Source organism: Petaurus breviceps, unplaced genomic scaffold (genome assembly GCF_028583685.1).
Source record: "Petaurus breviceps papuanus isolate PSGF00001 unplaced genomic scaffold, PetGlider_PUasm1.0 90644, whole genome shotgun sequence".
In the NCBI taxonomy this organism is placed as follows: Eukaryota; Metazoa; Chordata; class Mammalia; order Diprotodontia; family Petauridae; genus Petaurus; species Petaurus breviceps.
The window spans coordinates 5,220,558-5,292,646 of record NW_027187298.1 but is presented as its reverse complement, the minus strand read 5'-3'; the positions used below and the strand labels follow the sequence as shown (position 1 = coordinate 5,292,646).

The window sequence follows — 72,089 nt, the reverse complement described above, 5'->3', positions numbered from 1 at the left end:
ACAAAATCCTAACTTTTGGAAGTGGAACAAATATTATGACACATGGTCTTCACACAAACATCATCTTGAAAGGTCTGAAAGTTAGTTAAACACATCAATTTCCAAATATAAATACCAGTGAAAATATTAGCTAACACACTCTATTATTTTAGTTTGTTCTCTAGAACAGCACTGCCTTGCTGGACAACAATGGTTACAAGAGTCCTTGTGGGTTCTGAGTCTAGAAATATAAGAGAAGTTGGAATGAAGAGAAAGAGCAGAAGAAAATAGGGGAAATGAAGAATAATGAGAAGCAAGCAATGGGCAAAAGAATCAGTGGCTGAGAGTAGGTGCATAAATAATCATTCATGAAAAGAAGCACATTCCTTGATAAGAGATACCAGAAATGGTCCAGAGGAAGTGAAATATTATGAGCAGTAGAATAGTCTATGGGCAGTCAATGAAGGGGCAAACAGGTTTTCACATATCACTAGCACACAGCCTAAGGCATCACTATATTATGGTTTGGTACTGTAATCGATGTTCACTATGATTATCCTGAGTCATAACTAAGCTAAATTATGATCAATATTCTTTTGCTATGAAGGCAGAAGGAGCTACACTTTGGATATTAAGCATTTGTTCTTAAAAATGTTATGGTCAAGGTAGGAAGTCTAGGATGGCTAGGTGGCAGAGAGGATAAAGGGCTGGGCCTGGAATCATGAAGACTCTCTTCAAATTCAGGCTCAGACACTTGCTGTGGGACTATGGGCAAATTACTTAATCATGTTTACTTAATTTTCCTCATTTGTAAAATGAGCTGGAAAAGGAAAATGTAAACTATTCCAGTATCTTTGTCAAGAAAACTCCAAATGGTATCACAATAGTGGGATACAACAGAAAAACGACTGAACACAATAGGAAGTTGTTTCTGTTTCTCTGAAATTTCTTTGCTCAAATCCCACAAAGTCTTTTATAGTCATTCCTGTCTAGCTATACAGTGCTGTTCTAGAACCATCATTCTAAAATATCTCATACCCCAGAAAAGGCAACCTGCTGCAGTGGAAAGAGGATTGGATTTGGAGTTAGAAGTTCTAGACTTAAATGTTGGCTTTACCACTTTCTGGAGGACATTGAACAAACCAATTACCCTTTCTAGGACTTAGTTTCCTCACTTTTAAATCACAGAATTAGATGAGATGTTTTTTATGGTCCCTTCCAACTCTAAATCCTTTGGTCCTAAATCAGTATAACTAATTCAGAGATACTTAACTTTTTTTTCCCCTTCACTTTTTGTTAATCATTGACCCATTTGGCAGTCTGGTATAATCTATGGTGTTGGGGGCCAGGAAGTAATGGTATATGGGCTAGTGCCTGCTTGCTTGATGTATGACCTTAAAAGGTAATGAATAGAGCTGTAGAAGATGATTGGCTGTGTGTATCTATAAGTTGTCCTGATACGGAAGTTCAAGGCAGTCGCGATGTAGCTGAGCCTGAATAAACAACTCCTGCAAACCTCGGGTGCTCTGTCTGGTGATTCCTCCTAGGAGGCCGGTGACGACCGAAGACTTACCATGGGTAAGTAAGAGGACGGGATATCAATAGCCCACCACATATGGACTCATATGTAGGATTGCAAAGGAGAACAATGATATTGAAAAACAGTTATCAAATAGTAAAAGACAAATTCTAGGATTCTTTTAAATGTACACATGGACCACTCATGTCTATCCATAAATGCTGATTTAAAGGCTCTTAGACTAGATAATTTCTAAGGTATTTACCCACACTGAAATCAGTTTTGAGTTACAGGTAAAATAACTGAAATATTCCTTAATTATTTCAACTAGCAAGTTATATTTCATGATATCATTTTGACTAATGTTCCCATTTAAACTTCAGTATTAGAAGTACAGAAATATAGTCTAGTGGCAAGTAAAGTGGAACTTGAGTCAGTGGGCTTCCAGCAAATTCTGGCTCTTTAACTTACTAGCCAAGTGACTATGGTCAGTTTCTTTAACTTTCTGAACCAAGTAAAATGCAATTAATGATGCTTATACTACATGCTTCACAGGGTGGTTGTGAGAAAAGTACCTTTCACAGAAAGATGTAGTAGCTATCTTCAAAGACCAGATGACATTTGGACAAATGTAGTCCACAGATATTAAGTGGGCCATGACTACAACTCTATGGATGCTTCTGCTTTCAAGTTAGAGTCTTGTTTAACTTAGTACTCTACTCACATTGTTATTAGAGGCTATGTGCCCAGTGATTGGGAAGCCTGATGGAATCATAAATTGTTTCCTAAAGGCAAATTTCTGGTTTGTGGTTTTTTAATAAAGAGATTAATAGGCCATTCTCCCGAGGATGGACATATTAACACAGGTACTGTGTGTTCATTTGGTGGACCACTGTTCACTGCACATCATTCAGAAAACTCTGAACATATTTAAACCCTGCAGAACAAACCTCAGCCTACCACATTCCAATCCCTAGTTCAGAGAGGTTTTCTTTTTATCTGCCCTAACTTTTGCTCTCTTGAGAATTCTCAGGAAGTAAACTTGACATGATGTTCAAATAAAGCATTATAGACATTTCCTGCACTAGAGTGCCCCAGGCAAAGTAATTTAAGAAAAAAAATTAGTTGTACTCAAATGAATTTGTGATTTTAATTTGAAAGCTCCCTTCAATGGTGCATGCTTAAGGTTTGGTTTTTTTGCTTGTTTGTTTTGCATTCTTAATAATCATATTCAAATCCTACCATAAAGTCACAAAATCTTTTGTACCATCACTCAACTCATCCCCTATCAGTTTGTTTGTCTGAACATTGTAAATGTGGTGGAATAAACTCTTTTGTAACACCTCACCTGATAAGATGCTTTCCCCCCCTTCTTTTCTTAGAGCCAATTAACAAGTTCTGGTGGAATAAATATATATTAGTTTTGGTGGGATTGGTAGGGGCCAGGGATTCCTTTTTAACTTCATTTCAGCATTTTAAAAAAGAAAAGCTGTCGATGTTAACTGGGAAAAAATGGACTGAACAATGCACTTGAGTAGATCTTCAGTCTATTAGCAAAGGGGTTTCTTGCTTCAGTGTGTCATCTCTCCCCCAACTTACACACTTAAATATACACACATACATACATAAACACAAATACACACAACATACTGAAATAATCATAGCATTTTAGGATTGGAAAGCATCTTTAGCATCATCTAGGTCTACTCATTCTTTTTGCAGGTGACATAAGGAGGCTAAGATAGAGGAAGTGATTTGTTTAAGGTCACACAACTAGTATAAAGACAGGATTTAGAGTCAGAAGCCTCTTTAGTCTTGGCTTTGTCACTTAATAGCTGTGCAATCTCAGACAAGATGCTTCATCTCTCTGAACCTTAGCCTGTTCATTTATAAAAACAAAATAGATCAGGGTTTTTTAACTTGGGTTCCATGGATTTCAGGAGTCTGTGAACTTGGATAGAAAAAGCATTTACATCTTTTATTTTCACCCACCTCTAACTGAAATACAGCATTTCCTTTGATTATGAATGGTAGGCAACATACATCATACTGAGAAGGGCTCCACAGACTTTATTAGATTGCCAAAGTGGTCCATTGCACAAAAAAGTTAAGAACCCAGGGGCCTGATGTTTTCTAACAGACCTCCAAATTCTAAATTCCCATGGGAGGAGGTAGAAGCCAGATCTTTAGACTATGAATCCAGCCCTCCTATATATCAGCACTATATGCTAGGCATTGAAGAACCTCAAATCAGACTCACCTGCTTCTTTAAGCATAAGGAGACCTCTCTTGGCTTCCTCCAGGGGAAGCACAAATGATGTTTTAGCAGTGTGGAAGCAGAAACCACATTTGTAGTTACACTGGCGTGTGAAATGGTAGTTGACACTGACAGGGTTAACGGAGACCCCTGATGCTTCTTCAGTTTCTGCAGTCTCTTTTCTAGTTCCTTCTTTCTTCTCCCCGGGCAGACTGCTCCCTTTGCCACCTGAAGACGGTAGCAGTGTCCCAAATGAGGAGTATAAATGTATCAGGATCTTCCACAGAGATGTCAGCTGGAGGCTGAAAACATAAAGTAGCTTTTCAGCAAAGCCTGTTAGCGTGAGCAGCCACATCTCTGCCAACTCTCTGACTGTTGTGCACAGCACACCACTGAAGCTCACTTCAAATCCTGCTGTTAAATAACAGAGCTCTCATGAGCTGGCTTCTGAGTCACATGTGGGAGGTGACCCTTCTTGTTTTCCTTTTCAATTGAATAGTTTCGATTTCCTTCTTTAGTGAAATGAAAGTTGAAACCCAGACAAGAAATGGCATAATCTATGTTATGAGAATATGAAATTACTTTGTCAGGATTCCTTCTTTCACCTACTGCTTGCTGGTAGCACAACATTGTAGTGTTTTGGATGCCTTGGGGAGGTACCTAAACTTAGGGGCTAGTACTGCACTTGAGAATCTTTGGAAAATATTTTCTAGAGTGCTAGTGTCTTCTTTTTTATTTCGGTTTTGATTTTTGAGGTTTTCCTGTTCTGAACTGTGCCTCTGAAACCGGATTCATGCTCTCTGATATCACTAGACTTATTTTAACAGATGGTTTTTAGCTTTATAGAATCAAAGATCTAGAATTAGAAGGGGGTATTAGAGGCAGGCCCTTTCTCTCACCTACATTTTTCCCATTGTTCCACTCTAAATTAGTCTGCCTTTTTCCAAGAGCCTTTTGGAACACCAACTCCATAATTAACAAAGGAACCAAGGTGCTTTCATCTTCAATCTTTTTGTTTCTCATTACTTTGATCTCCTGGCACACACTAAGGGTCAGGGACTGTGAACTGAGCACCTTCTGGCTCTAAGAGTTAATTAACTAATTGACAATAAACTGTAAACCAACCATTCCAAAGGATTCATGATAAAAAAAAATTCTATCCACCTCCAGAGGAGTGATGAACTCTGAGTAAAGATTGAGCCTTTTTTTCACTTTATTTTTCTTGCTTTCCTCCCCCGCCCCCATCATTAATGGGGACATGAAAAATAAACTGACTCACTGACATCCTAAGACAACACAATATATTTTCCAGAGACATTGACTACAGAAAGTCACGTATTAATTCAAAATCTCTTGCTGATTACATTTCATTAGATATTTGTAAAGGAGCCATGTAATGCTGCTCAGTTTTCCTGCATCTCATTGGACCCCCTTCTTTCCTCCAATCCCTCCCTTCCTCATCAAAACACCTCAACCTCACCCTGGGAACTGAAATTGAGGGCATTTTAGTAGATACAGTTTAGATGAGTATACTAGACTGTATCTGGTATTCAAATAATCACCTGCTTTCTTTACTGGTATATCATATGCATGGGTTTGGTAAAAGCATAAGGCATGATCCAGACTGAGTCCAGCACCTACAATCAGTATATATAAAAATGTATATAGCACAGATATGAAGTAAATAAATACACATATACACACATACAAACTAGTTAAGTACTAGTTTGGGACAAAGGCCATTAGGAGCTGGAGGCATCAGGAAAACTTTCATGCAGAAGATGATAGCTATTTCTCAAAGAAAAAGAGGGATTTTGTGAGGTAGAAGTAAGGCATGCCATTCCAGGCATGGGGAACTAACAGTACAAGGGTATGAAGTCAAGAGATGGAGCACTAATATTGAGAAGGCTAGTTTAGCTATATCACAGAGTACTGTATGGAGAGAGTAATGCCCAGTAAGCTTGGAAAGATAGGTTCGGTAGGGCTTTAAAAGTGAAATAGAGAAGTTTGTATTTTATCCTAAAGGAAATAGGAAGCAACTGGAGTTGATCAAGTAGGAGAGACACATGTTCAGATCTGTACTTAAGGAAAATTATTTGGCAACAGTGCATAAGATCTTCTGGAACAGAGATTTGAGGTAGGTAGATCAATTAGGAGACCCTTGCAATAATCTAGGCAGGGGGTAGTAAGACCCAGGACTAAGGTGGTAGCTATGTGAATGGAAAGAAAGGGGTTGTCATAGGAGATGCTGTGAAGATAGAAATGGCAAGAAATGACAACTGATTGGATATGTGAGTCAAGGGAGAATGAGTTGTTAGTAATTAAATTAGTACTAGTACTTAAGACCCCTGACTTGTAGTTCAATGCTTTTAATTAATTAATTTGTTTGTTTATTACAAGACCACAGTCCTATTTTCTAATTACATTTGGGGGTATATTTGAGATGTTTGAACCTGGAGCCCAAGTATAGATTGGGGAGAGAATCTATAATGAGTGGGGGAAAAGGATTCATAGAGGGATAAGTGGGTCAGCCCTAAATGATTTCAAAGCATGTATAGGCATAGCTTATTTTATTGTGCTTCAATTTTTTTATGCTTTGCAGATATTGTGGTTTTTACAAATCTGAAGGTTTGTTGTAACCCTGTGTTGAGAAAGTCTGTCAGTGCCATTTTTGCAACAGCATGTGCTCATATTGTGTCTCTGTGTTACATTTCAGTAATTCTCACAATATTTCAAACTTTTTCATTATTATTATATCTGTTATGGTGAAATGTGATCAGTGATCTTTGATATTACTTTTTGAGGTTACTTTGATGTTGCAGTTATTTTGGGGTACAGCCATATAAGATAGCTTACTTAATCAATAAATGTTGTATGTGTTCTGACTGCTCCACCAATGGGCCTTCTCCATTCCTTGTCATCTCCTCAGGCCTCCCTATTCCCCAAGGCATTACAATATTGAAATTAAGTCAACTAATATCCCTAAGAATGGCCATTGAGTGTTCAAATGAAAGAGTCCATCTATTAGACTAATTTTATTGCTATATTTTAAGAAATTGCAGCAACCACTCCAACTTTCAACAACCACTACCCTGATCAGTCAGCAGCCACCAACATCAAGGCAATCTCCAGCAAAAATGTTGCAACTGGATGAAGGCTCAGATGATGGCTAACATTTTTTAGCAATAAAGTATTTTTAAAATAAAGATATGTATTTTTAGGCATACTACTATTACACACTTAATAGACTACGGTATGGTGTAAAACATACTTTTACATGCACTGGAAAACAAAAAAAATATCATACTGCCCACTTCATATCAAAACTGAATTTATTCCTGTGGTTTATCTTTCTTTCTCAAAAAGGATCAATAATATCACACGCCTAGTGTCTTGAGTTGAGTGTGAATTGGATTTGAGTGAGGCAGAGTTGTGCAAAGTTGCCAGCCTCACTTTCTCCTCCAAAGTCATCAAAAGCGCAATCGCCAGACAGAGGATAGCCCAGTGAGAGGGCTATACAGTGAGTGACCTTGACTTTTCCAAATTAAGACCTTTCCTCAGTCTCAGTATGATTGAGACAATGTCATTCAATTACTAAGGGCTAGGTAAGGATTAAGAAAAAGTATGACCTAATTTATCACCACAAAATATGAGTTTGGGAGGAGAAGACTTTCAGAGTTTTATTTATACTTACCGTGTTTCTCCGATAATAAGACCTATCCCGAAAATAAGCCCTCCCCTTACTGTGTAAGATTCCTCTAAAATAAGCCCTCCCTTGAAAATAAGCCCTATTGAGATTGCTACTGTAGTGAAGGTGATCCCCTGTGCTACACGCTACATTATGGTACCCTCTGTATGCACCACCCCCCCCTTCCAGTGAAACGCACGCTGCGCTCTAAACTGCATCCAATCAGAGCTGCAGCAGTGAGCGTGTCATCCTGTTCTTCCCCAGTGATTTGCTTGCTGGCGCCATTGAGAGCAGTGCCGCGGAGGAGAGCTGAGGCAGGACAACATAAAAACCCGGTATGTAAGCGGGAGTGAGGGGGCATGATGGAGGATAAAAAGGGCATGATGGAGGAAAAAAGAAAACTCAGGGAGCATGATGGAGTGAAAAGAAGGACTGATGGTCATAATTTTATTATTCTGTCTGTTTTGACCCCCAGACATGAGTACAAAAAGGAAGAGCTATACTGTTGAGTATAAGAAAGCAATTGTAGAGGAGTCACATGGCAAGAATCTTGCAGTTTTCTGTAAAGAAAACCTTTTGGATCTTCGAATGGTCAGAAAATGGAGAGCAGATTATAATAACCTCAATCAACAGGTGGATGAGGGAAAAGGGAAAAAGCACAGGTCTGGATCAGGTCGGCAGCCCTTATATCCTGACTTGGAGATCCTCATTGGTGAATGGATTGCTGACAGGAGAGCAAAGGCCTTGGTTGTGCGCAGGGCTGATATTCAAGCATTTGCCCTTTCAATGGCACCAGAGTTTGAAATGGTCTCAGAAGGATTCAAAGCATCACAACACTGGTTGGACGGTTTCCTTCAATGGTATGAACTGTCCCTAAGAAGATCAACAACACTGTTTAAGCTGAAAGAAGCTGAAGTTATTAAACGTGCACTTGCATTCAAGTCCTTTATTGATAGGATCGACATTTCCAAGTACCAAACCTGCAATATGATTGCTATGGATGAAACTGCAGTGTTTATGGGACAAGGATCTCAAACAACAATTCATCACAGGGATGCAACTTCAACCTACATTCCCACGACTGGCTATGAAAGTGCACGGGTCACCTGTGTTTTGGCAATTCGTTTGGATGGAAAGAAAGCCACACCTCTAATCATCAGTAAGGGCAAGAAAGATAAGATTGAACGTGTATTTGGCATTTACGTTCTTGAAACCAAAAAAGCCTGGTGTACACAAGCCGTTATAAGAAAGTGGGTTGATTTAATGCTGCCACTTGTTATGCGAGGTAACCAAAGAGGTCTGATAGTCTGGGATTCAGCCAGCACTCACCGTGCTAAAGAAATGAAGAACTTCCTTGCAGAGAGAAGAATAGATCAAGTAATGATTCCTGCAGGAATGACTGCCTATCTCCAGACCCTTGATATTGCAATAAAGAAGCCATTCAAGGACCATTTGCGCATGGAAGTCAATGACTACATTGAAAATAGAATGGAAAGAAATCAGCGTGGAAACTTTGTGAAGCCCTGTCTGCAAGAAGTTGTGACTTGGGTGAAGAAGTCATGGGATAAAATTACTGACAGCTGTGTCGCCAAGGCACTACAAGCAGGTTACCTGGACAAGACATATTCATTTAAAGAGAGCTATATTGCTGGACATGACAGATTGGGTCCACTTCTTCTGAAGGAAATGGAGGCGCAAGACATCCAGGACGGAATTCAGGGTATGGACACTTATGATGATGTTGTTGAAGAAGATGACATGATCATTATTGAATAAAGGTACATTTTTTTTTGTTCACATTTACCTGTTTATTAAAATTGCTGTCAATGTTCATTAAAATAAGCCCTCCCCTGAAAATAAGCCCTCTGGTGTTTTTCTGTCCAAAAAAATAATAAGACAGTGTCTTATTATCGGGGAAACACGGTATTCTGAGCAATCAAACTCTAAACAAAGAGGCACCAAGGATTGAACTGGGTGCCATTATTGGCCATTCAATGAAAGCCAGAGTGATTTGGGTTTAAAGGCATAGGCGATGTTTTTTGTTTGTTTGTTTTAAACAGTCTTTCTTGGGGTTGTTTGGAACCAAAACCACAATATCTGTGCGTGCCTGTACAGATCACCATATTATGTGCATTGCCTTGTTCTTGATCTTCTTCTGAATAACTTCATCTAAATGAAATCCAGATAATTTAAATACTAAGGGTAGTCTTAAAGGGGTAGGAAATGCCACCATAAGGCAACCCAGAGCTTCCAGCTTGAAGACTCATGGATGGATCTCTCAGGTCCAGGCAACAGTGTGGTAAAATGGAATGAATATTGGAAGTGGAGTCATGATAGACCTGGGTTTGAATTACAGTTCTAACATTTATTAGATATTTGATGCTTGGAATATCACTACAATTTCAACCTCAGTTACTAGCCAGTTCAAGGAATTTTATGAGGAAAGAGACTTATAAAAACCAAAATATTATGGAGATGAGAGCTCTGTTACTAATCTCTGCTACTGAGTTACTTGAAAGCCTGTAGCTACTCTGATCCCTGAAAATCAATATGTCACATATGCATATATTGGCTATATTGGAAAGAGTACTTGGTTTAGAATCAGAAAACATGGGTTGAAGTTTCCACATTTGCAAAACAAAGGGGTTGGCCTAATGGATCTCTAAGGTCCCTTCCAGATTTAAAAATCCTCAAATTCCCCCAATGTGAACTTCTCAAAAGCAGGGAAAAATTCTCATCCTTTTATTTGTGCCCCTAGTCTTACTTTCGTATTTGTATGCTTTGAGCTAGAGAATAAGTTCAAAGATAAACCCATCATCCCTGCAAGCATCTTTCCTAACAAAGAAGTTAAGTAATCAGTGCAAAAAGACTAAATGTTGCAAAATGGGACACTGTAAACCAAGAAGGTTCCATGATCTAGAATTTTACTCCAGAGATTCACATGCAGCTATTTTAGTTTATGGTTTAATAAACATTTCTTTTAACACTTTTAATAAATTGTTTTATAAAATTTTTTTAAAATTTATAAAATAATCATATTGTATAAAATATATTTAGTTACATATTTTGAAAATTGAAATTTTATGAATATATTTTATATTTTTAAATAAAGCATCAATTATAAGTATATGTATTTATAAATATTTTTCTTTTAAAATATAAATTATGTTTAATTCTTTTTCACTACTTCCTTCATTTTTATGAACTTCCACCTGCTTTTTTGCTTTCTAATGTGACTTTGAGTCAAATAATTCATTTCTCTGAGCCTTATTTTCCTCTTCCAAAAAAAATTTGCAGCACCTGTCCTACCATCCTCTCGGGGGCAATACATGTGAAAAATCTTTAGAAGACTCTTAAGTGTCCTAGGAGTATAAGGGATTATTATGAGTTTACTTACAACCAAAGGTACACAAGTGGTTCAGGTCAGGTATTCCTTCTCTTCCTAATGCTTTCATGAGACCTTTTGGTGAGAATTTCTGGATGAAAACAGAATTTGAGTTCAAGATGACTTGCATTTTCCTTGAAATGGAAAGTGAAAATGAAAAGGAATACTGTTTTCCTGCATATTTATTTCAAGGAACTTAGGGATTTGTCACCAGTTTCAGGAAATTTTGCCAAGTAGGAGATGATATTGAAGCCTCCTTATGATTAAGCTTATTTAAGCCTATTAGTTCCTGAGGCAAATTGGGAGTGGAGAAATAGAAATCCCCTTAGTGATCTCAGTGTATATTTTAAGCACAAGGCCTGATGACCTGATGCACCAAAACTGCCCATTGAGAAGCTTCTTCTCTGGTCAGTCCATTCATCTTAATGTCCCTGGAACACATGCTCCTTTTTCTGACGCTGGCATCCTAATGTCCTTGGCCTGACACCCCAAAAAGTTAAGTTACCTACCAAGATTCACATAACCAATGTAAGTCAGAGATAGGGATCCTTAAAATATCTACTATCAATATTTCACATTTACATAACACTTTAAGATTTGTAGAGTGGTTTTCTTTAAAACGATGTGATTAAAGAAATACAAGTACTTCTATCCTCATTTTACAGATAAGGAAACTGAGGCTGAAAAGTTAAGTGACTTGCCCCCAATCACACAACTAGTTTAAGTTGGAGACAAGATTTGAGCTTATAGCTTTAAGTCCAACACTCTTTCCATTATATCATGCTGCCCCTCCCCTTTACTATCAGGAGTCCCCAACTTCTGATGAAGATATATCTTAAAGGACAGGGAGTGGTTTGAGAGTATGCTATTAGGAACACAGTTTTGGGGCACTCTGAGATCTTTCTGTTGTAGTCAATGTGTTTTGGGACAGGGGTTACACTGTACCAATTCTCTAGTGGTGCAGGAAAGGCCTAGAAGAGCAAAGGTGACTCTTTGTGGTTTAAACTGAAACAATTGGGCAATACTGATAGTTAATAGAAAACGACTTACATAAAGAACATCCTGGGACCGGATTCTGCTGGTTTCCCTTTCCAGAGGATGTAACTTGAAACAGAATACATATGAAAAGACAGTCCTGAGGACTCAGACCTTTGTGCCAGCGTTGTTCCCTTAACATGAGATCTTTCATGATGTCTTTCCTTTGCTTCCATAACCCTGTGTCTTAAGAATTAAAAAAAAAAAAGGCTTGCTTCACACACATAATCAGGGGTTGTCAATCCTTCATTTAAAAACAGGGACTCCAGGAACTTTGTGTGAGAACAGAAACGTCAGGGCCTTTTCCCAGTTCAAATGCTCACACATATTGCCTTCTTGCCTTTGTAGTTGTACTGTGATGTCATTTTCACTTTTCTAGCATCAAGAGGTAGCAAGGTGCCATAGGAAGGGCATTATACTATGACAGAAGACCAAGGTTTAAGTTCTGAATTTTCCATTTACTTGCTGTGTGACCCTGGACAAGTCATTTAACATTTCTAAGTTTCAGTTTCCTCATCTGCTAAAGGAAGGATTACAAATGGCATTTCCTATACCTTTAAGTTCTAAAGGTTTCTGGTTCTAGATACCTTCCATTGCCTTTTTTTCTAATCTGCTGACTTTATTATCTTTCTGATTTTTCATTCTTGTTCTTACTCATTCCTCTCTACTACCAAATTCTGTCCCTATTACTTCACCCAACCTACCTATTCTTCTTCATCTGTCCAAATCCTATCCATTCCCCTGGTTCAGTTTAAGTAGGGACCATCAACTCTGTGACCTTTGACTCCAAACTGATCTCTACATTCTCTGAAGTTTATTGCCCAGACGTTATTTTTTGATTACATACTGTCTTGTTTTTTCATTGAGCTATGCTGTATTTTCCCAACCAGATGAGACTGAAAACTCCTGGAGAGCAAATTGTTTCCATTTCAAGTTTCTTCCCTCATTAATCCATCCTTCATGCAGATGCTAGAGTGATTTTCAATTAATATATACACAATAGGCAGATATGACCATGTCACTCTGCTATCAAATAATTTCACTGGCTTTCTATTGTATCTAGGACTCTCTCTCCCTCCATATGTGTGTATGTATACACACACACACACACACACATATATACATATATAGGCTCAAGACGATTTGTATAAGACTCTCCTTGTTGGTGGAGAATGATTACATAATTTTCCCTGTTTGCATGAGGGGGCAGAGTTGGAAGAGGTAAGATATTAGTTCTTCTGGGTTCCAGCTTCAAGGGGGCACCCTAGAGTCCAGGTTCTCTTTAGGAAGAAGTCCTTGTAGCAAGGGCAAGGCTCTGGGGAGAAGCCAACATGTAGGGAGGCTGTCTTTATTACCAGTTGTAACGCCATGCATGAGCAGCTTTCCAGAAGAATGCTACTGTGAACAGCCTTTAAGGTTCTGATTATGCAGTATAGTGAACACTTACCATATTACAGACTTTAGGGAATTTTCCCTTATGTGAGACTAGAGATATCTATGTTGAACTGGGATATCTCAATTTTTATTGATAGCTTATTCACTCTGTGTATTATTTTACATAATTAAATTTGGATAACTTCTCTTATTTTTGTTTGTTATTGGCTAGGATGAATGAGTTTACTTTATATTCATTAGATATGATAGTTGTCATATAAATGGCATTTGGTGGGAAAAACAAATTTTTGTGTATATATATATATATATGGATATATACACAAATACAAATAAGCATGTGTATATATATGTATATATCTATATGTATGTGTGTGTGTATATATAGAGAGACAGACAGAAACAGAGAGACAGAGGCAGAGAGGGAGGGCACTTGCATCATTTCTTCTGTTAAAAGTATAGCATCCAGAAAACACAATTTGATGCTAAAATCATTCCCCCTAGAATAGCAATATTTGGTAAAAGGCAAATAGATATAACTCTAGACAAAAACCTCCTCTCTAAGAACCTTAATTTCCTCCCTGTAAGACACATCTAGGTAAACCCATGTGGTCACACATTACCTACATGGGCAATACAGGCCTTGCTTCTGTATCCCCAGAGCCTAGCAGTTCCTGACACAAAGTAGGTACTTAATAAATTCTTATTAATTAATTATTTGAAGTATTAAGTGCATAATAGGTACTTGACACACACTTTACTCACATGGTTTAGAAGTTAAGAAATGAGTCTAGCATTCCAGTTCCCTTTAAACTGAGCTCAAATGACCTTTCCTACATGAGGCTTTTCTTGATCCCTCCCCTGCCAATCTCTGACAAGTGGTAATCCATCTTTTGCTTTACATACTTTAGTAAAAAGAAGACCAATACTTTCCAAGAGAGTCCATTTTACTTTTGGATAATTCTGATGGTTAGACAGGTTTTGCTTATATTGAATGAAAATCCACCTCTCTGCAACTTCTCCTGCACCCCACTACAGTATACCGAGTTCTGCCCTGTGGGGGTGAAACAGAAGGAATTTAATCCTTCATCAATATGACATTCCTTCAAATTTTTGAAAGAGCTCATTTATCCTAAATCTTCTCTACTCAAGAGTGTCAGAAATATGAGGTAATGCAAAGCTGAGTGGAGAAGACACAAGACGTTCCCATTCTGGTAGAATATTTCTTCTATTAGTCTTCTGTCAAGAAACAAGTGATTATAATTCCATGCAAGATCATTAACAAGCATCACAAAGTCACTATAGTGCTAGTTCATGGGGTTTGAAGGTTTTAGAAGTTGGTGTTTAAACACAGAAGTTGTTAAAAAGAGATACTGGTTCACAAAAGTGTGGACCTTGATTAAGGGAAAGGAGGAGAGAAGAGAGGGAAGGGAGAAGTTTTCACATGGGCACATGGCATAAACACTAGACTAGACCTTTCAGCCTGATTGCTAGTGCTCCCTGCATAGTACCAAGTAAACAGTAATGAAAGACTGAATGATTAGATGTTATCTAGGACAACTTATATTAATCATGGGCACTTGCACTAGACTCTATTTATTTATCTGAGAATGAGAGTGCACAGGGTGAGAGGGAGACTGGCTAACAACTACAAATCACCATTTCCTTGAACCCAAGTTGGCCAACAAGAGGCTCATCATCTCAGTCAAGTTCAGCTTGAGGGTAAACAGGACAACAGTTGAATTATTTGCCTTTGAATTGGTTCAATAAGTAACTGTGGTGGCAAATGTCATTTATCTAGCAAGTCTCCCTCTGAATTGCCCTAGGGATAAGCTAAATGCATCTTAAGTTTCGGTTCTCTGTTTAGGTTTCTGTTTTTTAGCTATTAGTTTTTCCATAGTTCCTACCTCTTCCTTTTCCTTAAAAAATGTTCTGTGTAAGCTATTATAATTTCCCATTTAGTCTTTGAGGGATAAAAAAAATTCCCCATGTTAGCCCTTCAAATACTTGAAAACAGCTAACTTGTTCCCATGAAATTTTCTCTACTACAAGCTCTCAGTATTTTGGGATACTGCAGGGCTAAGAAGTGAAAACACAGGTACCACCACGTTTGCCAGAAGTCTCCTTTCCTCTCTTCTGCAAATGTTGGCACAGGCACAAAAAGGAACAAGTGATTATAAACTAGCAGGGGATATGAAGGACTACCAGGAAGCAGAAAGTGGAAGATATAAGTACTTTGGAGCATTGGGACATTGACCTGAAGGTTGTGAATGTGGAAGCACATACCAAGGACCAGTTGTGGTAATGAGGGTCCCAGGTGGGCAGAGCAGTGCCTTTATTCAACAAGGTAATTTCCTGACTAGCAACTTAATTCCCAGACCACAGGAGAATACATCTTGTAACCTCAGGATCAGAAATCTTGGGCCTGTTATAAATTACACAGCTCATAGGTCTGTCCTTACCATGGCCATCAGTGACCATATTCGCCAGCTGTCCCATATTTTCCAACTGTCCCTGGGTTACTTTGTGATAAGCCTCATTCACTCTGTAAGCCTCCCTGGTAAGTAATTTTTCTACACCCTAAGATTCAAGCCTAAGCAATGGCTAGCTTGTACATCAGGTTGAGACAAAGTGGTTAAGGGCCTTGAAGAGCATATATATATATATATATATATATATATATATATATATATATATATGTATATATATATATATATATATATTTTCATATTATGGAGTCACAGAATGTTGGAGACATTTAAGTATCATGTAGTTCAAAAGCCTCATTTTATAGAGGAGGAAATTGAGAGCAAGGGAAGTTAACATACTCAAGGACACAGAGATAAGTCACAAAAGCCAGGATTAAACAAAACAATCAACCAAACAACAAGCAATTGTGCCAGGGTATACAAAGACATAAATGAAGCACTATTAAACCTCAAGGAACTTAAAATTTTCTATGGGGCCATAACACATACAACATGAGAAATTAATATAAGCATTAAATATACATATTTGTAAGATAAATACTAGGTTAATTTTTTTTTTCTTTTTGGTGGGGGAGGTGGAGGTACTGGTAGCTGGAGGATCAGGAAAGGCCTCATATAGGAAATGTCATTTGAACTCAGTTTTAAAGGAAATTGTGATTCTAAACTCATCTCAACTTTTAAACCATGATAGCCTTTTTCTTCCATAGCATACTGCCTCCTGTTTCACTAGCCATAATACTAAAGAAGAACTTATTTTCTGTTTTAGTTATACTTAGTAGCTACGTGATTCTGGATAAGTCACTTAACCTCTGTCTGCTTTAGTTTCCTCAGCTCTAAAATGGGAATAATTATATCACCTACCTCCCAGAGTTAACGTCAGGATCAAATGAGATAATACAAGTGAAGTGCAATATAAATAGAGCTGCTATTGTTGCTGCTGTTATTAGTATTATTATTTTTATTATCATACAATCAAATACATTTCTGGAAATATCAGCATTGCTTCTGCTAGAGAATTTATAGGTTCTAAAAGAGATACCATATGGTATAATGGAAAAGAGCTGATCTAAGATACTAAGACTTGGGCTCAGACACAGTCTCTATACATATTGGTTGTGTGAAAGTCATCTAACCTATCAGTGCTGTAAAGTACAGAGAAAGTGCTGCCTTTCAGTGGTAGAAATCACATGTCCAGGCTCTATAACCAAAGGGAGTAATGAGTTTGGCCTGTTGGTTCATGTATTGCATGGAGAAGAAAAACTAAACAGTGATAATGTCAGTGCCTAGGAACTAAACTAACTAATGAATTCTCCTATTCAGCAGACATATCTCACAAGAGTCTAGAATATATCTTGAATGAGGCTCCAGAAGAAATGGAAAAATAAGGTATAATTGCTCATTTGTGTGTATTGTTTTAAGTTTTGTGAAGTACTTTTCTCACAAGAACCCTGTGAGGCAGATAGAGAGTCCAGATATTATCCCCATTTTATAGATGAGACATGAAGCTCAGACATCTTAAATAATTTGCCCAGAGGTAAACAGTGACCAAGACAGGACTTTAACCTAGGTCTTTAGACTCCCAACTTTATTGCTTTTTCCAATATACCTTAGTGCCTGACATAAGAGAGTCCCTAACCTCTTGGATGTTACAATCTAATGGGGTGAGGGTAAGTGGTGGAGGGGGAGAACATCTCTAAAAATCATAATTATAATTTAGAGCCTAGAAGGGAACTTAGATGCCATCTTTTAATTCTCTTGTTTTACAGATGAGGAAACTGAGACCCAGGGAAGCTAAAACTTATAGGATTATATATTTTTAGCTGCAAGAAATTTCAGAGGTCATCTAGTCCACCTCCTCATGTACTTGAGATGAGGAAACTGAGGTCCAAAGAAATCAAATAATATGCCCAAGGTCATATTAGAAATAAGTGGCAAGGCCACTATGTGAACTCATTTTTGCTGACTCCCAAATTCATATGGTAATAGTGCAATGACAAGTAACCTTTGGAGTCAGAGAATCTGAGTTCTTATAGTAGTTCTGATACAACAGCCTTTTTAGCTCCAGATCACAGGCTTTTAGGCAGTCTGGTCCAGAAATCTCACCTGTGTGGGCCTAGTTGCTCAAAGCAACACCCCATGGGGATGCATAGAAGACATTAGTATCCTCCAGCCCCACCCACCTCAGGCTTCCAGGCAACCCAGCTAGGCCTAGGTCCTTGGATTTCACTGTTTTCAGCACTTGTTTCTATGTCAGGCACCAAATAGGCAACACTTAACACCCCCCGCACCCCTTTCTCACTGCTCTGTCCTAAGGAAAGGGTGACTGAGGCTTTTGCAGCCACCGCGCTGACCGCGCGGCCCTTGCTGTGCCCAGCCCCCGCCCACCTCCGAGCTTTCGTTTCTTCGCGAGCCCTGCCCGCTCTCCCCCACTCCCCACCCCCTTCACCGCCGATCCCCCAACCCCAGTTCTATATGTTGGTTTCGTTTCTGGGTCGGTTTCCTCTTTCCTATTCCTGATCGCGCCCTTCGGGGCGGGGCCAGCGGCCCCTAGATATGGCTTTTGTCCCTCGCTTGGGAGACTTCATTCTCAGATTCTTGGAGAGGATGCGGCCGCCGCAGGTAGCAGCTGTCCGTCGTCAGGCCACTGCTATGTGCTCGTCTAATCTGGACCCGGACCACTTCGTCTTGGAGCTGCCAGACTCTGGTCTGGTTCATTTCACCCTGAGCGATGACAGCGGTGACAGCGCAGACAGGCGCGCCTTGGCCCGCCGAGATCCCCGGCTAGAGACGTTCCTCCTCGCGCCGGGGCGCTGCTACTCCCTGTGCGTGCCCGTAGCCCCAGGCTCGGGCTGCAGGGGCCGGATCCGCGCTGCGCGCCTGTACCACCACCTGCTAAATCAACTTAGCCAGGACCCTTTCCAGAAGTGCCAGCTGCGGCGCCTGCTCTCCTACTCCCCTAACAGACCGCCGGGGAACACTGCGAAGGGCGTCATTCTGTGGGATCCCCAGGACTGCCTGCAGATACAGCACACTTTGGAGGGTCTGCTGGCAGCCTGTGAGGCCCCGCGCCCACATTTGGGCATGTTCGATTCTGACCACAGTGGCCTGCTGTGGCAGAGTCTGTGCGAGCTGCCCGGAGGAGCAGGAGATGAACGACTGAAGTTCCGAGTGGTGCCCTCTGTGGAGCCCCCGCTGCACCCTATGGTGCCAGACCTGCCCATCTCTGTGGTGTTTCCCAATGTTGAAAATGCCCGAAAGATTTTTGAGGAGGTAAGAATTCAGGATCAACCTGGGATGGACTGTGCTAAATGGGGGAAAAATATAATAAGGTTTAAGGCATCAAAAATTTAGAACTGGAGGGGACCATAAGAAAAACCCTCTCATTTTACATATAAGTAACACAGGTTTCTATATATGTAAAGGAAGTTTGTTTTTAACATAGAAGGTTAAGTGACTTCTCCAAGGTCACATTGGTGTTTGTGAACTCCAAACCTTGGAATTCAAACGTAGAACCTCTGATGTCAAATTCATTGCTTTTTTACAGTTTTCTAGAAATAATCTAATCCAGCCTCCTCATTTTACAGGTGTGAAAAGTTAGGTCAGGAGAGGTTGTCATTATCCTTGCTGTTATTCAGTCTTATCCAATTCTGTGATCTCATTTGGGGTTTTCTTGGTAGAGATCCTGGAGTGGTTTGCCACTTCCTTCTCCAGCACATTTTCCAGATGAGGAAACTGAGGCAAGTGACTTGCTCAGGGTCATACAGCCGGAAAATATATGAGATCAGAGTTGAACTCAGGTCTTCCTGACTTAGGGCCTGACACTCTATCTACTTTGCCTCCTATCTGCCCTAGAGGTCATAAAAGAATAAATTTAGATGTAATAAGGACTTTGTAAGACAAACTTGTCAACAAGCATCCCTCCCCCTTTTTTGTGAAGGAAGAAATTGAGGCCCAAAGAGATAAAGAGGTTTGTCCAGTATCATTCAAGTAATAGGTTGCAGAGGTAGAATTCCAAACCAGCCCCCCTGACTCTAAATCTGGTACCCTTTCTACCTTAAATAGATTTATCCCTAACTATATTTGACAGTCATTTGATATTTTACCCCCAGAAACTGGTTGCTTGTTACTATTTTTTTTTTTTGTTTTAGTTTTGATTTTGGTTACCCTACCTGTAACTGATTCTGGCCTGGTAGATTTCATGCAGAAGAAGTTTATTCTTTGGGAGAATGAGACCTCTTTGTTGGCCACTGTTATGAGAAATGAGAATTCTGGAATCTTGGGTTCTAAACAGTGCTGTGGTGGTAATTGATTTTGTGACTTTAGGCCAGTCCCAAGACCTCTGTATATAAGAGATAATGAAATCTCAAAGGACCACAGGGATTTGTAAAAAAAACATGGTACTGGATGTAACTTTAGAGATGAATTAATCCAATCCCCCAAACTGAAGACCATGGAGGAAAAATGACTTGCTGAAAGTCTTCTCCTTCCATCTACACTCCCATCATGGAGGTACTGTGAGAAATGAGCAGAGGTAGCATGGGAAGGTGTTCATGAAAAAAGATGTTCTGCTGTTATGATAACAATATTCATGGTACTATTCTGGGTATCATGGCATTAAGAGAAAGAAAGAGAAACTCCAGATTCATCTCTCAAGACACTTAGTATAATAGATTACAACACTGACTGGTCACCAAATGTTTTGCGAGTATACCAAATATAGGTCACAATTAACTATGCTTTGTGCTTATGATGATCTTGGTCAATTCATTTCACTTTTTTGAGCTTCAGTTAATTATCTGTAAAATGTTGTAAGTAAATAATAAGTAATAAGCTGACAGAGACATTTGTGAGGATCAAAAGGAGATAATTTATATAGAGTATTTTATATAACTAAAGTCTTACATTAACAGTCAACCAACTAATCAATAAGCAAACATTTATTAAATGCCTATTATTGCCTGCGTCGTAGCTAGGCAGTGCAGTAGATAGAGTACTGGGCCTGGAGTCAGGAGGACCTGAGTTCAAATCCAGCCTCAGACACTTACTTGCTGTGTGACATCAGTCAAGTCATTTAACCCTGTTTGCTTCAGTTTCCTTATCTGTAAAATGAGCTGGAGAAGAAAATGTCAAACCACTCCAGTATTTTTGCCAAGAAAACCCCAAAAGGGGTCATGAAGAGTTGGACACAACAACAACAATAAATTATGTGCCCACATTGTTGAATAACAACAAATTATGTGCCCACACTGTGCTAGGTCCTAGGGATAGAAATACGAAGAATGAACCAGAACCCTCATTTCTCATAACAGTGTCCAACAAAGAGGTCTAATTCTCCCAAAGTATAACCTCCTTCTGCGTGAAATCTACCAAGCCAGAATCAGTTACAGGTAGGGTAACCAAAATCAAATATACATGTATATATATATGTATGTATAGACACACATATATATGGAAATATACTGAATAAATATAAAGAGAATAAATGCAAATAGATAGGTGGTCAGTAGTTAAATACAATTTAAATAAAACATCAAAGGATCTAGAAATGGAAATAACCTTAAATATCATCTCATCTAAGCCCCTGATTTAGCAGAGGAGGAAACTGTGTCCCAGAGATGTTAAGTAACTTGCCCAGAGTTGCACAGATAGAAAGAAAGAGAACTGTGAGATTTGAATGCTGGTGATCTGACTGCAGAACCACTAACCAATCTTTTGCCTATCCCATGCTGATTCTTCTGTGACACAAATATGAGATTTCAGTAGTTTTATTTTCTGTTGTTGTTCTTTCTTTGTGTTCAAGGATTAACAGTTTCCATTAGAGAGAAAGGTGACAGTGCTAACCTTAGGAGGAATATATCCCTCCCCAAAGGGAGAACGATTTCAAGTTGAAGAATAAGTCTGGAGAACATTGAAGCAACTTCCCCATTCTAGCCATATTTTTTGCCTAGTTTTGGGATAGTAAGCTTCAAGGTAGGCTTTTTCCTCTTTAAGGATCTTCCTGGAAAGTTGATGCATTTGGTGATACAGATTTGATCAATGAGAGTTCCCACAGTTGAACATTCTCAGTTTTCCTTTCAAAGGCTCTATTCCTCATGTAGATAATGCAATCGCTGTTGTTCCTATTTTTCAGATGGGAAGTAATTACCCAAGCCACAGAGTCAGTGAGTACCATTGACCAAGTATCCTGAACCCATCCAGGACTCTATCCATTACTCCATTGTTAACAATTAAAGTTTCTTATGTTGGTTTGGGTTTGTTTCATAATAATTGCTGAAAGAAAAGACTAGAATATTTATTTAAAAATGGACCTTAACAGTACTAAAAAGAAGTTAAGATAGACAAACAAAAGGAAGAGAGGGAGAGGAGCCTTTATACAGGAGGAACCTACAAAGCTGAAATCTTTCTCAATCTCTTTTCTTCTCACAAGGGTGAAAGCCTAGTAATTGATAAAAATAATAGCAGGAGTTGTTGATTCATTCCAGAAAAAGCTTTTTTCTAAAACTTTCAACAGCCAGAGTCACAAAGATGTGGTCATTATTGATGGGAGCTGGGTTTGTCTGTTTTGCTAAAGGAATAAAATTGAATGGGAGGAATATAAGATGGTCCAGATTTGGATCAGGAAGAAGTAAGTCTGGGAGTAGATCCATGTTGGGCAGTCATGTGGACAAACCAGGGTTATTAAAAGGTATCATGACAATTTAGACCAAGGGGCTGGTTGAGTATGGAACCTTGTAGTCCAAGAAAAGGAGTTGAATTGCCCATGGAGTAAAACTGCCCTTTTTAATCTATGAAAGTTACTTCTCCATAAACAGGATGGAGGGGATGAAGAATACATCTGAGAGGAGTTGCAAAAAGGTTGGACTTTCAATATCATATTAAGTGATTATCTCCTACTCCCTTAAGGAGAATGAACTTGGAGATTCAAGACCTGAGTTCAAATCTTATTTATTACGCATGGGACCTGGGATGTCTCTTAACCTCTCTGTGCCTCAGTTTTCCTGTCTTTCAAATGAAGGGGATGGATTAGATGCCCTCTGAGATCCCTTACAGCTCTTGATCAATCAGTCTAAGGAATGAGAGAGGCATGCCAGGTTGGTGAGGTAACCTGATACCCAAAGGGAGATTTTCTTAGGGGCTTGAGAGAAGGTTAATGTTTTTGCCAATGGGCAGCCTGTGTCTGTTGTCTGAGAATACTTAGCCAGTTGAAAAAATCATCACAGGAAAGTAGCCCTCTGAATGATAAATTTATTTGGCCATAATAACTCTCCAAATTGACTACTAACATCCATATATACTGTTCATGCATATAAGGACATAGAATAAAGTATGGGCCCTTTCTTTGAAGTATTAATGTTTTAAAAGTATTGGTTTAAAAACAGATTTTATTATTAGATTTATTAAAACCTTTAAAAACAGATTTTATTAATATCTTTTATTTTTACTTCTTCTATCTCCCAATATATCCCTCCTTTCTCTCCCTTCCAGAGATCCTTCATCTATTTAATAAAAATTAGGTGAAAAAGCTCAACATAGCAAAATATATTGAATATAATGAATAAAGAGCAGTGTTCCAGACCCATGATTTCACCTACTTGTGCGAAGAAGTCAGGGGAGGTTTTTCTCATAGTTCTTCCTTGGAGTTATAATTTTGTACTATTCATTTTCAGTCATTTTGTTGTTATTTCCAGTTATGTTGCTATTGTCATTGTGCATATTATTTACTTAGGTCTTTTTCACTCCATATCATTTCATATTTCTTCCCATCCTGCTCTTTATTCATCATCTTTTTTTCTTAATGAAGTATTCAAAAATGTCCATGTTCCACAGTTTGTTTAGCCACTGTCAATCTATGGATATCTGCTTTGTTTACAATTTTTTGCTTCTGGAAAAAAATACTATGGCAAATATTTGAATAGTGTATATGGGACTATTTTTGTATCATTGATCTCTTTGAAGTAAATGCCTAGCAAAGAAATCTCTGAATTCAAGAACATGAACTTTTTTTTTTTTAAGCAATCGGGGTTAAGTAACTTGCTCAAGGTTACACGGCCAGTTATTTCTGGGTGTGGTGCTGAGTATCTGAGCCCAGATTTGATCCAGGTCATCCCGACACTGGTGCCGGTGCTCTTCCTCGCTGAGCCACCTGGCCGCCCCTGAACATGAACATTTTAGGTACTTTCTTGGTGTAATTCCCGCAGTTTTCTAGAAGGGTTGGACCAGTTTTGCTTATCAGCACTCGTATACTCTTGGTCTTCATAGGTCTAAGCAATACAGTCCTCATAGATCTAAAATATATCTGATGTGAATGTTGCAAGAAAGGAGTTTCGAGAATTCATGAATGAAAATTGTCATTACAGTGTGCATCTTTAATTCCTGAAGTCCAAGAAGTCCTTAATTTGGTGGATAAATGCCCAAAGAATGTCCAGAAGGGAAAGTTCCCTGTCATTGTTATTGAGGGCTTGGATGCTACTGGTAAGATACTATTTCTTTGTTCATAAATCAGAAAAATAATTATGGAATTTGAGTTAATTTTCAATTCAACAAACGCTCATTAAGTAATTCTGTGCAAGGCACCATAAGTAGGCTGTGGGGATAGATGCAAGGATGAAAAATTACATAGGCCATCTTAGTTTTTGTGCTTTGACTGATCCTAATGAGTAAGACATTCTTTTGTCTTGTGTATGAAATACAGGCAAAACTACAGTGACCCACAAAGTTGCAAAAGCACTGAATGCTGTCTTCTTAAAGTCACCTCCACCCTGTGTCCTCCAATGGAGAAAAACATTTGATAATGAGCCAACAATCATCAGGCGGGCATATTACTCTTTGGGAAACTATATCATTGCTTCTGAAATAGCTAAAGCATCTATCCAGGCTCCTGTGATTATAGACAGGTAGGTATAAAGGTATATTTATATCACATATCTTCTTTATTTTTATAATTTTTTGTTTATGGGCAGTATTTTTTTTTTTTTTGCCTTTTGGAGGGCAGTTGGGGTTAAGTAACTTGCCCAAGGTTACACGGCTAGTTTTTGGTTTTTTGTTTGTTTGTTTGTTTGTGTTTGTGTGTGTGGGTGGGTGTTAAGTGTCGGAGGCCAGAACCGAACTCGGGTCCTCCTGACTCCGGGGCCGGCGCTTTTACTCACTGAGCCACCTAGCTGCCCCCAGTGGGCAGTATTTTTAATGAAATAAAAAATACAGTTCACATGTGTATAGGAGTTTCAGGTTTATAAATCCCTCTCCACTTAACCCAGTGAGGTCTTAGGAGTTCATGGAGTAGTAAGGAGTATTGGGAGATTTTGACTAAGTGACTTCTGAGGTCTGATTCCACTCTTAGTCTATGAATTATTATTCCCACTATACAGATAAAGGAAACTGAGGTTTACAGTGAAGTGAAATGACCTGTTATTCTAGTTCACACAGTTCCTGATTGTCAGAACTAAGGTTCAATCTCTATATCCCTAAATTCAAGTCCTTCTTAGCACCATACAAAATAATAATGCTATTAAAGCAGCTAGCATTTATATAGGGCTTTAAGGTTTGTAGAGCACTTTATAAATGTTATCTTTCTTGATCCTTACAACAACCCTGTGAAGTACATGCTATTATTATCTTCATTGTACAGATGAGGAAACTGAGTCAAAGTGAGCTTGAGCAATTTACCCAAGGTCACATAGCTAGTAAACAACTGAGACTGGATTTGAAATCAGATCTTTCTGACTCCAGCTATGGTTGCTCTATGCATTGTTCTACCTAGCTGCCTTTATACCCTAAGGGTTGACAGTATAAGCTTTTAACAACCCATACTCTTGATGTAATGTAGAATTTGCTGTTCAGGGAGACATTTAATCTGAGTAGGCCCCAATCAATGAAAACTTTACTTTTCCTAAAAGGTACTGAGGCTGGGAAAAGAATGAGGTACCATTAGGCTTTAGGCTTCATTATACCATTCTCAATTCCCCAGAGTTTCCCAGTTGACTGGTTTATATAGATTGCATATTGTCTTGTATATAGATTGCACATTATATAGATTATGTAGATTGTATTATTTTACAGCATATCTTTGGCATCTGTGGTCAGTAAAGTCAGCTAGTATTTGTTAAGCATCTTTTATATGCCTGGGGATTCAAAGAAAGGAAAAATATAGTCCCTGAGCTCAAAAGAGTTTTTAGTCTAATTGGGAGAGACAGCATCCAAATAGCTACATACAAACAAAATATATCCAGGATAAATTAGGGGTAGGGGTAATCTCAGAGGGAAGGCACTAAGATTAAAGAGAGGCATCTTGAAGAAGATGGGACTTTGAGACTGAAACTGCTTTCTCCAAATTTCCAAATGTTCTCTTAATTGACAAACCTAATGGCCTTTTCTCAATCTACATTCTTCTTGACCACTATGCAACCTTTGAAACAATCACTCTTCTCTTGTGATTCCACTCTCTCCTGCTTATCCTTTTACAATTCTGACTCCTCCTCCTAAGTCTCTTTTCCTAGATCTTCATCTAGGTCATGCCTACTAACTTTGGGTGTCCCACCCTTTCTGTCCAGGGCCTTTTTATCTTCTCCCTCTATATTATTTCATTTGGTGATCTCATCAGCTTTCATGGATTCAGTTATCATCCCTACACTGATGATTCTCAAAAATGCTTATCTAGGGGTAGCTAGTTGGCACAGTGAATAGAGCACCGGCCCTGGAGTCAGGAGGACCTGAGTTCAAATATGGCCTCAGACACTTAACACAAAAACTAGCCGTGTGACCTTGGGCAAGTCACTTAACCCCAACTGCCCTCCAAAATGCAAAAAAAATAAAAATAAAAATGCTTATCTAGCCCTAACTTCTCTGCTAATCTTTCAGTCTTGCATCTCCAGCTATGGGACATTTGGAACTAGATGTCTCAGAGACTTCTTAAAAACTCAACATGTCCAAATCCAAACTCATTATCTTTCTCTCCAAACCTTTTCCCTTTTCAAACGTCCTTATTCCTGTTGAGGGCACCACCACCATCCAATTTATCCAGGTTCATAACTTAGGTATCATCCTTGAACTTTCAGTCTCTCTTCTCTCCTATATCTAATATGTAGTCTTGGCCTTTGGATTTTACCTTTGTAACTTCTTTTGAATATTCCCCCTTTTCTCATCTTATACTGCCACCCTTCTGGTGCAGGTGATTGTTTCCTCACACCTGGACTTTTGCCTTTTGTTTGGTCTTCCTTCCACGTCTCTCCCCGCTTCAGTCCATCCTCCACTCAGCTGCCAAAGTGATCTTCTTAACGTGTAGGTATGAACATGTCACCTTTCTACTCAAGAAACTCAAGTGTTACCTACAGGATCAAGTAGGAAATTCTTGGTTTAGGGTTCAGAGTTCTTCATAATCTGAAATCCTTTCACCTTTCCAGTCTTCTCATACCTTATACCTTTCTGTGTGCCTTGTGATTCAGTGACTATGAGTGTTGCTCAAACAACAGATTCCGTCTTCCAACTCCAAATGTTTTCATTGTCCCCCATTCTTAGAATACTCTATCTCCTCATGTCTGCCTCCTGGCTTCCTTCAAGTCCCAACTAAAATCCTACCTTTTATGTCAATGATGTAAACTCTATAGAAATGGGGGCCACTAATCTCTACATAAGGATCCTTGTGGACTACATATTGACTTTGCTTTAACATGTAATGTTGTCATTATTTAAATATATTTTTGTTTATTTTGTTAACTATTTCCTAATTGCATTTTAATCTGTTCTGGTGGTATCTGAGAATGTTTTGGGCAGCATGGGTCCCCAAGTTTTTCACTCAATAATCTGTTCAGTTTTCTTTTTTGGACTTCTGACTTATTGATAATTTAGTTCTTTAAAGAGATAAAAAAGGTCACCTTGTCAAATGAAAAGACAAAGTACTTACTGTTACTGTCTATGCGGCTTGGGTTCTTATTCAGAGAGTCTAATGAAATCCATTTTGTTCTTCCAACATCGAGGAAGACATCGTGACCTAGCCGAAAAACAAGGAAGACAAAATTAATCTTGCACATAGAAGTGGTTAAGGTTCACAATTGAAAAATGTCCATTTTTAAACCAAAAGTTCCTGCCAAAGGATTAAAATGAAAGTTTATTAAAATCAGGCATTAGGAGTACCTATTCCAGGTGGTTTAGTTTCCCCTTAAGCTTTTCCTGTCATATGCATCATCATCATCATCATCATCGATAAACTATGTAAAATGTTCTCTAAACATTAGAGTTCTCTAAATTGTGAGCTATTGACATCATTTTTGTCATCATAACTTGTGCTTAGTACTTCATGATTACAAAGGGCTTTGCATATGTTATTGGATGCCTTGTCATGGTGTGAGGGAAGAGACTCAGATTTATAACTTAGTTTTGCTACTTTACTACTTGAATGAACTTGGATAAGTCACAATCTATGTTGATCTTAGTTTCTTCATCAGTAAAATTAAGGATGGGGTCCATGTAGTGATCTGTAAGGTCTCTTCTGACTATAATTCTTTGATCCTATGATAACCTAGGTTCATATTGCTCATAAATATCAGTGTTGGGATTTGAATCCTTCTCTCCTATTAAAAATGCTGACCTTGGAAATAATCTATTCAAGTTTCCCATCTAGTCCAGTATTTCACCCTAGGTGCAGTTCTTATTCTCCATAGAAGACCGGTTAGCCTTTGCTACATAAATATTACATGTAAAAAGAAACTCATGACTTCTTGTATCCTTGCAGGTACTGGCACAGCACAGCTGCTTATGCAATTGCCACTGAGATAAGTGGCCTTCCCCAGTATCTACCTCCCGTTCATCACCCTGTGTATCAGTGGCCTGAGGACTTGCTCAAACCTGATCTTGTACTGCTGCTAACTGTGAATCCTGAAGCAAGGATACAGCGGATCCAGGAACGTGGGGTGCATAAAACGAAGGAAGAAATTGAACTGGAGATCAACCAGTTATTTCGTGAAAAGTATGTCTTCATTCTATGGCATAACCAATTGAGGTTGGGAGCTAGGAATGGGAGAAACCTATTCCCTCAAAGTCAGGAGTCTCTGGAAGCTTCACTCATCAGGATAAAGTGATGCTAATGGGCTAGAAAAGCCAGGTAGAGGGAAAGGCAGAGGAGAGGGGAGACATGAAATAGTCCAACTATTACAAGAGTCAAGTTACTTTAGTACAATTTACTCCAACAAATCTCTATTAAGTACATAATAATAATAATAATAATAATAATAATTGTTATTCGCATAGCATTTTAAGGTTTACAAAGCACTTTACCAATATTATTTCATTTGATCCTCACAACTCTGGGAGATAAGTGCTTTTCAATTTCCATTTTACATATAAGCAAGCTGAGACAGGCATAGGTTAAGTGACTTGCTCAAGATCACATAGCTATTACGTGTCCGAGATCAAATTTGAACTCAGGTCTTCTTAACTCTAGGCTATCACTATTCACTGTACTACCTAGATACATCTCCTATCAACCAGGCACTGGGCTAAGCACTGTAAATGGGGAGAATGAAATAGTAACTGCCCTCATGGAGATTACACTCTACTTGAGATGCAACATTCCCAAATAAGCAAATATATTGTAATTTGGTGAGAGAGGGAGAAGTAATGGATGGAAAACGGACGGAAGAAGATGTATCAAGGAAGGTGGGATACTTGAGTTGATTACTGAATAAAAATATTCTGAGAAGGGGAACAGATAAGGGAAAAGGTATTCTGGGAATGGGGGCCAATGACTTGTATGAAAGCACTGAGGTGAGAGATTGAATGAGGAAACCCAGAAAGTGGCTACCAGTATAGTGTGTATGGAACGCAGAGTGCACAGAATGGGGTCATTTGAAATAAATCTAGAAAGGCGATCTGGAGCTCAATCATGGACAGCTTCAAAGTTGAGGTCAAAGTGTTTGTGTTTTATTATTGAGGAATGTTGCTGTACTAAAATTCAGCTGAAATGTGTAGAGAAGGGGGAAGCACAAAACCACACTTGGAGTGCAAGAAAGAAATGATTAAGTACAAGAGTATTCTGAAGCCCAAGTCTCCAAATATCTTCATGCCACATTCCCTCTGCCTCCTACTGAAGTTTCCAGTGCCTGCCCTGGGTCCCTGAGAGTTCTGCATAACTAACCCAGTCAAAATCCTCCAGGATGATGCTTTTCAGCTTGGCCCACTTTCTCTTTCTGCATCTTAAGTTTTTCTCCCCCACCCTACAACCCTCCAGGGAATACTAATTAAAACACCACTCCAGTTCCTTAGAGCTAGCTGAAAGGGCTTTACATATATCTCAAATGATCTTCACAACAACCCTTGGAGAAAGGAAATAGCTGCTAGTAGAGTTTGTCCAGAATGCAGATGAGGAAACTGAGTTAGTCACTTGGTCAGGGTCACACAGCTAGTATAATGTCTGAGGCTGAATTTAAACTCTTGTTTTGCTGACTCCATGTCCAACACTATCCACTGTACCACTAGAAAGGTTATGTCAGTCAGGTGTCCTATGGATCCACTAACCATTCCTGTGACTTTCCAGTTTAAAATATACTTTTCTGGCTACCGCTCCCAAATATATGTTATCTTCCCTTTTTTAGAATATAAACTTCTTGTTGGCAGAAATTGCCTTTCTTTCTGTATTTTTATCTTCAGAGCTTTGCTCAGTTCCTGGCACATCCTTTTCATTCAGTGCTTTTTCATTAATAGGAAAGAACTGGGGCATTGAAGAATTGTAGGAATTTGGATTTATGCAAGTTACTTAAGCTCTTTGTATGTCATCAGTTATGTAGAAACATGGTTCTAGAACTGAATTCTAGTCCACCTACGCCAACCCATTCATTTTATACGTGAGGAAAATGAAGCCTAGAGAATTTGAATGACTTTTTTCAGATCACAGAATCAATATGTAGCTGAACTGGAATTCACACTCAGATCTGACTCCACATCCAGGACACTTTCCATTGTACCATACTGCCTTAAATATTCCTACAACCGTAAAATAGAGAATTAAACTTAAGGGTGGGGGTTCTTTAAATTTTCATCTATCTCTAAATCCTATGAAGAGGGACAAGACAACAAGGAGGGAAAACAAGAATTATTATCACTGAAATTGATCTACCTTCAGTATTCCAGGATTTTTATGTTACTCCCATATGACTAGAACCAGACTGTTGCCTGTGCCCTACAGGAGAATGTAGAAAATCGTCTGCTTCTTCATCTGCAAAGTGATTTAGAGAAAGAAATGACAAATCATTCCAGTACTTTTCCAAGAAAGCCCAAATGAGGTCATGAAGTGTCAGACATGCCTGAAAAGTGACTGAACAACAACATATATGTATAAATATACTAATACAGATGTGCATATATGTACACATGTGTGATTCTACATATAGGTGCACATATATACATACACATGTGTGTATGTGAATATACCTTTTGTATTAAAGCGTAGAGCAATACTGACCTGTATTGGCAGAAAGGGCTTTATGACCATTAAAATTATGAATCTCTGAAGTGCTGAAATAGATGTTTTATTGAAGTAAGTTGGTATAGAGAGTGCTGTAAAAGTGAGTCAGAATGTAATGCAGCCCAGAATTGTGTGGTTTCCACTTCTTTGTCAAAACAACCCCTATTCAGTCTTGTCTAGATTACCCACTTTTCCCTTTTTGCTTTTCAGGGTGGAGATATCCTATCAGAGAATGGAGAATCCTGGATGTTACACAGTGGATGCCAACTTAGACAGAGCAGAAGTCATCCAGACTGTTTTAGGTTTAATTAAAAAATATTGTACCTCATTGTAGTCACTCCTAGGAAGTGACAGATTTTTACCTAATTATACATTAATAAACCTCACCCCAGAATGTATCCCACTATTTTTCTAGATCCCTGTTAGATAATTACTGTGGGAGGAAAAGGAACAACTTAATATGTATCATATATACATGAACATGGGGCTAGAAGACCTAGGTTCAAATCCTGCCTCTAATACTTACTACCTGTGGGGCTTTGGGCAAGTCACTTTACTACCTTGGGCCTCAGTTTCTTTATTTGTAGAATGAAAGGTTGGGACTAGGTCTCAGATGTCCATTCAAGCTTTAGACTTGTGATCCTATGATCTATATGGCAGGCACAAGGTAATGACAAGATCATTGCATTTGTAGTCAGAGAACCTAGGTCAGGATTTTGACTCTGCTACCTACTTGCTGAGACCCTGAGAAAATTGCTTCCAACACTCTATCCTCTAAGTTGCCTTTCAACTTTATATCCTGTGATCCTATTTTATGAATGTGTACACAAACATACACATATATGTCTGTACATATGTACATACATAAATCTACACACATATATTCCAAAACATTCTCCTCTGGATAATGCTTACATTATAACCTATCTTTTATCCAAATACTCTCTTACATGATGTCATGATGGATTCTCCAGCAGGGAGTCAATTAAGGATTCCTATCTTTATTTAAAAAAAAATCCTGGAACACACTGCCACTCCAAACTCCAAACAATCCTGGAACTATTTTCTTACCTTCTTTATTAAAAGCAAATCCTGAAAAAGTAGGTCTGTATGACCTTGCATGTCCTCCCAAGTACTCATTACTTCACTCCTCTATCACCTTTTGCATCCTTTTGAGTCTCATTGCTTTTCCAGGGAGATAGCAGGCATGTAGCAGCAGCCCTGAGAGATTTGTGTTTGTTTGTTTGTTTTGGGGGGTTTTCTTTTGCTTCATTGAGAGCATAGTTGTATTCTGCCAGCCCTCAGACTCTGTATTATAATCACTGACATTATTTGGATGTGCCTGTGAAGATGACTGTTTCTTCAACTGGATGACCCCCCTGAGAGTAGCTCCTTCTGTTTAGTGCCATCTCCTATCAAGAATGGCTTCCTTGCCCAGTAGGCTTAGGACTCCTGACCGGGTAAGACAGTAGACCATACATGGGAGAAAGCAGCAAAGGGCATAGTTCTTGTAGGTGAATTTTGGAACATCTTGGCTGGCCCTGGACTTGCATTTAAAAATTGACAAGGTAAGACTTGAATGCAAAATGCTCTGAGAAATGAGCATGGGCATTTTTAAGAAATGTACAAAACCCTTCAGTATCTCCCAGGGGCCTTCAGAATAAAGGACAAGTTCTGAGCCTAGGATCCATGTTCCTCCTTATAATCTCAGACATGAGCAGTCTGCTCAACACTTGCCTATTACTGTTTGCTAAGCATCTGCATCATCTGCATTTGTATATCTGCTCTTTCCAGGCCCTTTGCCAGAAATGCTGATCTCTCCCACCCTCCAATGCCACATTCTACCTTTCTTACCCATCCATTATGGCTCAGCTCAAGTACCACCTCCCCTAGTTTCTCCCCTGGACATATCCATATTGATATCTAAATAGATATAGGGATATAGATATATATGTGGACATATGTATGGACACTATATGTGTGCGCATACATACACTTATGTGTGTATATATCCATCCCTTGGATTCACCTTTGAACTCATGGCCATTATTGTCTATGTTTAACCCATCATTAATTGTGTATTATGACATTGAAGGTCCCTGGATCTGAAATCAGAAGACTTGGACTTAAATTCCTTCTCTGCATATTAACATATATATGTATATGTGTGTATGTGTGTGGATATGTATGTATGTATATGTATATATGTATCCCTAAGCAAGTCATTGCCATCTCTAGGGCCTCAACTTGTTTTTTGTTTTGTTTTGTTTTTTAATCTTTAAATGAGGGGATTGGACTAGAAATTGCAGAACTCTTCTAGCACTAAATCCTCTGATAGTATAAGCTATTTAATATTGCGGCTATATAACTTTTTCTAGGTCTTGTCTCTAATGATAGTAGATTTTAATTTCCTTGATCAGAAGGACATTGCAAGTCATAAAACAATACTATGCACATAATAGATGTTTTTAGAAATATTCAATGATTTGTGAATAGTTGACTTTTATAAACTTCCTTTCAATCTTGTTGTTATTGAGTGATGATCTTCTCCTGCCCTCTCTCCCCTGCCCCCCAAAAAAGTGTGGCACTGAAAACATAAATCTCTTGCACTAAAATTAGAATATTTAACTTAACTATTTCAACATTTTGTTTATGCTGGTGTTCATATGTAATTTTTCCCTCTGTAGTGATACTGATAAATTAATTAAAATTCAAGCTTAATGAAATAGTGGTTGTGAATCATTGTAGTATGGATTTAATTCATCTTGCTCAACAAAGTAGTTTAACAAATGTGATTTTTCAGGAATTCTTCTTGAGTATTTTATAATTTTATGTCAGTCACTTAACACTGTTTGCCTTAGTTTCCTCATCTGTAAAACGTTTTGAGGAAGGAACTGACAAACCACTCCAGTTTCTTTGCCAAGAAAACTCTAAAATGGGTCACAAATAACTGGACATGACCAAAACAACTGAAGAACAAAATTATTATTTTCATTTATAAAAATATTCAGGACTTCAAAAACCTGTAATGTAATTAGTATGGAAACTCCTTTCCCTTCATGCAGATGATAGCTTATCTCTAAATTAAACTTCTGAGTGTTGCCTAAGGCTTAGAGATAGAACTGAGATCCAAGTCCAACATTATTTCATAGATCTCTTTTCCTCTTTATAATACATGTGTGCTGGAGCTGGGGGCAGGTGGCTGCAGGGGTGGCAGGGGTGGGAGCTGCAGCTGGCCAGGGTGGATGGAGCTGGAGGGGCGGGGGGGCTGGCAGCATGGCGGGGGGGGCTGAAGACTAGGCCAAGGCGGAGTCCCGGGGAGTCAGAGTGCTAGACAGGTGGCTGCAGTGGGGCGTGGGCCAGGGGACCGGTGGGACCAACTGTAGGCCCCCTGTCTGGCAAAAGCCGGAGCCGGAGCTGGACTAGTAGGTGCTGCCCGCCAGAGCCACTGTCACCACCCACATGGTGGCGGGAGCCGTGGCAGGGATCCTGGAGCACTGTGTTATGTACCCCGTTGACTGTGTCAAGACCCGAATGCAGAGCCTACAGCCAGACCCAGCTGCTCGATATCGAAATGTGTTGGAGGCCCTGTCGAGAATTGTGCGAACCGAAGGCCTGTGGATGCTCATGCTGGGCTGAACATCACTGCAACGGGTGCCGGACCTGCCCATGCCCTTTATTTTGCCTGCTATGAAAAGTTAAAAAAAGACATTGAGTGATGTAATCCATCCCGGGGGCAATAGCCATATTGCCAATGGTGCAGCAGGGTGTGTAGCAACATTATTCCATGACATTGCCAGGAATCCAGCAGAAGGCTTGGGAATCTGAACCTGGACAACACCACTCTTGGGTCAGTTCCCTCCTCCCTTCTTCTTCGGCCATCATTAGTGGTCGAACAGAGGATGCAGATGTACAACTTACTGTACCATTGGGTGACAGACTGTTTGGGCAGTGCGGCAGAATGAATGGGCTGGAGCCTATTACCACAGCTACACCACCCAGTTAACCATGAACATCCCTTTCCAAGCCATTCACTTCATGACCTACAAAGTCCTACAAGAGTACTTTAATCCACACAGACAGTATGAGCCCAGCTCCTATGTCATCTCTGGGGCCTGTGCAGAAGCTGTAGCTGCTGCTCTCACTACCCCTTTGGACGTTTGCAAAACACTTCTCAACACCCAGGAATCCTTGGCTTTGAACTCAAATATTAGTGGACATATCACAGGCATGGCTAGTGCCTTCAGGACGGTATACCAGGTAGGCAGGGTGACCGCTTACTTCCAAGGGGTGCAGGCCAGAGTCATTTACCAGATTCCCCCCACGGCCATTGCGTGTTCCGTATAGGAGTTCTTCAAATACCTAATCACCAAACCCCAGGAGGAGTGAAGAGCTGGAAAATGAGGCGGCATCATACTAGGGCTTGGTACTACCCTGCTTCTACCCTATCACCACCTCCAGTTCATGTTGGAGGGGAGGTGGAAAAGGCCTTTCTGAGGACTGGGTGTCGGCGCCAGTGCCACTTCTTACCAGTACCTGTTGCAGCTCTCCTGCCTTTCCTTGCTCAGCAGAACTTACCCCGAGCAAAGGCAGTGCTGCACACAGCATGACAACATCCACAACTTCTCATTCGTCATCTTTGGACAGGTGTCCTGCTTGAGATTATAGAGTGAAAAGTCGAGTTCCTTCTCCTGGTTCCAAATAAAGAGGCTTCTTTAAAAAAAAAACAATACATGTGTGCATATATATTTAACCATATTTTTGTGTGAGCACACATATGAATGCACACATAGATATGTGCATTCTATATATATGTCTATATACAAATGTGTATATGTATGTATATATACACATACATGCATTCATGCATACATACATATACACACATGAAAACATACACATACACACAGATATATAACATTTACCTGCCTACCTATCAACTTGGGAAATAGAATCATATAATTAGAACTAGAAGGAACCTTGGAGAGGCCATCTCATCCAATCTCTTCTTTTTTTCAGATAAGGAACTGAGATTCAGAGAAGTTAAATGATTTACTCAAGATCATGCAGTCATTAAGTGGTAGAGGCAAGATTTAATTCCAGATCCATTGACTCTCAATTGAGGGATTTTCAGGGATTTCCCCTCTATATTTTGAAATTTGTGTATCTATGTCTATATATTTCTATTTGATGTTCTTTAATTGAAATCATATTTCCTTTGAAATTGTTGACACATGGCAAGAGGGTATTTTGTTAATGGGATGCCTAATTATATTCCTTGCTTTGTTTACTTTAAGCATTTTGACATGTTTAAGATGATGGCATATAAAAACAATTAAACTTTTAATGCCTTTTTATTGTCAAGATAACCAAATAAATATGTCAAGATAACCAAATAGATATATTCAGATGAATATAGGCTGTCCTAAGAAAAGCTTTTTCCAGTTCGTGGTATGTTATTGATACAGTCTTTAAATATTTTATACCGTTTTTAAGTGGAAATTTATGGGCCTTAAAGACAGAGAATGGACTTCAAATTGAATTAGGTTTTGAAGTCTAAACAATATTTGGAGAAGGTAAAGTTTTAAAGTAAATACTGCCATTTAAGAAAAGTATATTTGTTCTCCATATGGCATATCATAGGGTTTGGAGCTGCAGGAATTACAGGATAGTAGATTTAGAAGTGGAAGGGCCATTGAGGTCATGACATCCAAACCTGTCATTTTTCAGATGAACAAAGAGTCTCATATTTCCATACCCTTCGCCCCTCCCCTTATTTTATGGCCAGGAAACTCAAGTCCAAAGAAGTTATGAGACTTGTATAAAGTCACAAAGAAAGTGAGTAGCATAATCTAAATTTGAACCCGAAATCCTCTGATTTTCAGTCCATTGCTTAATCATGAGATTTCTCTGTACCTTCTGAGGAATGATTCCACTGATATATAGGCTGTGTCCACACTGTCATAGGAAGCATATGTTATATAAAATATCTGTAACACCAATGCAATACCCATAGTAGCCAATATGAATATGCATGCAATTTTCAGGGTAAATTTGCAAAATATAATAAACTCCCTCAAAGGCAAAACCAAAATTTGGAACATTTATATGGAACATCATTAGGATACCGGGAGGTAAGATTTAGCAAGGTAGTCATCACTAATCCAGAGAGTGCCAACATCCCAAGCCTTCTTTCTGTCAGGCCTCTACACAAAAACAAGTTCCCTTAGATAAGGTTCCTCCCTCTGCCCACTCAAGTTGCTTCTCTCTCTCTCTCTCTCTCTCTCTCTCTCTCTCTCTCTCTCTCTCTCTCTCTCCTTCTCTCTCTCTCCCTCTGTCTTTCTCTGTCTGTCTGTCTGTCTGTCTGTCTCTGTCTTTTTCTCTCTCCTCCTTGGGCAAGCTCCTCTCACAATAGTCGCCATGTGCCCAGGCTCCATGTAACTCAAGCTCCATGTGATCACAGGCTCCAGGCCTATTAATGGGTGGGGAAGATCTTCCCATTTCATTAATATTACAATATCATAGAACAAGATGGCATCAACTCAGCAATGAAAGATTATGTTCGAAGGTATAATTGATAATCAAGGTCAATTTGAGCATATAGTCTAAGCAATTTGACACAATTGGCAAAAAATTGGCAGAAATTATGAATTTCTCATGTCCAGATAGAGTAATGAAGTTAATGAAATAATGGATTAAAAAACTCTAGCTGACATTTATATAAGACTTTCAGGTTTGCAAAGTGTTTTACATGTTACCTCACTTGAACCTCACAACAGCTTTGTGAGGGATGTACTATTATTATTTCTCAGGAAACTGAGACCAAGAGAGATTAATTGACTTGCCCAGGGTCATGTAGCTAGTAAGTATCTAAGGCAGGAATTGAACACATAATGTACAAATAATAGGCAAATAATAACTGTAAAAATTAAAATACATTTATGCTCATTGTATTTGCCAAAAAAGAACAAACTAAGTGGTCTCAATAATAACTCACATTTATATAGTGTTTTATGGCGGTAAGGCATTATCTCCTTGAAGTTTAAGTGTTATTATATCTGTTTTACAGATGAATATACTGAAGTTTATATAAATTTGCCTATGGTGCAATATAGGGAATGATGTAGGGGAAAGAACTTTGGTCTTGGAATGAAAAGAGCTAGGTTCAAATCCCAGCTCTGCCATACACTAGCTGTTTTAACTTTGGGCTACTGTCTTCCATTCCTGGACTTCAGTTTAATCACCTGAAAAAAATGATAGAGTAGAAATAAATGACCTATACGTTTCTTTCCACCTCTAATAACAGATGAGTGACACAGTGTAATGGAAATGCAAATTTAAAGATCTTCCCTGCCCTTAGGTCCTTTGATAGGCTTAAGAGACTCTGAGAATCTTCCTTGATTTGAAAATATACTCTGCCTCCTAATAGGCTGAATGTGGCCACATGGAGCCTGTGGCAGGAGGCTTGGTTTTCAGCAATGCCCACACCTTGATGCTGTGTGATTGGGCAGTGGATCAAGAGGGTGGTTACATTCTCTGACCCAGGAGAAAGCTATATAGTCCCTGATGTGAGGCTTTGCTTTGGGGCTCACTTTGAGAAGTGTTCTGTGATTTGATAAGATGAGACTCTGGGAAGCCGTTGTTGAGAGGCCCCAGCTTTGAAAAACCCAGATGTTGATTTGGTATGGATGTAATGTTTGGACAGTTTGGAAACCTGTCTACTTGATCTGTTTCTCTGTCTTGATAATTCTGTCTGTATACTCTGAAGTTCGGGGTGCTGACCTTTTCCCCCTTAACTAGGTAAGCGATACATATTTGACTGATTAAAGTAATTAAATTGTTAACCAATTTTGAGTTGCTTTCCTTTAACAAAGCAGATCTAAGAACCTGTGTTGGCAGCCACCCTGGGGACACTGGGGTGCTTGTTGATATGCATAGCAAAGACTAAAACCAAGTCTCCCTAGTCCAATGCTTTTTCACTTCAGGCTGTTATCTTGCCAAATGGAATTGTTTCTATTTCACACTTAAAGCTCCTAAAAACCTTACCCCTTCATATTTTTCCAGTCTTTTTACAATTTCCTTTTCCTTCCAACCCATGTACTTTGTGATTCACCTACACTTACATACTTTAATTCCTCACATGTAGCATACTCTCTTTTCCAACTCCACACCAGGCAGTCCCCATGTCTAAGATGTTTCCACTCCTTACTGCTGCCTCCTGGCCTACCTGCCTTCCTTCGAGACTCAGATCAAATGCCAAATGCTACAAGAAGTTTTTCTAGCACCCCCCTACCCACTTCATGAAAATAGCATTGATGATTCTGTCCCTCTAAGATTAGCCCAATTACTCTGTATATTTTGTATATACACTGTTATTTGCATATTGTCTCCACCATTAGAATGTGGACTCCTTGATGGCAAGAAACATGTTTGCCTTTCTTTGTATTCTTAGGGCTCAGCGTGATGCCTTGAACATATATATATATATATATATATAAATTCTGTAAACAGCACACTTAGAATTGCCATTTTTGTAATCAATTTTTTTTCCTGTATTACCATGACCTTAACCTTCAGCTGCATTGTGAATATGGTGGAAAACGGTTTCCTTTCCCTTGTTTTGTCCATAATATTGTTGCTGACACTGGGAATAGGAAGAGACCAAATGTTATCTCAAGTTCCTCTTCAGGTCTGTGTCTTTATTATCTAAGAAATGTGGTTACCTCTCACTCTATCTCACCCTGATGCTTCTCAAGTTATTGACTAACAAGCATTTATTGAGCTCCTACTAGATGCAACATACTTTATCTTTTTTTGGGGGGGGAGGGGTGGGTGGGATACAATAGAAAGACTATGTAGAGGAATGAATAGCACTTATTGAAAGAGGACTAGTAATAGGAACTCGCGGGTGGCAAAAATGTACAGGTAAAAGTAGCAGTAAGCATTTAGAAGAGAGAGAGAGACACTTGAGAATTGAGAGGGTTTTATCGTCTGGTAGAACAAGGATGGTGGGTGACCCATCATTTCTACCCTAGTCATGCTATGCTTGCAAAGTGTATCCAGGCCTGAATAGCATGTGTTTTGAAAGACAATTAAATGAGCTGAAATATGTCCAAAGAAGGACTAGAAGAATGGTGAACGTACTTGAAGCTAGACCATACAAGTAAAATTTGAAAGATCTGGGGGTGGTTCCCTGGAAAAGAGAAGTCTGGGGGGTGGGGGTGGAAAGAGGGGCAACATCATAGCTATCTCTAAACATTTGAATGTCTGTTACAGAGTAGAGGTGCAAGGTATATTGCTTGGCCCTACATAGTTTGGAGTAGGAGTGATAGATGGAAGTTACAAAGACACAGTGTAGGGAAAAACTTTCTAACACTGAGCTGTCCAAAAACATAATGGACTGCCCCAAGAGGTGGTCGGTTTTTCCTCACTCGAAGTTTTCAAATGGAGTCTGGATGACCACTTCTCCATATGTGTTTTCCTGAAAGTAATAGTTGTCATTATAATTAAATATATATATATATATATATATATATATATTTATTTATTCATTCTTTTGAGTCAAAATGACTTTTGATTCATGTTATTGATACTCTTCCCATTTAATGAGAATTTTTTTTTGTTTTTGTCTTTTTGCTTTTTGGATGGGGGGAAGGCAGGGTAATTGGGGTTAAGTGACCTGCCCAAGGTCACATGGCTAGTAAGTGTTAAGTGTCTGAGGAGGGATTTGAACTCAGATCCTCCTGACTCCAGGGCCGGTGCTGTATTTAGTACACCACCCAGCCACCCCAGAATTTCTTTTCCTCTCAGAAAGTGCCCTGGAGTAGGAGTTAAAAGATTTGGATTCTTTTCTCAGATATGTTATTATTAACAGTATGACCTTGGATAGGTTATTTCCTTCTAATGGATACCAACTTCCTCACTTTAATGATGAGGTTTTTTCAGGTAATATTTAAAAATTCCTTCAAGTTTTAGTATTCTGTTGTTCAAATTTTCCTCACTGGAGTGGAAGGGGGAACAAAACAATTAAATATTTTTTTTTATTATTGACGAGTTTTGTCAAAACAAACTTTTCAGAATTTCAAAATATATTGCCAAATTTTATTTTCTCTCCTTTTGGGGTTACTTGTATTTTAGGTTGTGACTTATGAATACTGATTTTATTTTGTCCCTAGCTCAAATAATTTCCTTTGAAACCAGGACCCCTGAGGATTTAGAGGAAGACATTTTTAAACAATGAGTAAATCCATATGTTTCAACAAATGCGTGACATTTTCTGCTGCACTCAGAGCTCATGAGGCAGAGGATTCTGTCTGCTTCGATGTTTTAAGTGGAAAAGTATAGCTACCTTCAAAATCTTCCCTTTGGTAAGGGTTCACACTCTGGCTTTATTTTCTGAGACAGATGTTGAATTTATTTCAAAGTATCCTGAATACAAAAGTAGGAAAATATGAAAATATCTAAATGAGCTATTAATAGACCCAGAAATTCAAAAATTCTATTGTTTTTCAACTTTTAAGTGAAACATGCACATATTATAATGATATAGTATATTACCCATATTTATTATATAGACTTCTACTTAGATACTTTGTTGAGGTTATAATTTAATTATTGTGTGATATTCTTTTTACCAATGCAGATCATAGACAACTCATTCATGAAATTCTTATCTACATTTTCCATAAATCTTCCAAAGATAAACCTCCCAACTCACTGGATTCAGTCCTATGGTTCTTTTAATATCTTGGAGGCACTATTGTATTACTTGGGGTGGAGGGGGGATTATTTTGTTTCAAACAAAAAGCTAGACCAATTGATTAGTTGATTACACATACTTGATGTCTTATATGTCATTTCACATCCATATGTTATTGTTAATAACATGGTACAGCCTACTTAGATCTATCAAGCACTTTGCCAACACTTCTTGGGTCATCTATAATGTTAATTCTTCAAAAATCATATTCCATGATTCATGATCATGTAGTAGTATTGGAAGAATATTGACATAAACAACAGCTTGCACTCTATGACCTCATCATTTTGGTAAGGCTCCTCATTAAACTCTCTGCATTAAAGAGAAAATGGTGTGTGTGTGTGTGTATGTGTGTGTGTGTTGCATTCATTTATTCGTTTGTTCATTTGTTTCTTTCTTAGTAGTAGCAATATATTTGTGATCATAGAAAACACTATGTAACTTTCTAAATGTGACATAGCTTACTTCCCTGGAACTTTCTGCATTTTGTTTTCCAATATAATAAAGATTCTTGATAAACCCTTCACTTGGATTTTCAGTTTATGTTCATATTTGCTGTCCTTTCATCTTGCATCTCCCCTTCCAGATCCCAGGAAAGGATTGTATTCCATGTCTTTTGACTGTTTCTGTCTTCTCATTTTTCCTTGTTCTCTCTAATCATCTCTCCTTTCTCTCCCCCCCCTTCTTTCAATGTCTCTCCCTCCTTTCCTCCTTTCCCCTAGCCCTTGACCCATATTGACCTTGCCTTAGGGCATTCTTTTTTTTACTTAATACAGGGACCATCACATTTTGAATTTTTGAATTATCTTGAAAATCAAATCCTAAGTGCCTTTAAGAGTATGAAGTTTCCATATGAATTTCTTTTGTTTGAATTTGGTCAGTTCCATTCTATCTTACTTATGTCATCTTTTTAAAGTGATATTTCCTCATTTGATATTGAGGTGGTAGTGTTCAAATGTGGTAGTTCCACTCCTATGACTAGTATTTTTTTTCAGGTTTGAAGAATATGCACACACCCACACCCATCAATTATATCTTATTGTATATTTTAAACTTATTTTTACTTTCCATGTTTTGTTGCACTTGTACCTCCTCTACCAATGAAGTTCATAGACCATACATACTTTCTCATTTACTGTATGCAATTCTTGTCCATATATTCCCATATGCCATTTGGACCCAGTGGATTTCTTCTTATTGCTTTCCCACCTCCCCCCCCCCACTATTTCAAAGTTATTAAAGAGGCATCCCTAAAATCCCTGAAGATCTTTTCCATTTTACCTCTATTAGTTGTCCTTCTGGTTTCATCTATAAATGTTCTTGGTACAATCTAACTTAGTTAGGTCTCATGACAAGATCTCAGCAGGATTATTTTCACTTCAATTTCTTTTTATGATTCTGTAAAAGAATACTATTTTTCTTTTTAAAAATTTCTTCCTCATTTTATGTAATGTTTGATTGATATTTTTGTACTCTGAACCTGTGTTACACTTGGCTGTCGTGTCAGCCATTTTGGCAAGAGGATTGTTATTTCTTGACTGAATTGTATCCTCAGCTGTTTTGGACCTTCTCAGTATGATTTTCTTATACTGGTTACTCTTATCTAAGAAATAATAATAGATATGATTTTTACTTTTACCTACTTCCCACTTTCCAGAGCTGAAATCTTATTTAAACAAGTTAAATGGGAGCAGGAAAAATACAGATGTCTTACTTTTATCTTTATCCTATCTACTAAATTAATATTTGCTTTGCTTTTGTTCTTATTCTTCAATGATCTAAATACATATAAAAAGCCAATTCAAAAATAACTGTTATTTCTGTAACCAGTTGTTTCCTGTCAATTCCAATGCATTCCTACTCTCTTGTTAAAAAAAAGTATCCATGACATATAGCTATGAGACTTCTGAGCAAATTTCAATCCTTTTGTTACTAGCAATAGAGCACATGAACTTTTGGGAAGATATTACCCACATCCTTCCACCAAAAATCTCTTAAGAATAAGACTTCAATGCCCTAAATCTGTTAAGGGTTACTACTCTATCCTCCTAGGGAGTCTTTTGGGGAATGATCATATTATATATTTGGCAGTGTGAACCTGAATTATGAGAGAGAAAAAGAGGGGGAGAGAGGAGATTAGGGGGACGAGAAAAAATAGATGAGAGAGAGAATCCATATCCATATCATCTTTTAACTGAACTGTCTTATTTTTAAACATGTAGAGGGCCAGTACTCTCAGGATCTTTCTTGCCAATAGAATAGAAAGGGACAATATTTCATGAGTACTATTATGCACATATCTCACTCACCAACATTCCAAACAGCTACAAGGTACTGCCATTATGCCACTTGTCATTATGATATTTCTGGGAATGACTAAGTGGGCAGGTTCCTAACACACTGGGGAAATTTCAAATTTAGCAACAACACAGAAATCCTTCAAAATGACTTCTATAAGTTGACATATGATCTTTAATGTTAACCCTAAAGCTTTAAGGCACAATCTTTTCTACAAAGAGAATGGATATTTATTACCAATTGAAACCTGTTCTAATGACAGAATGGGCTTCCTTGCAGCCACCAAAGAAAAACAGAAAAGCCAGAAAGATCTAATTTTTCCCTTAGAAGGAGAAAAAAAATCTTTCCCTACAATGTTGAACAAGAAGACAGTGAATGAAGAACACTGTTCCTCTGCCCCAATAGGGAGAAGAAAGAGTGAGATTGAAAAAATATATCTGAAACCTCCAGCCATCCATGATGGTGGAGTGGAGAAGTACTCAGCCAAGCTCTCTCAAATATGCCTCCAAAGAAGGCTAAAATAATGCCTCAAATTGAATTCTGGAGCAGCAGAAGCAACAAAAGATCTTATGAAACAATTTTACAGTCCAAGACAACTTAGAAGGCTGATAGTAGAGGCTTGTCTTACCAGGGTAATGGTGGGCCTGGGGAGAGAAACACACACTGTGCTTTGGGGGCAACAGCATTGGCTGCAGCAGCAGCTTTGAGAGCTCTTAATCCACAGATAATGCGCAGATGGGGAAGCTGCCAGACAATTGGTTGAAAGGAGATTGCTGGGGAACATTTGCCAGCTCTGGGTCCAGGACCCTGTTCCATTGCCTACATGTAGTTCCAGGTCAAAAGAGGGATTTGTGGCACAAAGGAGTAGGTTAGGGTTCCAGGGCAGAGAGGAGTGCCTATGGTCATTCACTGGTAAGTAGAGACACTGGTCTCAATTCCAAGACAGAGGGGAATACTAGCAATTGTTGCTTCGGGAAACCTGGAAGGCCCAGGGCCAAGAAGAATGCTATTGCTGGTGACAGCATTTAATTTGCAACTAAAAATAAATTAAATTTTTTTGTTTACATGTATATATCCTAAAGCTTCTGCTTTTCTTCCATTAGGAATGGAATGATATTGTAAAAACAAAGTCCATATTTTAAAAAAGGAATTCCAGATTTAAGCTCCACCTATCTAAGTCATATCCTCATCCTGCTTTTTGTTGGAATAGAGTTCTGCTTAGCTTTGTCTTCTTGAGAACTGAAGTAAGTAGCATATCTTCAGCATCCCCTGTTTTGTCAAACTTAATGATTACTGGAGGTGTCGCTTTTCAACAGTAAGATTTGAGTTTGAGGGGGTCTTGTCCAGTTAACAAACAGAAAGGTATGACCCCAATTATGTGACGCAATTTGTCCTGTAGTCCACTTTCTTCTGGAAAAAAAGAAAGATGAATGATTCTTCTTTCACCTCCTTCACAACCCTATTTTGAATAGTTAGAGAATATAACTTGTTATATTTCAGGAGAGTGGCAAAGAGAGCTAAGAAAAGAGTCTCTAGCACTCTGACCTCTTTCTCTCCAGTATCCTGAGTCATATTTTCCAATAGAGTTTTTTTTTTTACTATCTTCTCCTTTGCTCACCTTCACTCTGAAGACATTAATTATTAAGGTATAAATTTATTTTAGAGGATCTTCATAGAATCTATTTACTTTTCCATCCTCTGTGATGGATGCTAGTAAATTACTTACAATTATATATTAGATGGTCATTTTGTTTATGTTTATCATGAGCATTGTAAAGATAAATGACAGTGTTATATGGAATCATGCTTCTTATTGCCTTTGGCAACAAAATGAAACCAACTCCATTCACTTCTGTAAAGAGAAGCTATGAAATAACTTCCTAATAGGCCACAACTTCTTTATGTCTATTGGTTTCACAGAATTTTGATATCGTCAGAGACCTCAGAAGCTACCGACTCTAATCCAAAACAGGAAAATGTCTTTACTAAAATATATTTGGCAGCTATTCATCATATAAAATCATCAGTGAACGGGAAGCCACTGCCACAGAAGGCCCATTCAGTTTTTGGAGAGCTCTAGAACAGTAGTGTCAAACTCAAATAGAAATGGGCAATGACATCATACAAAAGCTGTGGGTTGCATTTTGACTCAGAAAACTCCATTTTAATATTACCTAAGTTTTGTTGTGTTTTTGTCTACTTTGTTAAATATTTCCCATCTCCATTTTAATCTTATTCAGTCTATACTTGGTAATGGACTGTATATTTGACACCTCAGTTCAAAAGGATTGTTCCAAGGTTAGATATCATAATAATATAAAATAGTGAAATTAAATCTTAACACCCTGTTGGCTTCCCCATGGAATCAGAAGGGGGCATGAAAAAATGAAGGTAATTATTGTTTCCATTTTGTGGGTCTCTGTGAACCACCCCAGAATAAATTATCATCTAGAAGTGGATAAATCACATTTCTTGTATTTGCTCTGTAAAAGGAGGTGACTGAACTTGAAAATATAGAAGATTCCTATGAGTCTATAGTTCTCCTTTGTCAGGTAAAGACTCTCCATGATTTGACTTCACACTGCCTTTTGAGATATCTCTCACTATGCTTTTATTTTTCACTCTATCCTCTACTAAAACAGGACTATTGTCCAGCTGCTCTACCTCCCTCATTTCACCCCTCCTGCCATCTCATGGCTGTTTCGTGAATCAGCATTTATTCAAGGGATTTCTTTCATCTGGAATGTTCAACCTTTACCCTCCCCCAACCCCACTAGCTTTACTTGGCTGAATTCTCCTTCCTCACTTGTCTTTCAGAATAGAGTGCACATGTTACCTAACTCCTTTGACTTTCCTTTTCCCTGAAAGCTGGGAATGATTCCTTTCTCCATTGAATGTCTATCACACTTTGCTGTTACTATTCTTAGGATCAGATCATCATATTGCCTTAGAACTGGAAAAGACCTTGGAGATCATCTAGTCCAATCCCTTCATTTTATAGAGGAAACTGAGGCCCAGGACCATGGGGAGTGGGAAGTAACTTGCTCAAGTTCAGACAGCCAGTCTGCCCTTTGGATGGGGGAGGGAATTAGCATTTATTTGTTTTAGGTCAATCATTAAGTCATTCCTGGACTCTTCATGACTATGTGGACTGTACCATCCATGGAGTTTTCTTGGCAAAGATACTAGAGTGGTTTGCTGTTTCCTTCTCCAGTAAGTTAAGGCAAATAGAGGTTGTGTGACTTGACCATGGTCACATAGCTACTTAGAGTCTGAGGTCAGATTTGAATGCAGATCTTCCTAACTCTAGGTCTGATGTTCTATCTACTGTGCCACCTAGTTGCCTAAGCATTTTGTCAGGCACTGTACTAAGCATTCTAAAAATATCTCATTTGATCATCACAAGAACACTGAGAGGTAGGTTCTGTTATGATTCCCATGTTACAGTTGAGGAAACTAAGGCAGTCAGAAGTTAAGTGACTTGCCAAAGGGTCATATAGCCATTAAGTGTCTAAGACTAATCTAAGCAAAATGGATAAATATTTACAAGAACATTAATTGCCCAGATTAACAGAAGAAGAAATAGAATACTTAAATAACCCAATTTTAGAAAAAAAGAAATTGAAAAATCTATTAATGAGCTCCCTAAACAAAAATATCCAACACTAGATGAATTTACAAGAAAATTCTAACATATATTTAAAGAACTAATTCTAATACTATTTAAAATATTTGAAAAAATAAGTAAAGAAGGCTTACCAAATTCCTTTTGTGACACAAATATGGTTTTGATACCTAAAACAGGGAGAGCAAAAACTGAGAAGGAAAACTATAAACCAATTTCCTTAATAAATATGGATGGAAAAAAATATTTAAGCAAATATTAGCAAGGAGATTACAGTAATTTAACACAAAGATCATACATTATAACCAAGTGGGATTTATACCAGGAAGGTAAAGGTGGTGCAATGTTAGAAAAACTGTTAGTATTTTGATGGTATACAACACTGATTCTTATTAAAAACACTAGGGGGCAGCTAGGTGGCACAGTGAATAGAGCACCAGCCCTGGAGACAGGAGGACCTGAGTTCAAATGTGGCTTCTGACACTTAATGCTTACTAACTGTGTGATCTTGGGCAAGTCAACCCCAATTACCCTACCTTCTACCTTCCAAAAAAAGTTTTAAAAAGAAAGACTAGAACACATAGGGATAAATGGAGCTTTCCATAAGAAGATAAGTGGTATCTACCTAAAGCCATAAGCAAACATTATCTGTAATGCAGACAAGTTAGAAACCTTTCCAATAAGGTCAGGGGTGAAGTGAGGAATCATCACCACTATTATTTAATATTTTACTAGATATGTTAGCTATCGAAATAAGACAAGAAAAAGAAATTGAAGGAATCAGAATCAGCAATGAGGAAACAAAGCTATTACTCTTTGCACATGAGATGATGGTATACTTGGAGAAGCACTGAGAATCAACTAAAAAAACCTAGTTGAAACAATGAACAACTTCAGCAAATTGCATTATATAAAACAAACCGACATGAATCACCAGCATTTTTATATTCTACCAACAAAACACAGCAGGAAGAATTTGAAATAAAAATTCCATTTAAAATCACTGCAGACAATATAAGGTACTTGGGAGTCTATCTGCTGACACAAAACCAAGAATTATATTAATAAAATTACAAAACACTTTTCATATGAGTAAAGACAGACCTAAATAAATAGAGAAATCTCAATTGCTCATGGATAAGCCAACCCAATATAATAAAAATAACAATTCTATCAAAGTTAATTTATTTATTCAGTGCCATACCAACCAACCTACCAAAGAATTATTTTATAGAGCTAGAAAATAAAATAACAAAATTCATCTGGAAGAACAATAGGTCAAGAATATCAAGGGAATCAATGGAAAAAATGTGAAGGAAAGTGGCCTAGTAATACCAGATTTCAAACTCCCTTACAAAATGGTAATAATCAAAACAATCTGTTACTGACTAAGAAATAGAATGGTGGATTAGTAGAATAGATCAGGTATTCAATACAGGGTGGTAAATGCCCATAGGAATCTAGTGTTTGATAAACCCAAAGATACAACCTTTTGGGGCAATAGCTCACCATTTTAAAAAGATTTCTGGGAAAACTGGAAAACAGCTTCGCCAGAATGAATTACAGACCATCTCTAGAGAGAGAATTAATAAACTCTAAATACAGAATGAGGAATAATGCTTTAAATTTTTTTTTACTTTTTCTTTTATCTTTTTTGCTTGTGTTTTCTTTTGCAACATAGCTAATATGGAAATGCTTTGTGTGACTACACATGTGTAATCTATATCAAATTGCTTGCCTTCTTAGGGTGAGGGTTGAAGTAGGAGGGAGAGAGAGAACTTGAAACTCAAAATATTACAAAATCATTGCAAAGTATTTAAAATATATTATGGGCAAATATTTAACAAAATAAAAATATATTTAATAAAAAGAAAGAATGAAATGGGCTTGAAATTACTTTTTGAAAAGTGTTTGTTAACTGATTTCCCTGGGCCAGTAGCATTTGCTTCCTTATAGATAAATATTCATGATGGGTAGATAACTTAGTTTTCTGGTTGTGATATAAAGGATAAATGCTTTCTTTATGGGAAGATATCTTGTCAGTACAGGTGGTCAGCTTATAGCCTTGGTATGATTAATTCCACAGTGTAAGCCACTAAGTTATATAAGATTTAAAAAAACATATAAGGTGACAAAATTATATAAAGCAGATGATTCCTCTTCCTCCCCCCGAGCAGCAGTGTGCAAGAGTGTATAAAAGCTAAGATTTGGAATCAGGATTTTTGTATTCTATTCCTGTTGCTATTACAAACTCACTATGTGACGTTGGGCAAGTCATTGCCTTTTCAGGCTTCAGTTTCTTCATATGTAAAGTGAATAAACTGAATTAGCAATTTCTTACAGATCTGACAATCTTGATTCTCCTCTTGACTTTTCCCCTGATCCTCTGCTGGATCATCATCTGAGCTCTGCCCTCTAACTTTGGGTATAGTCCCAAGGTTCTATCCTAGCCTCTTTTCCCTCTTTCTACTCTCTCTTTCTCAGATACAATTATCTATCTATCTATCCATCTATCTATCTATCTATCTATCTATCTATCTATCTATCTATCTATCTATCTATCTATCTATCTATCTACCTACCTGTCTGTCTGTCTGTCTGTCTGTCTGTCTATCCATTCATGTATCTATCTGTCTATCTATTTATCCTACTCTAGTCTCCTATCTCCAGTTGCCTATTGGACATTTGCAACTGGATGTTCTATAGATGTCTCTAACTCAATGTTTAGGAACCAGAACTCATTCTCTTTCACCCTATATCAAGCTTCCTTTCTAACTTCCCTATTTGTATTGTGGATACCACCATCTTGCTAGTCATCAGTGTTTGAAATCTTGGAGACGTTTTTAACTCTTTACACTTTCTTACCCTCCATATGATAATTAATAACATTTACATAGAGCTTTCAGGTTTGCCAATCACTTTGCAAATATTATCTATCATCCCCATTTTGTATATGAAGAAACTGAGGCAGATAGAGGTAAACTTGCGTAATGTCATGCAGTTAATAAATGTCTGAGGTGAGATTCAAAGTCAGATCTTTCTGGCTCTGTGTCTTAACACCCTTGCAGTTGAACCCCCTAGTTGCCCCTGCCTCCATATTCCAACAGTTGCCAAGTGTTGTTGATTCTGACTTTAAGCTATCTCTGTTATCTGACTCCTCTCTACACTCACTACAACTACTCTAATTCAAGCCTCTCATTGCATCTTACCTAGCTCTTAAGGACATGATCGCTCACTCAGAGGATAGGAAGAAGTATCACATGCCAACCCACAGTAACCAGTAATGGGAGGCTTTTTCTATCATAAGCATAATACTCCCCTATTGTGCCCCTTCCACTGCTACCTTCATATAACTGTGCAACCTTTTCCCTTTAGTGCCAGCTTAACCCTATCTGGGCACCAGCATCAACTGCTGTGCAAGGGAAATTCAACCTCTTCCCACATTTTGTCCCTCAGATTTCCTTATGAGGATGGCAAACATGCCTTAAAAGGTAGATTCTTTGCTCATGGTGGGGAGAGGAGGAGTTGGGGGGCATTGGTCAGTGATTAAATCCTGATTCTTTTGTTTGTCATTTTCTGTCAGTCAATGAATAAATCCTAAGTGCTTACTATAGGCAAGTAGGTGGTACAGTGGGTAGAGAGCAGGGCCTGTAGCCATGAAGACCTGAGTTCAAATATGACCTCAGACACTCATCTAGCTGTGTTATCCTTGGTAAGTCGCTTATTCATTTGCTTCAGTAAATGAACGAGAGAAGGAAATGGCAAATCACGCCAGTATCTTTCCCAAGGAAACACTAGAATGGATCACAAGGAGTCATACATGACTGAACAACAACAATACTATATGCCAGACACTGTGCTAGCTGATAAATAAACAAAGAATAGGAAAAACATGTTCCCTACGCTCAAAAAATTCACATTCTAGGGGTGGCTAGCTGGTACAGTGAATAGAGCACCAGCCCTGGAATCAGGAGGACCTGAGTTCAAATCTGGCCTCAGACACAACACACACAAACACACACAAACTAGCCATGTGACCTTGGGCAAGTCACTTAACCCTAATCGCCCTACCTTCTCCCCTCCAAAAAGAAAAAAAAATGAATTCACATTCCTATGAGGGAGACAGCATGCAAATAAGTGGGTAAACAAAAGATGTATACTGTACAATGTAAATGATAAGAAATTGGAGAGGGAAGGCACTAACAATAGAGGCTAGTGGAGAGAGAGAGGGTGAGAGACCTTTGCAGAAGGCAAGACTTGACCTGAGTCTTGAAAGACGAAACTTTGGCGGGACAGAGTGAATACCATAGGATGAACAGGTATGGATGTATTGTAATCAACATCACAAATCTCATTATATAATCTTTATCAACTCTCCTCATTCCACCATTTCCCTAAACTTCTTTATCTCTCTAGAGAAAACAGGGTCTCACCATCCTTCCAGTTACTCAGCCTCAAAACCTTAATGTTGTCCTTGACTTCATTTTTACTCAACCCATATTTCCAATTATTTACCAAATTCTGCCATCACTACCTCCATAATATCTCAGTATGAACCTTCCCTCTACCTATACAGCCAGCACCTTAGCCTCAAACATGTAGTGCCTCTTCCTTTGACATTGTCAATAATCACCTAATTGATCTCCCTGTCTCTAGTTTCACTCCTTCTCTAATTCATTTTCCACATACATGCCAAAGCGATATTCATGAAACATAAGTCTGACCCTGACCAAAAAACTATCTCTTACCTCTAGGACAAAATATAAACCTATCTTAAGGTCATTTTAAGCCCCTGAAAATCTAGCTCTAGCCTCTTTCTCTGAGTTTTTTATACAGCACTGTGACTGGCAAATAATAAGTGCTTAAAATATTTCTTGAACAAGTGATTCATTTAGCATTCTGTATTCTTTGAAACAGGCTCCTCTGCTATTCCTCACAATATCCCAAACCCTACCTCTTTGTCCTTGTTCACTGTTCCCCTAGGTCTGGAGTGTATTCTCCCTTCACTTTGCCACTAATACTCTCCAGATTCTTTCAGAGCTCAGCAATCATTTTACCTACTGTACCATTTCAGATCTCCCTGGGTTCTCATTAATCTTCCCATCAAATTACTTAGTATATATTTTGTATTGACTCATGCCTATTGTCTCCACTGGTATAATGTAAGCTACTTGAGGGTGGGGACTGTATATTTTTTTTGTGTTGGTATTAATTTTAACCCTTACCAAATGTTTTTGATGATTGCTGTCTTGTAATATATTTTGAGATATGGAAGGCTCACTCTTGCCTCAGTCTGTACACAACATTATTTCCCACCAAATACATATGTGTACATAATATCATATTAAGAATATCTGATTCTTAGATATCATCAATAATTCTAGAAATCTAAGATTTCATATATTTACAAACAAGTAAAGAACAATATAAAATTAATCTAAAGTACTTTGGGAGTGGGGTGGAACACAAGTAAATAGGAGTATTAAAAACAAAAACAGCTCTTGAATATTATACTTTAAATATGCCTTGAAAAAACTTTGTGTGAGGGGTGGCCAGGTAGCACAGCGAGTAAGAGCACTGGCTCCAGTGTCGAGATGACCTGGGGATGGAATCTGGGCTCAGACACCTAGCACCCACCCAGAAACACCTGGCCATGTAACCTGGAGCAAGTTACTTAACCCTGATTGCTTATTAAAAAAAAAAAAAGAAAAACTTGGTGTGAGAAGTATATTTTTGACTGCCAGATTGCCATGAATTTTAAAATTAACAGCTTGAACATGTAAGACCTTAAAGACCAGAAAAAAACTAGTATTATAGGGTACAAAATTCTGTTAGTTAGAAGAATCCTCATATATTAACTTGGATGGTATATTTATTCCTAAAGGGAAAGTAGAAAATGGGGAACTGGATACGAAATTCCACTAGCTTTGTCATTAATTCTCTATGAGACTTGAGCAAATCACTACTTCCCCACATAAGTTGTTTCCTCCCCCATAAAATGAGAGAAGTATCCTGGATCAGTGGTTCCCAATATTTTTTTTTTTCTTCCTCCTCACAGCATAGTATTATTCTTTGCCAGGAGGAATTACAGCTGAATCATGAGAGTGTAAAGACTGAGGCATGTGAAAGCAAGTGTGAATTTGATTGCGAGTACAATGTCAATATGTTACTGAAAAAAAAATGAAAGAGAGAATGAGGAGAAAAATAAGCATGGGCTTACAGAGATATCTATAATACTGCTTCTGCAAGAGAGCAAGGAAAGAAGGAAGGAAAGAAGGGAGGGAGAAAGAAAGGAAGAGAGGAAGGAAGGAAGAGAGGAAGGAAGAACAGAAAGAAGAGAGGGAAGAAGGGAGAAAGGAAGGGGAAAGTTAGGAAGGGAGGGAGGATTAATGGGTGGGAGGAAAGGAGAGTGGGAGGAAGGAAAGAAAGAAGAAAATGAGGGTAGAATGAAAGAAGGGAAGGAGGGAAGCACATCTTCCTTTTTCTGAGAGCTAATGCTTCTTTTTAAAAAAGTTTTTTGCAAGAAAAAGAAAATTGAGAAGATGAGAAAAAATAGCAAAATTCTCAGTACAAAAAATAAGTTGGATATTATATACAATATACCATCCTCATGTATCTCTTCTCATAGTTCTTTGGGGCCAAGCTTTTTCTTTATAATTTCACATAATTCAGTTTCAATAGTTTTTCTAGTAGTTCTTTCCAATATACATTCTTATAGTTTCTGTTTATATTGTTTTATTTGCTCTGCTTACCTCACTTTGCATTAGTTCATTTAAGTTTTTTTTTTCCTTTCTTTCCAGGAAGCATGAAACTTCAGCATTTGTCTTGCTTCAAGATAAGGAAAAGTTGGTATTCTAGCATAGCATCGCAGGCAGAAAGAGTATCAACTGACTAAAATAACTTTTTGGTTCTGTTGGAAATGGCAGTCCTGTGTTGGAGCCAGTGAAACAAAAGTTACCAAGTATTTACTAAGTGCAATGCATCATGCTTGGTGTTGGAAATAGACTGACCTCAAGAAGTTTAAAGTCTAATAGGGGAGGAAAGCTATACATAGAGATAAATACATTGCAACATATATAAAGGATTAGAGGTGGGGGTAAGGTAAGTCTAGACAAGGTATCCTAGGAAAACTTGAAAAGGGAGACCTCCATTTTTCCCTATTAATAATAACTGATCCCTGATAGACTAAGAAGTTTGAATTTGATGTAAGGGACAAGTGTTTACCAAAACCCAGTTACAGAACTAGCTATTTCCTGGCTACAGTCAATCAAGGTGATGATCCCTACACCCAAGTTATGTACGAGGGGATCAGAGGATGTAGGGCTGAAGAAACTAGGACTAGACAGCCTGAATCATACAAAGGACAGTAGGGGCAGGAGGTCTAGCTGAGCTGATGCTCTAAGCAATAAAAAAGACTCTGAGGGCTTTTAGATAATCGGCTTAGCTGGTGCTAGCTGTCTGCCTTCACAGACCCTTCAGGCTACAGCTGATTTATGGCATCTCTTCCTTCTCTTCAAGGTTTCCCCTGATGTTCATTTTGTTGACTTATGTTGTGGATCAAGCTTGAGATGAAAGGAGGATGGGGAATCTGACTGACAGGGGAGACAATTGGTCTGAAGTAGATAACAAATTTGCAAGAAAAGCAAGGGAGGCTATGAAAGGAGAAGTCTCAAGGATAGTTTGGCTACAGATAAACATAATAACAGAAAGTTAGAGCTGTAAATGACCTCAGATTTTGTTTTGTCTGACCTCTTTATTTTATAATTAAGGAAACTGAAGTCCAGAGTCTGGAACTGAACTTCCGGAGGGCACACAGATGCTAAGTATTAAGCCTGGGACTCAAATCCAGGTTTTCAGAGTTCAAGTCCTGTATTCTCTCCCTTAAGACAAGCTTTTTTTTTTAGCTATACAACATTTCCAGGTGACTAGCTAGGTTAGCTAATTAATATTTGGGATAATAATTTACTCAATGATATAAGAAAGTTGCTAAAGAACTCATAAGGTATTTTGGATATCTATTTGAAGACATACATCAGAAGTGTAATTCATGTGTAAACCTTGTATTTCTAATAAATTCTTGTATAACCAAAGGTTTGTTATTCTGTCATTTCAGTCATGTCTGACTCTGTGACCCCATTTGGGATTTTCTTGACAGATACTAAAGTGGTTTGCGATTTCCTTCTCTAACTCATTTTAGAGATGAGGAAACTGAGGCAAACAGGGTTAAGTGACTTGCCCAGCCTCACAAAGCAAGTAAGTATCTTGAGACCAGAGCTGAACTCAGGTCTTTTTGACTCTAGGCCTGGCACTCTATCCACTGTGCTACCTAGCTGCACCATATGCCAAAAGAGTTTGACTCTATATACCTTTTTTTTTAACATGTCTTGGAATATGTTATTTAGAATATTTTAATCTTCAACCTGCCATGTCTCTGCACTCCTGTTTCTACCTTTACTCCAGCACTTAAAATCCTGCCACTCCACTCCAACTCCAATGACAACACCATGGAAGTAATGCTGAGTTCTCTAAGCATGTGGAAATGGAGCCAACCTTGAAATGTCTTGAGCTCAATGATGGGATATTTTTGTTTTCTGACTAGGTATCAGTTTGGCTAAGTTCTGAAAGATTTATTAACATGTTGACTTCTAGAAGATGATTTTTTATTTTTGGTCACAGGTACTGATGAGCTGTGATCTAAAAAAGGAAATTTACTATCAATCGTAAGTTATTCAGTGGTTTATGTTGACCCTATGCTTTGATAACATGAGAGAAATTAAGAATTCACTGGGTACATGAACTGACACAGGGGGAAGCAATTAGAGCCAAGAAGGATATGCACATGTATTACAACAATGTTAAGGGAAAGAACAACTATCACAAAATGATCAAAAGAGCAAGAAGCATGGTCCCAAAGAAGAAGGATAAGAAGACTCTGCACTATCCCCCAGCCCTATGTTATTGCAGAAGTGGGAGGTCCATAGGTGTGCAACATTATATATATTTTGAGTTTTTTTTTCCATTGTATTGATCAGTTTTGCTGGTTGTCTTTTCTCTTATTCTTTGTTTTCTTTTTTTAAATTTAAAATGTTTTTTATTGTATGAGGTGCCTCTTTGGAGAGAGACCTAAGGGGAAATTTGGGTGATATGAAAATGAAAAAAAATCAATAAAATGTATTTTAAAAAAGACTGCACTGTGGGAACTAAAAGGAAAGAAAACATCATGCTCTCCAACAAGGGGATCCTGGCTCTGCACCAAATAACAGGAGTTGTCTGAGGTAGGAAGAACCAGAAGGGTGAATTTTCAATTGACCCCAGAGGCAATTTGCTATATTATAATGGAAATAGAGGTAATGTAGCATTAAAGACACAGTTAGTCAACAAGTACTAATCAATCACTATGTAGCAGGCACTGTACTAAGCACTTAGGATACAAGGAAAGGCAAAAACATTGTCCCTGTTCTGGAAGAGCCCACATTCAAAATGCATAAATACCTATACATATATGCTAGGTGCAGAGTAGATGGCAGGTTATCTCAGAGGAGAAGGTGTTAACAGGGAGACCGGGAAAGGGTACCTGCCAAAAGGTAGGATTTTAAACTGAATCTTGAGAAGAATCAGAAAAAAAGATCTAGGAGAAAGAGTTGAGGATGGAGAGTGCTGTAGACCCAGAGAACAACCACTGCAAAAAGGCATGCTTTTGGGAGATGGTTATATCTGAGGAAAAGCAAATGGGTCAGTATAGCCAGGTCATAAAGTGCATGAAGGAAAATAAAGTATAAAAAGACTAGAAAGGTAGAAGAAGACTAGGCTGTGAAGGGTTTTAAATACCAATGGACTTTATAGTTGATACTGCAGTAATGGGCAGTCATAGGGAATTATTGAGTGAGAAAGGAGGGAGAGAAGATAATCAGATTTGTGCTTTAGGAAAGTCCTTCTATCAGATAAGTGGAGGATGAAATTGAATTTGAAGAGACTTGATCCAAGGAAAGCAGTTAGAAGGCTATCTTAATATATAATGACCTATTTTAGGGTATTGACTGAGTATAGAGAAAGAAACATAGAAGAGATGTTTTGAAGGAAGAAATAAGAAGATATGATCGACTGGATATGTGGAGTGAATATGTGAAGAGTTGGGGATGATGAGGATGACCTTGAGTTTGTAAGGTTTGGTTATTGGGAGAATGGTGGTAACCTTGATAGCAATAGGAAAACTTGGAAAGGAATAGAGTATTGGGGAAAAGGTCCCACTTCACATGTGTTGAATATTAGATGTTCTCAGGACACACAGTTCAAGATGCCCAAAAGATAGTTGGCATTGTATGAGTGGAATTCAGAAGGGAGGCTAGGGCTGAATATATAAATTTCACCTGAAAAAAGGTGATCTATGGGAGTTGATGAGATAGCAGAGAGAAAAATGAGGAAATGATCAAGATAGAGCCTGGGTGGAAAAGCATGAATAATGGATGTGATCTGGATGAAGATTAAGCAAAGGACTCTGAGGAGTGATCAGGTTGGTAGGAGGAGAAGCAGTAGAGAACAGTGCTATGAAAAACTAGAAAGGAGTGAGTACCTGGAAGGAGATGGTTATCAACAGCATAAAAAACTATAGAGAAGTTACGAAGAATTGAGAAAACAGTATTACATTTGTCAATTAGGAGATCATTGGTAACTTTAGAGAGAGAAATTTTACCTGAATGATGAAATCGGAAGCCAGATAGAACCAAGTGAGAAGAGAAATGAAGATGCTTATTATACATGATTTTTTAAAAAAGAAATATAGTTCAGAAGGAAAGAAGTAGGTGAGGTGAGTTTTTCTGTTTTGATTTGTTTTTTTAGGATGAGGAAGACATGGTTATAGTGCTCAGAGTCATAATGACCTAGATTAAAATCCAGGCTCTGACACTTAATAGTGGTGTTACACTGAGCAACTCAACTTCTATGTGTATCAAGCAACTCCTCAGAACATATATTAATAGGTAGATAGATTGAAAGCTACATCACTGAAGGAAGTTCCCATAACAAATGACTCTAGGTGAGGAAATTGGGTAGTCACATTTGAATGTAGTTCATTTCATATTAGTTGTGTAGCAATTAACAAAGAATCATATAAACAAGGAAATGCAGACCCTCTACTGACTCCATTTTAACCAGATTTTCCCTCTATAGAGATATTAGAGCAAAAGCAAATGGAGCCTATGGCAGAAGAAAAGCAGCATAGTATAATGGAAAGCAGCCTGGACCTGAGTTCAAATTTTGACTGATCCAATGTAGACATATGATCTGGGGCAAGTAAACTAATTTCTTTGAGTCTCAATTTCCATCAAATGGAATTAATATTTTGTTGTCATTCAATTGTTTCAGTTGTGTCTCACTCTTCATGGCACCATTTGGTGTTTTCTTGGCAAAGATACTGGAATGGTTTACCATTTCCTTCTCTAGCTAATTTTACAGATGAAGACATTGAGACAAACAGAGTAAGGTGACTTGCCCAGGGTTATACAGCTAGTAAGTGTCTGAGGCCATATTTGAATTCAGGTCTTCCTGACTTCCATGCAGCTTCATCCACTGCATCACCTTGATGCCTGGAACTAGTAATACTTTCTCCTAGGTATCTCACTGAGCTGTAGTGAGGGAAATGATTTATAAATGTTTAAATTCTTTAGAAATGATAGTTTTTGTAATTTCTTCTGTTCTCCCTTCACATCTTTGTGGGTATGTCTCTACCCATCTACCAAGTGTGTGTGTGTGTGTGTGTGTGTGTGTGTGTGTGTGTGTGTATCTATTTGTGTGTATATACGTATATATTTATTTAAGGTATGTATATTGTATATATATAATGTATGTATATGCATGTATGTTTAGCTATATGTAAACAGTATTTTATTTTTATAATTACATGTAAAGATAATTTTCAACATTCATTTTCTGTAAGATTTTGAGTTTAAATTTTTTCTCCCTTCCTCTCATTCCCCCTCCCCAAGACAGTAAGCATTCTTGTACAGATTATACATATGTAATGATGTAAATATATTTCTGCATCACTCATGTTGTGAAAGAAGAAATAGAACAAAAGGGAAAAGCCATGAAAAAAAGAGGGAGAGAGAGAGAAAATAGTATACTTTGATCTGCATTCAGACTCCACAGGTCTTTCTCTGGATGTGGATAACAGTTTTCTATTATGAGTCTTTGGGAATTGTTTTGTATCATTATATTGCTGAGAAAAGCTAAGTCAATCAAAGTTGATCATCACACATAATGTTGTTACTGTGTACATGTTCTCCTGGTTCTGCTCACTTCACTTAGTATCAGTTCATGTAAGCCTTTTCGGTTTTTCTGAAATAATGCCTGCTCATCATTTCTTATAGCACAATAGAATTCCATTACATTAAAGTAATACAACTTGTTTAAGCATTCCCCAATGCATGGACATTCCCTCAATTTCCAATTCTTGGGCACCACAGAAAGAGCTGCCATAAATATATTTGTACATGTACCGTGTTTCCCCGATATTAAGACCTATCCCGAAAATAAGCCCTCCCCTTACTGTGTAAGATTCCTCTAAAATAAGCCCTCCCCCTAAAATAAGCCCTATTGAGATTGCTACTGTAGTGAAGGTGATCCCCTGAGCTACACGCTACATTACGGTACCCTCTGTATGCACCGTCCCCTCCCCCCCACCATGAAATGCACGCCGCTCTCCGAGCTGCATCCAATCAGAGCTGAAGCAGTGAGCACATCATCCTGTTCTTCCCCAGTGATTTGCTTATTGAATAAAGGTACATTTTTTTGTTCACATTTACCTGTTTATTAAAATTGCTGTCAATGTTCATTAAAATAAGCCCTCCCCTGAAAATAAGCCCTCTGGTGTTTTTCTGTCCAAAAAAAATAATAAGACAGTGTCTTATTATCAGGGAAATACGGTAAGTCCTGTTCTCTTTATCATGATCTCTTTTGGATACAGACCTAATAGTTGTTTTTCTGGGTAAAAAGGTATGAACAGTTTTAGAGCCTTTTGGGCATAGTTCAAAATTGCTCTCCAGAATGGTTGGGTCAGTTCACAACTCTACCAAAAATGCATTAGTGTTCCAATTGTCTCACATCTCCAACATTTTTCATTTTCCTTTTCAATAATATTAGCCAATCTGATAGGTGGGAAGTGGTACCTTAGATATGTTTTAGGTTTCATTTCTTTAATCAATAGTGATTTAGAATGTTTTTATATCACTATAGATAGCTTTAAATTCTTCATTTGAAAACTGCCTGTTTATATCCTTTGACCATTTATCAATTGGGAAATCCCTTGTATTATTACAAATTGACTCAGTTCTCTACATATTTGAGAAATGAGATCTTTATCAGAAACACATGCTGTAAAAATTATTTTCCTGTTTCTGCTTCACTTCTAACCTTGACTTTTGGGTTTGTTTGTGCAGACCCTTTTTAATTTAATGTCATCAAAATTATCCATTTTGCTTTTCATAATATTCTATATCTCTTGTTTCATCATAAATTCTTCCCCTTTCCATAGATTTGACAGGTAAACTATTCCTTGCTCTCCTAATTTGTTTATGGTATCACCTTTTATGTTTAAATCATGTACTAATTTTGACCTTATTTGGGTATATGGTGTGAGATGTTAGTCTGTGTCTAGTTTCTGCTGTACTACTTTACAGTTTTCCCAGCAGCTTTTGTCGTGTAGTGAATTCTTATCCCAGAAGCTAGATTCTTTGGGTTTATCAACCAGTAGATTACTATAGTCACTGACTACTATGTCTTGTTTAACTAATCTATTCCACTGATTAACCACTCTGTTTCCTATCTAGTATCAAATAGTTTTAATTGCTGCTTTATAATATAGTTTTAGATCTGTCATGTCTAGGACACCTTCCTTTGAATTTTTTTTTTTCATTGATTCCCTTAATATTCTTGACCTTTTGCTCTTCCAGATGAATTTTGTTATTTTTTTTCCTAGCTCTATAAAATACATTTTCGTAGCAGAATTTTCATTTTTATTATATTAAATTGGCCTACCCATGAGCAACTGATATTTTTCCAACTCTTTAGATATGACTTTGTGTGAAAAGTGTTTTGTAATTGTGTTCATATAGTTCCTGGATTTATCTTGGCAAGTAGACTCCCAGATATTTTCTTTCTTTTTTTTTAAGCAATTGGGGTTAAGTAACTTGCTCAAGATTACACAGCCAGTTAATTTTGTGTGGATGCCAAGTATCTGAGACTGGAACTGATCCCGGGTCTCCCAACTCCGGGCTGGTGCTCTTACTTACTGTGCCACCTGGCCACCCTCCAGATATTTTATATTGTTGTTATGGGAATGGGAATCTAAAGATATTCTCTGCCCCTAGGCCCTTTGATAGGCTTAAGTGACTCTCAGAACCTTCCCTGATTTGAAAATATACTCTGCCCCCTAATAAGCTGTGGTGGGAGGCTTGTTTTTCAGGAATGCCCACATCTTGATACTTTGTGATTGGGCAGTGGGTCAAGAGGGTTGTGACATTCTCTGAGCCAGGAAAAGGATATATATATACACACACACACACACACATATATACTCTGATGTGCGGTTTTGTTTTGGGGATCACTTCAAGAAGAGTTGTATGATTTGACCAGATGAGACTCTGGGCAGCTGTTGAATCCCCCGGCTTTGAAAATGCAGGTGTTGGTGCTTCCCTCTATGGTAACTGACTAGGTATGGATGTAATGGTCAGACAGCTGAAAGCCTGTCTGCTTGTAACTTTTCTTTGTCTGCTTGTAACTTGTTTGTATTCTCTGAAGTATGGGGTGCTGACCTTTCCCCCCTGAACTAGGTAAATGACATATGTTTGATTAAAGCAAGATTGTTAACTCATTTTTAGTTGCTTTCCTTTAGAAAAGCAGATCTAAGAACCTGTATTGGCAGACATCCTGGTGATGCTAAGGTGCTTGCTGCTATAATTGTCTACAGTCATTTTAAAAAGAGTTTCTCTATCTCTTGTTGTTGGGGCTTTGTTCATATATAGAAATGCTGATGGTATTTGTGGGCTTATTTTATGTCCTGCAACTTTGCTAAAGTTGTTTTTTTAGTTAATTCTCTAAGTATACCATCATATCATCAGCAAAGAGTGATAGTTTTGTTTCCTTATTGCCTATTCTAATTCCCTCAATTTCTTTTTCATCTCCTGCTGAAGTTAACATTTCTAGTACAATATTGAATAATAGTGGTGATAATGGGCATCTTTGTTTCACCCCTGATCATATTGGGAAGGCTTCTAGCTAATTCCCATTACAGAACTTGCTGATAGTTTTAGATAGATACACTTATCACTTTAAGGAAAGTTCCATTTATTTCAATATTCTCTAGTGTTTTTAATAAGAAGGAGTGCTGGGGCGGCCAGGTAGCACAGCAAGTAAGAGCACTGGCTCCAGTGTTGAGAACACCTGGAGATCGAATCCCAGGCTCAGACACTTAGCACCCACCCAGAAACACCTGGCCACGTAACCTTGAGCAAGTTACTTAACCCCAATTGCTTAAAAAAAAAAAAAAGGAGTGCTGTATTTTGTCAAAAAACTTTTTCTACACATATTGAGATAATCATATAATTTCTGTTGACTTTGTTATTGATGTGACCAATTATGCTAATAGTTTTACTTATATTGAACCAATTTTGTATTCCTGGTATGAATCCCACCTTGTCATAGTGTCCTCACTATGAGAAAAATATGTCCTTATACCCTCATGATAAATTCCTATAATCTCTTTGCTAATATTTTATTTAAAATTTTTGCATCAATATTCATTTGAGAAATTGTTCTAAAATTTTCTTTCTCTATTTTGGCTCTTCCTGGTTTAGATATCAGCACCATATTTGTGCCATAAAAGGAATTTGGTAGAACTCCTTCTTTGCCTATTTTTCCAAATAGTTTGTATAATATTAGAATTAATTGTTATTTAAATGTTTGGTAGAATGAATTTTTAAATACACCTTGCTGAAGAGAATTTTTCCTTAGGGAGTAAATTGATGGCTTGTTCAATTTCTTTTTTTAATATGAGATTATTTAAGTATTTTATTTCTCTTTCTGTTAACCTGGATAATTTTTATTTTTTGTAAATCATCATCCATTTCACTTAGATTGACAGGTTTATTGATATATAGTTAGGTAAATAACTCCTGATTATTGCTTTCATTCCCTCTTCATTGGTAGTGAATTCACCCTTTTTATTTCTTACACATTCTTCTTTTAAAAATCAAATTTTCTATTTTATTGCTTTTTTAATAGAAGCAGCTCTTAGTTTTACTTCAATAGCTTTCTTATTTTCATTTTCCTTTTTTTCTTTTTCTTTTTTCTTTTTGCCTTTTGGAGGGCAATCAGGGTTAAGTAACTTGCCCAAGGTTACACAGCTAGTTTATTTGTGTGGGTGTTAAGTGTCTGAAGCTGGAATTGAACTCAAGTCCTCCTGACTCCAGGGCCGGCACTTTACTCACTATGCCACCTAGCCACCCCTCTTACTTTCATTTTAATTAATCTATCCTTTGATTTTTAGAATTTGTAAATTTCTTCCTTTTCTAGTTTTTTAAATTTCATGCCAATTTATTATCTGCTCTTTCTCTTTTTTACCCATGTAAGCAGTTAGAGGTATAAATTTTCCCTTAAGTATTGCTTTGGTTGCATCCCCCAAATTTTGGTATATTGTCTCCTTATCTTCATTCTTTTTGATGAAATTATTGATTTTTCTATGATTTGTTGTTTGACCCACTTGTTCTTTAGGATTAGCTTATTATGTTTCTAATTAATTTTTAATCTATCTTTCCACGACACATTATTAATGTAATTTTTATTGTGTCATGATCTGAAAAGGATGCATTTAATATTTTTACCTTTCTGCATTTGATTGTAAGGATTTTTGTCCTACTTCATGGCCAATTTTTGTGTAGATGCCATGGACTACTTGGCATACTAAAAAAGGCATATTACTTTCTAGCCCCATTCTATTTTCTCCAGAGCTCAGTCATTTATAACTTAAAAAAAATTCTATTCACCTCCTTCACTTCTTTCTTTTTTTATTTTGTTGTTAGATTTATTGAGTTTGAGAGAGGTATGTTGAGTTCCCCTACTGGTATTATTTTGCTATTTCTTCCTACAACTCACTTAACTTCTCCTCTAAGAATCTGGATCCTATACCACTTCATGCATATATGTTTAGTATTGATAATACTTCATTGTCTATGGTACCTTTTAGCAAGATGTAGTTTCCTTCCTTGTCTCTTTTAATTAGATCCATTTTTTCTTTTGCTTTGTCTGAGATCAGGATTGCTACCCCTGCTTTTTTTTCACTTCAGCTGAAGAATAATATATTTTGCTCCAGCCTTTTTACTTACTCTCTCTGTCTCTATCTCTCTCTCTGTTTCTGCTTCAAATGTGTTTCCTTTAAAAACATAATATAGAATTCTGTTTTTTAATTCTGTTTGCTATTTGTTTTATGGGAGAATTCATCTCGTTCCCACTCACAGTTATGATTATTAATTGTGTTTTTCCCTCTATTCTATTTTCTCCCTTTTTGCACTTTTCTTTCTCTTCTCTTTCACCATGTTCCTCCTCACCAGAGGTTTGCTTCTGACTACCACCTTCCTCAATCTGTCTTCCCTTCTATCCCCCCTCCTTTTCTTTTCCCCTTTATCCTACTAATTCCCTATAGGGTAAGATAGATTTCTTTACCCAAGTGTTTGTATGTTATTTCCTCTTTGAGCCAAATTCAATGAGAGTAAGGTTCAAACAATGCTCACCCCTCCCTTCTTTCCCTCTACTGTAATAGGGGTTTCATGCCTCTAAATGTTATATAATTTATCCAATTCGGCCTCCCCCTTTCTTCTTCTCCCAGCACAATCCTTTTTTCACCCCTTAATTCATATTTTTATCATTACATCAAAGTCATCTTATACTCACACCCTTTGCATATTTATACTCCTTCTAATAGCCCCAATAGAGATATGATTCTTAAGAATTAAAAGCATCATCTTCCCAGGTATAAACAGTTTACCTCTATTGAATATCATGTTTTCTTTGTCCCTGTTTACCTTTTTTATGCTTCTCTTGAATCTTGTATTTGAAGATGGAATTTTTTGTTCAGTTCAGGTCTTTTGTTCAGGAGAGTTTGAAAGCCCCATATTTCATTGAATATCCATCTTTTTCTCTGAACGATTAGGCTCAGTTTTTCTGGGTAGCTGATTCCTAGTTGTAATCCAAGCTCCTTTGCTTCTAGAATATCATATTCTAAGACTTTTGATCCTTTAATGTAGAAACTAAGCTGCTAAATCCTATGTAATCCTGACTATGGCTCCTTGATATTTGAATTGTTTCTTTCTTGCTGTTTGCAGTATTTTCTCCTTGACCTGAAAGCTCTTGAATTTTGCTACAATATTCCTTGAAGTTTTAATTTTGGGATTTCTTTCAGGAGGTAATGGGTGGATTCTTTGAATGACTATTTTATCCTCTGGTCCTAGGATATCAGGGAAGTTTTCCTTGACAATTTCTTGGAAGATGCTGTAAGGCTCCTTTTTATCATGATTTTCAGGTAGTCAACTAAATCTTAAATTATCTCTCTTGAATCTATTTTCCAAGTCAGTTTTTTTTCCTGTGAGATATTTTACATTTTCCTCTATTTTTTCATTTTAAAAATTTGTTTGACTGATTGTTGATGTCTCATAGAGTCATTAGCTTCTACTAGCCCAGTTCTAATTTTTAAGGAAGAATTTTCTTCAATTAGCTTTAGTAACTCCTCTTCCATCTGTCCAGTTCTACTTTCTGAGGAGTTGCTCTCTTTAGTCATTTTTTGTATTTCCTTTTCCAATATATTGACTCTTTTTTCGTAATTCTCTTGCATAACTCTCTTTCTTTTCCCGATTTTTCTTCTACCTCTGTTACTTGATCTTTAAAATCCTTTTTGAACTCTTACAAGTGGCCCTTTTGGGCTTGAGACCAATTAATTTTCCCCTCTGAAGCTTAGCATGTAGGGATTTTGACATTGTAATCCTCTTCTGAGTTTGTGTCTTGATCTTCACTGTTGCCATAGCAACTTTCTATGGTCAGGGCTCTTATTTTTTTGGTTGTTTTTTTGTGGTTTTTTTTTTTGCTCATTTAAAAAAAAATTGAGCTCTGCTCTTGGGGTACAGGGAGCACTGTCCCAAACTTCCTGCACTCTCTGACTGGTAGCTTGCCCAGTGCTCTGGGATGGCTCAGCTTAGTCATGCATCTGGTGTCCTGGGTTGGGCTGGCAGTTTGCTTACTGAGCTGGGGCTGGAGGCCTCATAGCCAACCTGCTGTGCCATTGGCCTGGTAAACCAGGATTTCTTGTCCTCAGTTGCTGATCTGTGCTGTGGCTAAGAAGTCTTGTAGCTTGATGAGATACCACCAGTGCTGGGTTCTGCTCTCCTTTTACTCAAGAAAGACAGACCTTCCCTGAAGTTCTTTTAAGTTATCTTGGGCTGGAAAATTTTTTCACTCTTTCTGTGGATTCTGTCACTCCAAAATAATTTTAGAGGCTTGAATTAACTTCATTTCTGAGGGTAACTGGGGAGAACTCAGGCAACTTCTTGGCTTCTCTCCACCATCTTTACAAAGTATATTTTTTAAAGAAAAAGAATAGAGGTTTCCCACAGATGAGATTTGGTACTGACTTAAGGTAGAATTAATTTTAAAATTACATACAATATTTATGTTGAAGGCATAATTTAAGGCAGTGGCTTTGTAATCACAATTGCTGTAATTTGATTACTTTGCAGACAGCAAAAATTCAATCATCTTATTTCATATCCCACCATAATTGAAATTCTCTCCCAGAACAAAATTTCCTTATTTGACCTTGTACACTTCAGCTGGGAAACTCCTGGGACACAAAATGAAGGCTTTTGACTTAGGAAAACTGAAATCTCTCCTCAATAAAATGACATTGGCCCATTAAAAACATAGCAAGAAGTGGAGGCCAGGTGGCTCAGAGAGTAAGAGCACTGGCTCCAGTGTCGGGATGACCTGGGGATCAAATCTGGTCTCAGATACTCAGCACTACATCCAGAAATAACTGGCCGTGTAACCTTGAGCAAGTTATTTAACCCCGATTGCTTTAAAAAAAAATAGGAAGAACAAAACTGAAATCTTGAACTGTGCATCTAGCAAATGGTTTCAAAGGGGAAATGTCTCCTTAAAAAGGGAGGAATCATAGTACAGTGGAAAGATGGCTATACTTGGAGTCACAGGATTCATGTTCAAATTCTGAACCTGTCATTCACCTGCTACCTATGTGACTTGGCCAACTCTTCTGGACTAGGTTTCTTTATTTATAAAATGAAGGGGTTAGACTAGATAACCTTGAAGGCCAATTTGAGATATAGGTCTATGATTCTATGAAAAAAAGGGAGAGGAAATGACTGGAACTGGGAAGGAGGTTTGTAGTTATAACCTGACTCTAGAAATAGGTAGTTTCCCATCATTGGAAGTCTTTGAGATTGAATCACCAGTTGGTACTTGGATGTGTTGCAAATAGATTCCTGTTCAGGTATAACTTGGACTACATGGCCTCTGTGGTTCCTTCCAGCTTTGACTTTCTGTGGTTACTCATCAAAGCCCCAAGTCTGATTAGAAAGCAGGCTAGGCGGTAGCCTCTTTAATAGTGACTGCCACATAGTAGTAACATCATAAATATTTATTGACTGACTAACTGATATCACATGTTATTGAAGCTCTGATGCTTTTGGCACCTTTATTGTCCCTGTTTTCTTCCAAAAGTCTGATTTACAACCATTTTAGTACACATAAATATTTTTTTCTTTAGGGGTGATAGCTTATCAGTATTTTTTTCTGCCAAAAACTTTTGTGGTTTGATGATGTACACTATTGCTATAGAGTTGCTTTGCCTTTCATTTTCTGCTAATTTTCCTGGCTAGCTCAAGTAATTTCATTTAACTTAATATGTATTAAGCACCTAATGTGTATAAGAGAGTTAGTGTGGCATAGTGAATAGAGTACTGGATTTATGGTCAAGAATTGACTGATTTTATATTCTTTCTCTGGCAAATTAGCCCAATGATTATAGCCAAGTCACTTCATTCTCCCATAGGTTCACATAAGTCTCTAAGACTTATCTACTAAGGTTACACAGAGCTTGCCATCAGTGTTGGCCTAAGGGAGGCCACACCCATACTCATAATATTACAGATCCTTAATGTAGTGAGATATTAGCTCTGTGAAAGACTCCAAGCTAGGTGCCCAGAACACTGAGATGAGAAATAACACACTTGTTGTCTTTAGTATAATATGAGATAGGATTTGATGGGAGCAAAAGCAGGACTTTGACCAAGATCATAAAGGAAATTTGAGAAGAGATCACTTACAGCTGTGGAAGATCCAAGAAATGATAACCACGATGCATTCACGTGATCGTTTACATGAGTGAGTGAGCTGATTTCTAACCTACTCATGAGCATACATTGAATCTGAAATATCTAATTGGGATGCTTACATTTTTTTCCTGAAACTATGCTCCATTCTAAACTCCATTTTGTCTCCCCATCCCCACCCCTGTCAATCTTGATGTATAAAGAAAGAAATTAAGAATTTAAGAGAGTTATGTGTAGAAAATCTGGGGCATTTTATTTGATCAAAGATATGGAAATGGCTTGGTTAGGCTGGATCTCAGTCTCTGACTTAAAAACAAAACAAATATTATAATCAACAGAGTAGAAGTAAAGAATAGTACCACTAGGGGGAGGAAAAGTGTTAATTTCTAAAATGGAGAGAGAACACATTTAGTAGACTGATGGAAGGTAAAGGGAAAACAAGCAAAGAAAAAGGGAAAGGAAATAATCTCTCTCTCTCTCTCTCTCTCTCTCTCTCTCTCTCTCTCTCTCTCTCTCTCTCTTTCTTTCTCTCTCTCTCTCTCTATCTATCTCTCCTCTCTCCCCATCTCTATTTTTCTTCCTCCATCCCTCCCATTTCCTTTCCTTCCTTCCTTCCTTCCTTCCTTCCTTCCTTCCTTCCTTCCTTCCTTCCTTCCTTCCCTATCAAAATATTGAAACCTCTGTGTTTTGATATGATGGCCTATAAACATTTCTGAGTTCCTAAATGAAAGTGGCAGTAAATCATAAAATGTATCTTATCCTTTGCTTCAAAATTCCCAAATGAATAATCCAACTCCTTCTGTGGTTTGTAACTTGGGATGAAATGTCAATAAGCATCACTGGAATAGCCTTCCCTCTATTTTTTTTTGTTCATTTAAATAAAATGAAGAAAAGAAAAGAAAAAAAAGAGAAAGCCATGAAAGTGAATTTCTAAATGTTACATATTTGTAGTTTCCTCTGAAAAAGAAATGCTATTCTGCAGCTGGCTTGAAATGTAAGATCTAAGGGAGCTGAGAATAGAAATAGATTTACAAATACTCCTTGGGGATTGTCAAAGTATTTTTTTAAGTCTTACTCATGATTGAAATTCTTGTATTCACATTTCTATAATTAAAACGTGTGTCCAGTTTTCTTCTATTCTTTTAGCTCTAAAGGAAGCTATAGAGGTTTTTCTTTGGCTAAATCTGGCAGAAATGAAATTGCAGATATGCCATTGTACTTAAGGTATTTCCCATCCTTCCCTAAGAAGTATTTCTTGCTCTTCCCCAAAATGGACCTAAAAATCACAGAATCATAGAACTGGAGACAATCTTAGACAAAAGTCTAGTCTAGCTTAACAAAACCTAGTCCTGCCATTTTGCAAAGGAGGAAATTGAGGCCTACTCTGTTTCAAATGACTTACCTAAAGTTCTATAACTAGTTCATGGCACATGGATTTGAGCCCATGTCTCCTGGATTCCAGGCCAGAGCTCTTTCCGCTGCACCTTCTTACTGTAGCTTACCACATTGTTTTTTATTACTGGTTGTCACTTGTTTGGGTTGGATCATGGAATCATGGGATCACTAATGAGCTAATAGTAATAGCAAGAGTGAAATGAACAGAACCAGGAGAACATTGTACATAGTAACAGCAATATTGAAGGACTTTTGAGTGACTAAGTCATTTTGACTATTGTAAATACCCAAATAACTACAAAAAGCCTGTGATGGAAAATACTATCTGCTTCCAGAGAAAGAACTGATAAATAGAAGTATATATAGAATGATTTAACATATATATATATATATATATATACATGTATACACACCTTTGTGTCTAATGGTAGCTATCTCTAGTGTGGGGGGGAGAAGAAAAAAAGAAAAAACGAAATTTACATGATAACTTTATTAATATATTAAATGGAATAGCAAGTTGTATGTAATAGATTTGCAGTTTCATGTGCAATCATTTTTTTTAAAATTATACCATGTTATGGAAATTCTTGTTTTATCCCTTAAATTAAAAAATAAATAAATAATTTTTATATCAGATTAGCAGTGAAATTCTTACCTCCTCAGTATCTCCTGTCCCTGGGATTCCTCCCTCCATCTTTTGGGAGAGGGTGGAACATAGAGAGTGGAGAGCTCTTCCCAGATGTTTCATTTAAGGGCAGTCCCAGGCTTCACTCCACTGGATTTCTAAATTAATCATATGCCTGACCCACATGCTCCACCCTCCCTTTCCTGCAATTTCCAGTTTCTTTTTATGTATCATCTTCCCTGTTAGGTTGTAAGATCTCGAGAGGATCTTCTGCCTTTCTCTATCTTTCCAGAATTTAGCACAATGCTTGACATATAGTAGACACTTAAATGTTTACTGACAGATTGACTGACCATGTCACCTAGCTGCTCATTAATGGCAGAGCTGGAGCTCAAGTCCAAGGTTCCTCACTCCAAGTCCAGTGTTCTGCCAACTGCATTCAAATCAGAATGTCTCTCTCAAATAAGCAAACCTTGGTAATCTCTTTTTCCTCTCAAAACCTTGCTTCTGTCTGCATGGGGAATGGTAGTAACAACTCTTCCAGATTTCTCCCTTCGATGTCTGTAAGGCCTCAGCTTACCCTGATGGAGAACTTAACTTTGGATTTTGACTTAACAGTTCTAATCACACTCAAGCTTCTTTTGAAGCCTTCCTTCCTTCCTTTCTTTCTTTCTTTCTTTCTTTCTTTCTTTCTTTCTTTCTTTCTTTCTTTCTTTCTTTCTTTCTTTCTTTCTTTCTTTCTTTCTTTCTTTCTTTCTTTCTTTCTTTCTTTCTCTCTCTCTCTCTCTCTCTCTCTCTCTCTCTCT

General features: G+C 37.8%; 2 protein-coding genes and 2 pseudogenes across 2 annotated transcripts in view; 3 read left to right on the top strand and 1 right to left on the bottom strand.

The window, feature by feature from the left end:
* RSAD2 (radical S-adenosyl methionine domain containing 2) overlaps positions 1 to 4,143 on the bottom strand; it is a 16,316-nt gene extending 12,173 nt beyond the window's left edge. Inside the window, exon 1 of the mRNA XM_069064779.1 lies at positions 3,759 to 4,143. Coding sequence (XP_068920880.1) covers positions 3,759 to 4,110 — 352 coding nt within the window. The 5' untranslated portion in view covers positions 4,111 to 4,143. The remainder of the gene's footprint in view (positions 1 to 3,758) is intronic.
* A 14,114-nt stretch (positions 4,144 to 18,257) lies between these two features.
* CMPK2 (cytidine/uridine monophosphate kinase 2) lies at positions 18,258 to 33,921 on the top strand. Its single transcript, XM_069064778.1, has 5 exons — positions 18,258 to 19,014; positions 24,102 to 24,216; positions 24,437 to 24,638; positions 28,469 to 28,702; positions 31,406 to 33,921. The coding sequence occupies exons 1-5, from the start codon at positions 18,298 to 18,300 to the stop codon at positions 31,527 to 31,529; spliced, it is 1,392 nt and encodes a 463-aa protein (XP_068920879.1). The 5' UTR covers positions 18,258 to 18,297; the 3' UTR covers positions 31,530 to 33,921.
* A 449-nt stretch (positions 33,922 to 34,370) lies between these two features.
* LOC138143564 (mitoferrin-2 pseudogene) lies at positions 34,371 to 35,056 on the top strand (annotated as a pseudogene).
* A 41-nt stretch (positions 35,057 to 35,097) lies between these two features.
* LOC138143516 (mitoferrin-2-like) lies at positions 35,098 to 35,584 on the top strand (annotated as a pseudogene).
* The last annotated feature ends 36,505 nt before the right edge of the window (positions 35,585 to 72,089 follow it).

What these genes read in the sequence shown, in the direction of transcription:
- CMPK2 (XM_069064778.1), top strand. Translation starts at nt 18,298, where the DNA reads ATGGCTTTTGTCCCTCGCTTGGGAGACTTCATTCTCAGATTCTTGGAG. An exon ending in TGAGGGCTTGGATGCTACTG is followed by an intron (nt 24,217 to 24,436) that starts GTAAGATACTAT and finishes TATGAAATACAG; the next exon opens with GCAAAACTACAGTGACCCAC. An exon ending in GCTCCTGTGATTATAGACAG is followed by an intron (nt 24,639 to 28,468) that starts GTAGGTATAAAG and finishes GTATCCTTGCAG; the next exon opens with GTACTGGCACAGCACAGCTG.